General features: G+C 42.2%; 1 protein-coding gene across 1 annotated transcript; it reads right to left on the reverse strand.

Moving 5' to 3' along the window:
• Positions 1-40,308: 40,308 nt before the first annotated feature.
• NMUR2 (neuromedin U receptor 2) lies at positions 40,309-48,666 on the reverse strand. The gene is made up of 4 exons (XM_009508260.2): positions 47,947-48,666; positions 42,922-43,006; positions 41,464-41,589; positions 40,309-40,568 (listed from the first exon to the last, which is right to left on the reverse strand). Exons 1-4 carry the CDS (start codon positions 48,664-48,666, stop codon positions 40,309-40,311), a joined length of 1,191 nt encoding a protein of 396 aa, XP_009506555.1.
• Between the last annotated feature and the right edge of the window lie 23,423 nt (positions 48,667-72,089).

A 72,089-nucleotide genomic window follows, 5' to 3' on the forward strand; every position in this document is an offset into this window, starting at 1 on the left:
GAGAGCAGACCTTGCTGAAAGGGGGTTGGGGGAAGTGAAGGTGGCTGTGCTGCTTCCAACCCAACCTGCTGTGTCCTAACAGGGCTGTGTGGCACTGGGTGGTCTCCTTGGCCTGGAAATCTCTGCCCAGAGCTCATTATATATTGTTTCTAAAAGTTGTGCTGAGGAAATCAGAACCAAGGTTTCTCCTAGATACCTTAACTCAAGCTTAGGACGTAGCAGAATTGTCCTTTGGTTCCTTTGTATATATACCTGTCCTTTTTCAATGTATCCTTTAAATCTTTGTATGCAAAGACAGTTTTTCCAAAGTCACCAGGCACAGCACGAGTCAGGGCAGCACATGTGTATAAGCTACATGGGGGACACTCAAAAAGATGGATTCCCAACTGGCTGTCTCCATTCTCAGCAGCAATGATTAGCCCAGCTCTGAATGACAGAGTGCAACAAAATGCAGACAGCTCTGCCCTTGATGCATAGTGAGTGAAAGACTAGTGGGAAATCTCTGAAAAACCTTCCTGCATTTAGACTGGATGAGTGATCACAGCCCTTTTCTGCCATTCTCTTCACTCAGTTGCAGCAGCAGCCTAGAGGTGACCTTTTGGTACCTCTGCCCTTCTCTTTTCTACCTCCTTTTGCAACTCCTACAATGAAGAAATAACATGGTTTTTCTAGCATCCTAGCCCCATTCTGTCATTCCTGCTGCACTCCTGTGAAATGCACGTTATACCACAATAAAGCTGACATGGATACTGCATGGAAATGGTATTGGCAAAGCTGTAATGGAGGACTTCTGAGGGATTATTCTACCTGAGCTAAAATTACCTTGCTGCCAAGCCAGTGAATTCAGCTCTATCATGTTGTGCAGGTGAATCTATTGGTGTTATTCAAGTGTGGTTTCACCACAGCTAACTTAAAAGAGTGTCATCCCATTTCTTTGAAAAAGCAAAAAAATTACTTTTAATTGGAATGAATGTTATTTTTTCCATGTTTAAAAAGAGATAAAGAGAGACAGATATAAAAAGAGGAAAATAGATGTTTGAAAATTTAAACTATTTTGCTCATGATTAATTCTTAAGTGTTTTTGGGTTTAGGTCATTAATACCTGGAATTAGGCCAAGGGAAGCTGACTAGTCAAGGAGAAAGTTTGTGGCTGGGTGACCTTGGAGCTTGTAACCACTTATGCCAAAGAGGCAGGGGGACATGTACCCTGCCAGGCACAATTGATTACCTCTTCCTTCCTCCATCTTCATATCCCAGTACTTGGTCTCAAGCAGCTGCTCTGCTTGCTCACTCACCCCTGTGCCACAGCTGGTGCAGCCTGAATCCTAAGTAGTTGAGATATGGCTGCAGAGTGGCTGAGGGTGGTGCTTTGCGAAGTCACTGATTGCTTTCAGACTCCAATTTTCCCTTCTGATCTCATCTGCTGTCCCTTAAGAAGTGGGTACATCCCTCAATGCAGGACTGGCCTAGGCACAACTGGAGAGAGTACACGTGCTGACATGGGCTTGGGATCAGGCTTGGGGGAGTTCTTAATCTTGGCTTGAACCTCATGATCCTGATGTCCCTTTCTCCCTTTTCTCTAGCCTCATCATCTTTGCTGAGGTTGGATGAAACACAAAGATAAAGAAGTCCACAGATTCAGGGGCTGGAAACACAGGGAGTTTTGAGCTCCCCCTCTTTTAGCCACTCCAGTGCAGTTGGGTTTATGTTCCCAGAATGGGTTAAGCCTCAGCTGTCTTCAGTTTCCCCTTTCCTCCTCTGTCAGCACCATGGATCACAACCCGAATTTGCCTTGGGAGGGGAATTAACTCAGCAGTTCTTGCTGCAGAATTACACAAGAAAGGAAATTCAGAGAAGAACATGCAGCAAAAGAAGAAAAGTCTTCTCTTAGTTATAGCTGTGGGTTGGGTAAGAATCAGTGATGAAAATATGCCCTTTCCCATCTATTGCCGCCTTCCCCCACGCCATTCAGAGCAGTGCTGCTAAAAAGCTGGTGCACCCCTTGTGCCTTTAATATCTTCATGTAAATAGTTTTATCATCCCTTTTAGCCAAGGTATCTGTCAGCTGCTAAAGGCATCATTTTCTGTTTATCTTCTTATAAGCTGCTGCTCCAGCGGAGCTGCAAAATTAACATTGTGCTCAGCAAAACAGTCTATGTAAAACAAGGACAATTTATACAGAAATATCCATAATCCTTCACATTAGAATTTGTCTGTTAAAATTCTGGTATCTCTTGGAGGTCATTCTAACCTAGTTAAGTTCTGTTAAGAAAAGCTGTTGTAATGGCTTACAGCTTTTTCCCCTACAATATTGTCTTCTTAGGCTTGTGCACTTCAAGACTCACCTCTACCTCCCCTACGCTGCTGTCTGCCTCTCCTGGTTTAAATTGCATTATTTTCTGTTATACATTATTGAAGACTAAGTTTAACTACCTGGACACCATGAAAAGTACTCAATAGTGGGGTAGGGTTCCTGCACTCTTTCCTTTTCTTGTTTCTTATTTTCCCTTTTTGGGCTTTTGACCACAAATGAAGCACGTTGAGGGAGACTGCTTGTAGAGAAGGTGCTGAGCTGGAACAGAACGGATGTGAATTCAGTTCCCTGATGTGACATGCATTTCCTGAGTGTCCTTGGATATAAAATTTAATTTCTCTCTTCTTTCCTCATTCTCATTCTGCCTTGTTGTCCCCCTCACTGCTTTGCACACAATATTTACTTTCACCATCTAGCATATCTCAATGTGTTTTTTCTCCCAGAGCAAAATCTGTATTAACCAATGTGTACACAGTACTGTGAAGAGTAGGATTTTGGTCTTTGGACCTCAAATTTGATAATACCACACAAATAAATACATTAAATCAACACCTTTTCAGCTCATTCAGCATTACTATACATTGTTTGAAACAGAATAATATTAAGGCTAAACTTTCCCTCTCTTGCCTGAGGCTTTTGATGAAGTAAAAAGGAGAAGATTTCATTCCAATACTAGTGTGGCAAGTCTATGGCCTTAAATGGAGTCCTGTTGAATTTATCTGGGGGGGGTAAGCACACAACTATGTAAATATTTAGAGCCACTGCTTCCTGGTACTTCCTTGTGCAATATTCCCTTTCATGTACTGAATGGAGAAACCTGGATCACCAGCTGTCCTGCTTCCATGGCAGAGGTATCACGAGCACTTCAGGGTATGTGACAGGTCCTGGCTTCTTATAGGAGAAGTTCCAAGGAAACACTTGTAGAAAAATAACGGCACTTTGCACTTCAAGACAGAGAACAATTCCACTAGCAGGTATAGAAAAAACATCTCCCTTGCGAAATAATATAATCAGATGTTTCTGGAACCCTGACATGACCACAGATTGGCTTTCAGGTCCTAAGCGCTGTTGCAAAGTAGAAAAATGCTTATGCCAGTGTATGTGGGCAAACCAAGGATAGCACAGAGTGACTGGTCAAGGAAGCCTTGGAGAGCGCGCCATAGGGACCTCCTGCGTTTCGGCAAGCAGATAAAGCAAACCTTGTTTCTCCTTGGTAGATAGCAGCATGAAGTCACAAGAAATTCACTCGCAAGATGTGCTTGGCACAACTCACAATAGAGTCCACATTCCTAAAAATATAGATAAAAGTGACTAAATTAAGGCTCCAGACAAGAACACCCTTGAATGAAAGAAAAATCTCTTCCCCCATGCAGAAAGGAAAGTAATTACATTCAGAGAACCCCAGAGAGCTCCTATCTTTACTGCTGATATGAAGAAACAGACTGAGAAAGATCAGTCTGACAAACAATAATATTTTTGTACTGCAGTAATCAAAGGGGCATAGGCACTGGACTTTGGGAATGCTGTCTTTCTCATTTAGGGCCCTTATCTGATAATGGCAGGACTGTTCTTTTGTGTGTTAAGATTATGAAGCTACTCCAGGATACAGAAACTTTTATACCACAAAGGTTTTTGTTGGCAGAGGAGCCAATTTCAGCAGCCCAGGACAGGGTGCTGCAGTTAGATTCTGATTTAGCAAGGATGCATCGAACCTTCACCATGCAGGTAGTTTTGGAGGTATCAGTGAGACTAATTGTATTAATGGAAGCTAGTCCATTGTTTAAACATGTACAAAAAAGTGGCAGAGGTTCACTTGCTGCCTTGGTATAACACACTGCAGGTTATTCCAAGCAGTGCTCTGGTTTGTTGAGAAGTTTATAAGGACTCTGCAATTTCACTGCAGGAAGCTTTGTTATAGCTGTCTTTGGCCACATCCTTGGGATTTTGAGTGGGCTTTGTCTCTTTAGTAGCTTTATAGGATCACAGAAAAAACAGGGGAGAAAAGGGCTTTAAGAGGTTTCTTTATCCATTTTCCTCCCCCTTTAGCAAGCATTCTATATCTAATTTCTGATGGATGTTTGTTCTTTAAAAGCCTCCAACAGTGAGATTCTACCACGCCCCAGGCAGTCCACTCCAGTCCCCTACTCCGTTCCTCGTTAGGAAGCTTTTCCTGATGTCTAACCCTCATATCTCTTGCTGCCACTTAAGCCTATTATTTCTTGTGTTAGCCATCCTGGTCATGGCAAACGGTTTATTTCCTTTCTCTTTCCAACAGTTTATAAAATTGATGGCTCTTCTGCTCTCTCCATTGTCTTTCTCTTTTCTGACTGGACCATCAGCTCCCTCATTCTTCCCTCATAGACCATGGTCTTTGATCTTTGACAGTTTATGTTTCTCTCCTCGGGAATTTCTGCAATTGTTCCACCTTTCTTTTTTTTTTTTTTGTGGTCCAGTGCCCAAAACTGGATGAAACTGATACAGGCTGAGGGACAGAAATCCGTTACCTTCAATTACAACTCATGGCATAATCCCATCCTCACCATATACTTTTATGAAGATGACTTTAACTGACAGAAATTGGTGGAAAATTATTTTATTCTGATGCCTTTCAATAACGTTATTGAGTTCTATTACAACTCATGTTCGTTCTTTAAATCATAAAATCTCTAGGACAGCTAGTACTGATAAGGTGACTGTGCTTATATTAGGCTTTGCTTTGAGTGTTGACCTCTGAGTGGGCGCTGATAGCTGTTCCCACAAAATCAACGTTGCACTATCATTACCTGGTCTCACAGACCCTGACTTTGAAATTAGAGGGCTTGGAGGTGGGTTTGTGGTAATTTTTGTCCCCTAAGAGACAATGAGGTGATTGATATTGGACATGTGTGTCCAGTCAAGCAAATAGGAGCTAGCTGATCCCTTTTCTCACCTTTTCCTATTGTAACTTCCTCTTGGAGATCCTTTCATGTGCTTTGAAGGAAAGCCAAGCTAGCAGCCTTATTTCTGTACTGATACAGCATAGGGACAATTTTTTCCCATTACAGATAAGAGACTATCACCAAACACAGAGAAATGAAAGAGGAAAGGGCAGTGTGTCTTCACCTGTCTGAAGGACACCTGTGTTGGATTCCACTCTGAGGCTGACATAAATGTGGTAATGAGACACCCGCAGAAATTATAAGAAATGCCAAGCCAAGTCTGGGTCCTGATAGTAGCCCTGGTGGCAGAGGACCATGTTTCATACTGTCTTCTTGACTCTGATGAGCACATGAAATAGAAACTTTTGTTATTAAGAGAGAATGGTGGGTTTGGCAAAACAAGGACAGAGATGAAACTTCTCCAAGGAAGTCCCTGACTGTGGCCTTTGACTTAAGAGGAAGGTTTGCAAGGAATCTTCCTTATCATTCCTTCAAGAGGAAGCTGATATTGAGAGAAGATGGGAAGCTTTGAAAAGATTTGATGTGTTTTGGGTTAAACCTTCCTTCCTTCCTTCTTCCTCTTCCCATTGTGGCCATGTGCAAGCCCTCCATGTTTGTATCTCTGTTCAGTTCCCTGGGTGGGACCCTCAAAGACTCAGAGATTATCAGAGAACCTGTAATGAAAACAGGTTCGATTTTCCACAGCTTTTGAGTCTGGATTGAGCTTTTCTCTAAAACATAAAAATTCACAGCAGATTTTTGTATTACTACCAAAGCAGAGAGGAGACAGGCTTTTTTTACTTCCTGTTTTGGGGGCTTTGCAGCTGACTCCACCAGGTGACACTTTCCTAGCTCTAAAGGTCTTCAACAAAATCCAAATTTAACCTGTTGAGATCCGGGTCTCTCCTCCCATATTGTCATTTTTTAGATACAAGAGTTGCCTCTCATTGCACTGTGGGAATCCTATTTAAAAAAATGACCTCCTGACAGTGACGCTCCTTAAGCTAGGCTGTTAGTCTTGTGACAGTGTACCAGGGGATCAGTAGTGAGTTACTGAAGCTAACATCATGTTGCCTTACTCAAGTTCTTCCCCTAGGAAATGCAAATTGGTCTAAGGAAATCAGAAAGGAGACACTATAAAATTCATAAATGGAGACACTGTGGATGGGACAGAAAAGTGTCTGAAGGGCTTTCAGCCCTGCATCTAGTCAGATTCTCTTGGTTTGGCACAAATCTGCTGGTGTGACCCTCTAAAAAAAGCTCCGTCGCCTAAGATTCACTCAATGGAACCATAGCCATAACGAAATCAGGTCTGAATCTAGGGAGAGATTCAGGTGCCTACACTTCTAATGCAACTATGGATTCCCAAGGGTATCTGAGACATCCACACTGGGCTTTCTGGAGACCCGGCACCTTCAGAAGTCAGATGGGACACCCTAGATTATCTGAAGGGGTACAAACACCTGTGCTTAGGAACCTGAATTGATCCCATAAATGACCCTTGGAGAGATCTAGAATCCCCAGGGACAAATCAGTCCATCCAAAGATATCTGTAGAAAGTAGAAGTGTGAGGGGTTTGAAAGGAAACTCCAAACCTTGTTCTTGGATTTGCCTGTTATTGGCAAGTTTACAACTCAGTCCTCACATTCGGTAGACCCAGTGCCTTGTAACCTTAGAGCCCTGAACTTGCTGGTGCAAATGAGAAGGATTGTACAAAATAGGGACCATAACAGTGTTGTGCTAAGGAGAAAAACTGGGGTACTTTCAAAAACATTGCAAAGGAAAATAGGAAGAAACATGGAAATATCAAATTAACTTTTAATTGCATAGATGTAGTCACATGGTAAAATAAATGAACAGGGATTATTTTTAACTCCCCCAGTATTCAGGACATGTTTTCACTCTAATATGCTGTGATTCAGATTTGCTACAAAACCTCAGGCTGCAATAGAAAAGAATCTGTTTTGTTATGTCTTTGTCTCAAATTTTCTTGCTCATAGCTGTAAACACCTGGAAATCCCAGCAGCATCAGCAAAGCATTATGCTGTCCTCATGCTCAAGAGAATGTAAGAGAAGCTGACTGAAGATTGTGTTGACTGGACCATAACAGCCCCAGTACATTTAACTTCAAGACATGATCAAATGCTTTGTCAGCTCCCCTGCATACTGTGAGCTGTAATATGTACTAGTTGGCAGTTGTGCTTCTTGAAAGCATGCTACATGGAAGCAGCATCACTGCCACATGTGGTCTGGATGTTAACAGTCATACTAATTAGCCCATGACCAATGCCCCCACCCTTCCCAGTCCCATAGATCTGCTGTTGTTTCATACCCTGCCATTCATAGGTGTGATAAAAGGCATTAAAGGCAGAGGGGTTTTTGTCTTATCTCATTGAATTACCTTGCTTTGTGGGTTGCATTTCAACTCCAGATTTTATCTGGATTCAGCCTTGTGGGGTTTCATTAGGTCTACAGATAGAATGGAGCACTGAAAAATACAGAGAGAGGCAGGAGGAAGATCAGCTTTACAGTTGCATTTGACCTAAAGGTCTGAGCTAACGTATCCTTGGTGGTTCAGGTTTTGGATACTATAGAGTTCTCACATTGGACAGGCTTGTTGGCTCTTTTTCTCAGTGTACACAATGAAGATATATATTTATTTTAGAAAAACACTTAGCCAGAAGGAAAACAACATGCAGTGAAAGATAAATTATGCAGATAATGTTCTATTATGTGCACATAGTAAAAAGTACAAGGGACATGGATTTCCCCAGGGAGACACCTCTGAGAGGGGAGGCTGGGACAACACACAAAATAAAATGAAATAAAGAAGATGAAGAAGGAAAAAAGAGAATTGGAAGTAGTCAGTTCTGGCAGATTTTGCTTGAAGGGGAAGGAAGACTGAATGAGCAAAAAATTGTACTGGGGCAATTCCTTCCAAAGAAAGGACTGTGTATTGGCTGTCACTTATGAAGGTCACCGCTCCAACTCAGGAGGACAGTGTTCTGACCCTGCAGGCATTTATGGAGCTTGTAGTGAATGACTGGAAAGTGTGAAAAGATTCAATGTAGAAAACAACTGGCAGCACCTCTTCCCTCCAGGCTTCTGCTTTGCTCTAAGGTAGGGAATGCACTGGCTTTTTTTAGCTCTGGTCTGTGTTCTGTGGCCCGTTGAGGTCTGGCAGGATCAATTCCTGTGGGTCTTGTGGCAATGCAAGATCAGGTACAGCAGGCAAAGCAGCCCCTGGTCTTATCAGAGAGAGGCACAAAAGCTGTGCTGAGGGTGGAGTAATAATTATACTTGAACAGTAGAACAGAGAGAGTCTCAGTGGGCAGTAACACTTCATTTCATCAGGAACAGCAAGAAGATGCTTCTCTAAAGTTTCTCTTGTTTCACCCCTAGAGCTGTGCCTTGTAACAGCAGGTCTCAAAGCTGGTGTTTTGATTCAGTCCCTGTTACTGCTTTCACTGATGCTAAGCTCCACTGCAGCAGTCCTTCTAATACCTTTGTGCTTCTCCTGCACAGTGCAGTGGGCTGAACTGTGTTCAAGTGAACAAACTGAGAGAATAAAATAGGCTGGGGTTTTTCCAACCTTGAGATAAGTCTATAAGGTGGTAGTCTGGTAGTCTCCTGTGACTCAGTGCACACAGGTTTTACTCAGTGTGTTAAGTCTCAGACTCTCTGGGCTGGCTTCTAGAGTCCTTGAGGTACTGAAGGGATACAGTATTTCACAGGGTACGCTGCAACCATTGTCAGAAACGTAATTGACTCTTCCCATGTGGCTGCCATCACAAGCTTCACTGCAGATAAAAAATGAGAAAACAAATCCATTTTGTGGATTTTGGAAAACAAGGTGCTGGAACCCATATGGTTCTACTTTCACATATATGTCTGAGGTGACCGCTGTGCTATGTATTGACCTCCTGCAAGCCACCACTATAAGAATCATAGAATCATAGAATCATAGAATCGTTAAGGTTGGAAAAGACCCTTAAGATCATTGAGTCCAACCGCTAACCTATCACTGCCAAGTCCACCACTAAACCATATCCTCAAGTACCACATCTACCCTTCTTTTAAATACCTCCAGGGATGGAGACTCAACCACCTCCATGGGCAGCCTGTGCCAATGCCTGAACATGCTTTCAGTGAAGAACTTTTTCCTAATATTGAGTCTAAACCTCCCCTGATGCAGCTTGAGGCCATTTCCTCTCCTCCTATCGCTTGTTACTAGGGAGAAGAGACCGACCCCCGCCTCGCTACAACCTCCTTTCAGGCAGTTGTAGAGAGCGATAAGGTCTCCCCTCAGCCTCCTCTTCTCCAGGCTAAACATCCCCAATTCCCTCAGCCACTCCTCTTAAGACAATCACTCCAATTCTCTGTGCTCACCATACTTCAGCCCCACATTAAGGGAACAAATTTATCAGTCTTTGGGTTTGTGTTGACACCTGCAGGTTCAGAGACTTCTTGTGTGTTTGCTTTCCCTATTCTCTTCAGTGCATAATTGGCCTGATTCCATTCATGTTTTCTCTCCCTTACAGCTTTCTACCAGGCATTAGTCACAACTGGAGATGACTAATTTCCTGATGTTGTACAAGGACTTGTGTCTCCTGGAGACCTGGCTGATGTGATCAGGACTCATGAATGGTTTCGGACCAAAGGTCCATTCAGGCAAGTGGTTCTCTTTTTATTTTGGCTCAAGTCATTGCTGCTCCCTTTTCCTTGCCACGTCTTCCGCGTCCCTTGTTACGTACATCTTTTTTTCCCCTGTAATTTGAGGGATAAAGGAGAAGAAGGTCCAACATGTTCCTTTTATCTAATATGCTGTCATGCCTTGCTCTCCTTTTCTGTTACCTCCTTTCCACGACAGCTACACCTTGGACACCAAGCAAAGAAATAATTCCAAGAGGCTTGCTTTTTGCTCACCCTCCCTTTCTGGTTAAAGATATTGTGAGTGGTTGCACATGGACATGGTTTTCATAGCCACTGGTTGTTGTGGATTTGTCTAATCCCAATAGAAGTTATTAGCCTTGACTTAAAATTATTCCCTATTCCCTTTGTAACAGCTGCTGGCAAAGCTGCTGATCTCCTGATGGATTTTGTTAGGTCTAAGTTTGATAGCTTACTTATGACAAAGGCCAACAGTCTGTTAAAACAGCATCATCTCTACATTTAATACTTCTCTGCCTCCAGCTCTCATTTAATCTAAGTACTAAACATCATTCACAATGTTGCAAAAAGCGGTTGCTCTTTGCAATATTAGGAGGAAAAAGTCATAGGAAATAATGGATAAAAAGGTAAGTACTGAACATCAACATCTTTGGTTGTTGTGCATTGATAAAGGATAAAATAACTGCTGTCTCATACCCTTCTCCTGAAGCTTTCCCATCTTGACAAAGTGGCATACATGATGGTGAATATCTCTATCATCAGTTTGCTATCTGCGAACTCACAGATTACTTATATTTGTGCTGTTATTTACAAGTAAAATGTTTCAAGGTTTTGTTCTTGGCCTTGCCTTGTATTGTGTGTAAGTATATCTTCTTCTGCCATTTAGCAGTACTTTAGAAAACAGCTGGTGCCCCCAAGGTAAGCCTTTAAACAAAGTCCTACTCTGACAAAATTCTGCTTTATCAGCAAACTATATTTTGCATATTTTTCTCATTGTTTTGCAAATTGCAATTGCAAAGTGCTTTTGCATTTAAACAGAGTGTCTCTGACCTAAGAGATAGTAAAAATTATGTTAGAGAGGTCACAGTAACTCGATGCTCCAACCTACCCTAAATAGCTGGACTTGCTTCGCTTGGGCAAATTACATATTTATAATGAACCATTATGTCACCAGAATACTTCAGCAGAGATGCTGCAGCTCCAGCTTACATGAATATTCTTTTGACGGGCTAATCAGAAGAGTTATCCCATCAAGATTATGTGCTATAAAAAATATAGTTCTAGACAGCACCATCCAAACTGGGCAACAATAATTAATCTGTTCTGATTAACCAGATCATTTAGGTCCTTGCTGCTCACCAGTTCTTCATGATCTTAGTTCAGATCAAAACTTAAGCTGGAGAGATTAATTTTGTGCCAGTGTTTGAAAACCAAAAGCCCTTCTCTAGATCATATAAATTGATGTTCATGAGGTGCCTTACTTACTGAAAGCACTATGATATACTTGAAGATTTCAGCTTAAGCTCCTTCTTTAAGTTCCTGCCCCAGGCCCTTCCTGCCTTTGCTTACCCATGTGTAGCTAACAGGCTACGTAGGAACAATATCTCATTCTCATTTAAGTAGTCTTTACACTACAGGGACCAGTTTGTGGTCTCCTAAGTGTCCAGCAGAGGAACCAGATAGAAGATTTTGAAAATAAAACCAGCTCCATGTGCTACAGCAAGAGGAGAAGGCAAGGGGAGTGCATGGTGATTGCTGTACTGAGTTATCCCTGGCTCTTCCATTGAGCAAGAGGCTAGCTGAAATTCTTTGGTGGGCTGGAAGCAGAGGTTCAGGGATGATGTACTGTGTTACAAAACAAGCAGATCCAGTGCAACCCATCTTGTTGGGTGAAAGTATGGGAGGTTGTAGGAACTGCATATTGCACATAAGTAAACAGAGAATGTTAATTTCTATGAGGGTTTATTCAGATACTTTCATGGCTATTGTGATAAAACGTAAATCAAGAGAACAGCTGTTTTAGAAGAAAATAAAATATTTTATAAATCAGAGATGCCCCTCAATGTTTTTCAAGGGAAATGCCTGGTGATGAATTCCACAGTAGTGCAGCAACTGTAGGCTTTATTCTGTTTATAGCTTCTGCTCTAGGAGACATAAATGATATGTGCTGCAGCAATTGGGCAGGAGTGTGTATGCCAGTGTGTCTGTGTGCTAAATATCTTGTCGTCTGATCTTGCAGTTAGTATGTGAGGAAACTCCCCTTCAGTGGGACTTCTGTCTGGAGAAGGCATGTATGCAGTGAAGTATGTTTATTCTGTCCGCTCAGTCAAACGGTCGTGCTGGGGCTCTAGTGCTGGGGCTAGAGCCATTGCTGGTTTGAATCTTCTTGCTTGGCTCCTTTGTACTTTTGGAAAGCAAGGGGAGAAATACCTTTAATTCTTGTTTCTTTTCACTAGAGCCCTATTTCCATGACCAAATTTGCAGTCAGAGCCCAGTGGTTCCAGATTTCCTTTGATAGCTTAGCAGAACAGCATGGTGCAAAATTTTACCTTTCCCTCTTTTCTCCTTTTAGCAGGCTTTAATGCCTCATTGTACGTTAGGAGCATCTCTCATTAGGATTAAAGTAACTTGGTCCCTCTGTCTGCTTTGGATATGCACATGGTGCTTCTGGAACCTCAGCTATTCTCTTTGTGCTACTGAAAAGCTGGTCATAGAAGATAGTTTGTACTTGTAAATCCATGGCACAGGGAGGATATTACTGTTTTGCTTCCCATCTGCTGCCTCTGAGGTCACTGTTCTGGCAGAGAGTGAGACATGAACAGCTGCAGAAATCCAGTGATGGCCCTGCTATTGCTTCCTGGAGGGATGAATGTGGAAACAAGTGTCAGAAAAAGGAAATTGCCAGCCATGCTTTCTGTCCTGGCCACTTGCTTGTGGGAGAGGGGTGGCAGGTGGCCCCTATTTCTTCCATGGAAGATGGAGTAAATTTTTTTTTCCTCTCTGCTAAGCCTCTGCTTGGACAAAACAGCCATAAAATACTTTTACACATGATTATTGTCCTCACCTCCAATTCAAGTCTGGCCTTTATCCCACTCCATGGTCCTGTGAAGGCTGCTAATTTTGAGGACTCTCTCCAGAAGCAGCCTATCACCAGCTGTTCTGAGTGGAAATCTACCATGGCAGAAGGCTGGGACCAGGAGGGACAGCACTTGCACAGTGCCTGTTGGCCACTGGAAAGACTAATTTTTCAAAGCTGTGTCTTCACACCTTTACAATCCAAGTAAACTGGAGAAATAAATCACTGTGCACAGTTGTCATCTTTCCCCTCCTAGCATCAGCCAAAGAGTTTAGATATAGCTAAACCACTGTATTTCCTCAGAATAAACACTCAAATACTCAAATTGCTAGATCCTGGTATCACACGAATGATTTATAAACCAATTATACTGGAAATTTTATTCTCTGTTTTTCTGAAAGATTATGGGTCAGTTAAGTGTTTTGCTCTTGTAGGAACACATCCCCATTCTGCCGTACAATGTCTGAACTTGGCATGCTGTGGTTCATTCTGACCATCTTGCAAAATATCTCCAGTTTGTGGAAAAACATTGAGAATCATTCTGCCACGGGCCAGGTCTGTAATTTTTAAAATGTCTTGTCTCTGTTTACTGCAGAAGGCCTTGGTAGTAATGCAGAGTTCCTTTCTGGTAAATAATCTTCACCATCTTCTGTCTTCTCATCAGACTTGTGATGTGTAGATGATGTTCATGGTGCAGCTGAGTCTGTAAATTATTAGCCATTGGGGAAGGGATATCTTTGAGCCTTCAGGGTAGCTTGGCAGCATCAGTAATGGGTCTCCAGCAGGGGCCATAAGCAGACACCTTGTGAAGAATAAGAATAGAGCAAGCATGTTTAGTCTTCCTCCATAACATTTTCTACTCTCTGAGTATGTTCAGCTCAGGGTTTTCCAATATTGACATGAGCCTCTGTAAGCCACACTGGGTTTCTTCTGCAGCTGCTTGTCCAATCTGTCCTTGAACATCAACAATTCTAGCATAATTCTGAACCGGGCACATTAAGTTTTAAAGCGAAACTTGTTATCCTCCTCAGTGCTGCAAAAGCAGAGTTACTCTAAAGCCTTTAGCTGAGTCATTTTCTATTGGTGAAACACGAACAAGAAAGAGAATTTGACCAAGGCAGTTAATGAGAATAAAAGAGGAAATTCAGGGGAAACCAGTTTTATGATTACGTCCCTAAAGTGTTGCACCACTTCAGCAATGCAAATTGATTGGTGCATTTTAATTCTTTTGTTAATATGGACTTTTCTACTCCTGCACTTTATTTATGTCAATATAAACCAGAAAGGGAATCCAGCCCAAGGGTTTTGTTTCCTCCTTGCATCTGTTCCTCCTCCTTTTTTGCAAATTAGAATAACAGTGTCACAGCCTTGAATAAGAATGTATTTTTCTAGTCCTATAAGCTACAGTCACCTTCTCTAACCATAGGGAGACAGAAGCTAAAAGAAAAAAAAAATATCCAGTCCCTGTCACATTTCTACAATGGGGATGTGAGACCCCAGGCAGATGGTTTTGGTATTCTGATACCCAGCTTTTTTAATTTCCTGGATGTGGCTCTTGGCATCCTGGAGCTGTCTGCATTAAGTGGTGTACGTTGAGCAAGCCTTTTCCTCAGAATGCCTGACTCTCCTTGTTGCTTCTGTCCCCATGCTTCAATTATCTAACATATGAATACAACAAGCACTGCAATAATTAGGACATCATATGGCATTCACAAATTTTTATAGAGCAGTTCCAGCATTGGTGGAATGGGTAAGTAGTCAGAAAGACTATTAAGCAACGCTACTGGTGTGAGCTGAAGATGACTAAAGCCAGTGTATTCACGTAACAGAAAAACACCAAGTGTGTGTACAAGCTGGACATAGGGAACATTTTTAGCTTTGTTCTCATTCCAGATAAAATAGCACCACAGGTTAGGAGGGTGCACTGAACTCATTTACAGAGATGGATGCCCTTCATGGCATATTTCTCTGAATATGATCTTTACTATATTTGGCTTCCCGCAGTTGGGTGAGAAGTTATCTGATATTTGCCTGCCTATTATTTTATTGCCATTTACTAATTATAAGAGTATTTAGTGTTTTCAATTATTTGCTGATTCACTAAAAACACAACAGTCATTGGAGCCATTAAGGGATTCTTAGTCAATCCACTAAATAATATAAAGAATCAGAAAGCATGTATAAAATACGAGATTTTGCTGGCCTGGCTGTCAGCTGGGAATGTGAGCAAATCATACCCACGAGCCATCATAGTCATGCTAATGAAAGCTTTGAGGCACATGCGAAAATGCAGATAGTCGAATGTTCTTGGATTGTGTCTCTGTAGAAATAGTATAGCCGGTCTTGGAGAAGAGTCTTCTGGTGATGTAAACTGCACACCCTTTATGGATGATTGCTCATGTATGCAGAGTGTCAAGCATTTTAGTGTAGAAAACCCCATTTGGTATTTTGTCCCTGATAATGTTTCCTTCCAAGCGAAATACTTCAGCTACTTGGATGAATCTTTCAAGCTAAACAGCTGGCTTCATATTTTCTGTAAACATTTTTTAATGACGTGGAATAGGCACAATGGGGGTCACAGAAGGAAGTAACAGGGAAGGTTAGTGGGTGACCTCCCAGGATGTCAGCTTCTCCACAAGAAGCCCCAGGACACACTTTACTTTGTTTCGACAGAGCAGATGCAAAGCAACCAACCCCTTTTTCCTGAAAACAAATCACTTCCAAGCACATCTGGTTGAGCATGAAGAATGAGAATATGAATACAGACAATTATGATGGAGGAGAGGCCTTGTAAATTTATACCCAAACTTACCCCCTGGTAACTCATTCATCTGCGTGTCTTGACAGGATGCATGTGAAATAGTGGGACAATAAAAGCTGTTGTTATGCTGAAAGATGTTAATAGCTGGCCTCAGGGTGAGCTGGGTTTCCAAGACAATCACAGATAACACAGATAACACAGCAGAAACTTTAGGCTCAGGAGAATGAACACGCAAGCCTTTATTTTGTAAAATAAAGAGACATGGCCTATCTCAAAGGGGATTGTCTAAAGGTATAGATTTTACAGGATCTTATTTTTTATGGAAAAGTACTTCATGGGACAGTGGGGTATCTGAAATGCTGGTTACATGTATAGAAATATCCAGCAAACATAGTCATAGATGACAATGCCTCAGCAGGTGAAGGTCTAAAGACAGGTCAGAGGGCACTGGGTATGGGCCCCTTCTGCACCTTTTGCAGTGCACTGTTCAGCCTGTCTGCCAGGCTGCAGCACCACACTGGGAGCAAAAGGAGACACTTCACAAAGAAATATCGAGGGAAACTACTGGCAGCCTTTGGATGGTTAGACGTGTTTCAAAAAAAGCTTTCTTAGAATTCAGTCTTTCAGAAAGGGAGGTTATAATACAGATCTGTCCTCACCAAGGAAATAGTACACAGTGACACTCCTTTTCCATCTCCTTTCTGTCTCTTTTCCCTGTTGCTCTACACAACCTTCTGTCTCACAGGGAAGAGACTGTCATAGTCATAGAATTAGCTGGAAGTGTATGTTTATAGGGCCGCCGATGTTTTCTGATAGTTCCTTAGTCTAAATCTGGATTAGCTTGGTTCTGTCTGAAAACAGTGTCCTTTCCAAGGTGATACTTTCATGAAAAGGCTCAGGAATAAACAACTAGGATGGAACCACTCTTATGTACATAGGCATATGTACATTCCATGAGTATGTTCCACCTAGCCTAAATGTAACTGTTTGAAAGTTGGTTTCTAGTCTAAACAAGTGTGTAGACTCACTCTGTAGTTAGTAGGAAGAGAATGACACCTTCAGAAAGTGATCCCATTTCTCTTGGACAACAGTTTTAGGCTGAGACAAATGGGCCTTGGGAGGTATTTCTCTCTCCAGTGACTACAACAGAAACCAAGATATTTTGGGGGTCAGCTGCCTAAGCTCAGTTGAGAAGAAACCCATCCAGAGTTCAGCAGTATTGACAGAAGGTTTGCTCCATGTACCCCTGATATCCCTAAGAAAATTGAATTTTTGGAACTGTTCACTAAAGACACAACAATGAACGCTGCGAGCCTGGCAGAACAGAATTTGAGGGCCAGAGACAGAAACTGAGAGATAGAGAAGCGCTTGTTTTACGACTATAACCTTGAGGAGAGCTGAGAGACTGATCAAAGCAAACATCATGTCTCAGAAGCCGCTGAGAACGGGGTGATAAAGTGTACAGTCAGGGAGAACAACTAATTGGGATGTGGATAAGAACTAAAACAAAGTGCCCAGTAGGGGAAATATCCTCGTTATAGTACTAAAAATCAGGCCCATAGGCCAGGAACTGCCCCCCCTCTAGTGAGTCCCTTAACTTAAGAGCATGTGTGGTAAATTAAAGTGAGCTGTGCTGTTACATCCAAGCGAGAAATAAATTAACCAATTATTAGCTGATACGTGTGAATCTTAGCTGTGATTGACATACTTAACTGTACAAATGCCTTATAGTTTCTCGGTGTGTTGTCCTAGCTTTGTGGGTTACCACCTAGCACTAATCTTTGCACAAAAATGACTTGAATAGAATACTTCCACTCTGTGTGTAGTTTGGCATTTTGCACACCAGGTGAATGCACCCGCTTTTCAGGATAACACCCCTGTTATGCTACAAGATTAAAAAACAAACTTTCCAGAGCCTCCACCACTGCTGTAAAACACAAACCCTGCAACTGTTGTCTGCCAGAGGAAGAAAGCAAGTATATCCTGAGGGAAAATGCACAGACAGTCCTAGAAAGTGCTTACTTGCCCGTCAGTTTGGACATGTGACTAGCAGGTGAGCAAGCAAGAAACTGGAACTTTCTAAGGCAGTGCTTGTTGTTATAGCTGAGACCCGCTGATGTGATGAGGCAAACTGGTAACAACATATCAGAAACTTTAAAGGGATAAACACGCTTCAGAAATGCCAGTCCCAAAAGTTGTACAAGTGACTAACAAATGTGGAACAGTGCACATTTTGGTCTTGGCGTCCATAGTATAAAAAGAGCCATTTATTTATTTTAGCCTTTGTGTTCTTGCCCTTCTGTCCTCTAAAGGGATAGCTTAGAACAAGTTAGTTAAGTTCATGCTGAAACAAAATGGACTTTTGTGATTAATACCTATGAAAATGCGGGGTGACGTGGTAATAAAACCATAAAGGTTTGGGATCCTTCAGGGAAATCCAGTTGTACTCACTTTGTTGTCAGAATAATGAGTTCTCTATTTTGCGGTCATAGAGTTAATGCATTTGATGCAGGTAGAATGATTTTCAAGTCATAGGGGCCTCTTTGGAAGGAGACAAGATGTAAAGCTTTTTAAAAATGGCTGGTTCTTATATACCCACATGACACATCATTATGGATTAATTGTCTATAAAATGTTGATGCTCTGTAATCCCATACTATGCTTGAGAGATAGCAAACCATTACCTGGAACAGCCCTAAGCCTGTTGTTTCTTTAAAATTACCATGGATGGTGCATGCAATTTTCTGTACCATAAGTGCAAACAACTGTTTAGTGTCTGTGTTCTTTGAACTGTTGATCCCACTGGGGTTAATAGGTACATAATTAGTGACATCCAACTGCAAGTGTTTGGGGTTTATGTATTTGGTGATTTTGGCTTCAGTTTTCATTACATCTCTAAATATGGAGAGATACAAATGTAATGAAATATCAGAAATATTTTCGTCAATGTAGGGGTGAGATAAAGCTTCCACTCTCCTTATCATTTCATGTTTTGTCTGTACCGAGAATACTACGTGACCATGCCAGACGCATCGCATCGACTGATTCCTGATGGTGAGTTGCTGGGCCTGACTGTTGCTGTTTTGGAAGAGAATGTCTTCACATTTTTGGACAAAGCAGTGATGAAGCTGGATAAACACAAATGTACTGTGGGTTGATGTTTCAGATCAGGTGAAGGATTTGGAGTTTAGGAAATTCACTGAATATTCCTTGTGCTTCAGTTCACTCAGAGGGAAAATTTAAGCAAAAAGTAGCAGTGACACTGAGAAAGAGATGCCAACTTTTGGAGTGGAGCAAACAAAGGACGACAAATGCAAAATGATATGAGACCGAGAACATCTAACGACTGATGGACAGTTGCTTTCAAGATGGTTGAGTGTGCAGTGTTTCTAAAGTAGTGCTTAGTCACAAGTGGTCTCTTCCCATTACTGAGCAAAGTGAGCATTAATGTTGCCATGTTCTGCCATCCAAGGAAGGAGACATTATAATATTCACCCATCTCAAACTACAAATACGAGAAGCATTACAAAATCGATGAGTTCAAGTCAGATTGATGAATATCCAGCAACTGACACTGTACAGTGAAGTGCTGTTGTATCCCCCTCTATGAGCTGAGGGAAAGTAGGTCTCTATGGCAAAACTGGGGGCCCTTTAGTTCATTCCCACCCTGACCCCCCACTTCCTCCTTCCCTGAGTGCTTACTGTCAGATCTGAAGCAATGATGACTTTCCACTGGCGTTAGGAGAGGGATACATCTCATTACAGGCAATAAGAGAATCATGGTAGGAACTGTAGAAGAAGGGAGAGGGGGTAAGATGTATGGAGCCCACTGAGGAGAGATTGATGCATACAGAGAGACTGCAGAATTTAAGATTATACTAAAAACAACAGTGGTGGGATTGATCTTGCCTCACTTTAGGTATCTAATCATCTGGCCTGATTTAGATTTTTACTTTAGGATAAGATGAATCATAGTCTAAAAACATCCCTTTCTTTCCACTGACTATAGTCAGTGTCTAGTGCAGATGAAGTTGTCTGAACAGTAGTGATCTGTGTCTGGTGAGCTGGATCTGGCCCCATATGAGTGATGGTAAATTTGCCTGTGCAAATCCCAGTTTGAGCATTCCTCTTTCAGTGCAACCTGCCTGTGTAGCCATTTCTACACTCCCAGTAGACTAATTATTTCAAAAATTCTCTGTCATTGCTTTGCAACGGTCCATAGCTTAACTAATTTAAAAATGCAAATGAATGCTAAATTGCAGTTGAATCTGAACCATCTCCTTCTCCCTCTCTCTTTCTTTCTTTTTTTTTTTTTTGGTGATTTTTTTTTTCTCTGTTGGGAAAAGAAAGATACAGAAGACATTAAATGCTGATGGTGAAAGTCAATTTTTCAGATTTGAGGTAATTTTGAATTAGGTCCCAGTGCCAGGGATAGTGACATCATCAGAGCTGCTCAATTGATCCATGATTTGAGGAGAAACAGCTTGGACATGATCCTCCCTTTGTCCTTACAGAAAGAAATAAATGCTGCAGTCTTCAGCTATATTCACTGGGAAACTTTCATACTTGGATGATCTCAAATGTTAGGAAGAGGCATTCAGAAAGAATATAAGCAAATGTGTGAGCTAAAACACATCCCCTTGTACTGCTATTGTCCTCATGCATTAAGCTAGAGCTCTGTTTTGCAATCACGTGTGGGTTGTGCCCAAATGGTTATGATGGATCAGCTGAAGGGGTGTTACCTCTTTAGCATCTGGAACTAGCTGTTTAACGCTAGTTAAGCTGTTGGTACATTCAGACTCTATAACACTGGTCAAGATCGTCTGTCATTACATGGTCTCCATCTATCTTTACCTGCTGACATTAACCTTTCTCTGAGACAGTAATTCCTTTAAGGAAGGGGCTATGCTATAGCTATGTATTTGAGGGGGACGTGAACAACATCTAGCACCATCATTTGTGGTCTTTAGCTGCAGGATCACATAGGTAGTAGTAATAACCATTCATAGACAGTCTAGTTGTTTTCCTAATGCTGGCACTGCACTGTACCATCAACACTGAGATGGAATGCTCAGGGATGGGACTCCTGAGCATTTAGAGGGCCACTGATGGCTCAGAGTTAAATACTAGGACCGCTTCCCTCCATGGACAGTATATGGCATGAGAATCTGGTAATCCAAACTGTTTGCCAATGTGATGCGCATCTACACGAAGGGCCAGAAGGAGGATCCGGGGAACTACAGGCCTGACCGCCTGACCTCAGTACTGGGGATGACTATGGAGTTCATCTTGAGTGCGCTCACCAGGCATGCGCAGGACAACCGGGGGATCAGGCCCAGCCAGCATGGCTTCAGGAAAGGCAGGTCCTGCCTAACAAACCCAATCTCCTATGACCACATGACCCACCTAGTGGATGAGGGAAAGGCTGTGGATGTTGTCTACCTGGACTTTAGCAAAGCTTTTGACACTCTCTCCCACAACATCCTCCTAGAGAAGCTGGTGGCCCAGACAGGTGTATTCTTTGCTGGGTAAAGAACTGTCTGGATGGCCAAGCCTAGAGAGCTGTGGTGAATGGAGCTAAATCCAGTTGGTGGCCGGTCACGATCAGTGTTCCCCAGGGCTCATTTTTGGGCCAGTCTCGTTTAATATCTTTATCAGTGATCTGGATGAGGGGATTGAGTGCACCCTCAGTAAGTTTGCAGATGACACCAAATTGGATGGGAGTGTTGATGTGCTTGAGGTTAGGATCTGGACAGGCTGGCTGGATGAGTCAAGGTCAATTGTATAGGTTTGAAAAGGCCAAGGGCAGGGTCCTGCACTTGGGTCACAACAACCCCAGGCAATGCTACAGGCTTTGGGAAGAGTGGTTGGAAAGCTGCCTGGCAGAGAAGGACCTGGGGGTGCTGGGTGACAGCCAGCTGAACATGAGCCAGCAGTGTGCCCAGTGGCCAAGAAGGCCGAACGTATCCTGGCTTGTATCAGGAATCGTGTGGCCAGCAGGAGCAGGGCAGGGATCATGCCCCTATACTCAGCACTGGTGAGGCCACACCTCAAATACTCTGTTCAGTTTTGGGCTCCTCAGTACAAGAAGGATATTGAGGTCCTGGAGCATGTCCAGAGAAGGGCAATGAAGCAGGAGAAGGGTCTGGAGAACAAGTGTGATGAGGAGCAGCTGAGGGAGCTGGGGGTGTTTAGCCTGGAGAAGAGAAGGCTGAGGGGAGACCTTATTGCTTTCTACAGCTACCTGAAAGGAGGTTGTAGTGAGGTGGGTGTTGGTCTCTTCCCCCAGGTTACTAGTGATAGGATGAGAGGAAATGGCCTCAAGCTGCATCAGGGGAGGTTTAGACTCGATATTAGGAAAAAGTTCTTTACTGAAAGTGTGGTCAGGCATTGGCACAGGCTTCCCAGAGAGGTGGTGGAGTCACCGTCCCTGGAGATATTTAAAAAAATGTGTAGTTGTGGGACTTGGGACATGGTTTAGGAGGCCTGGGGCTGTTGCATTGACAGTTGGACTTGATGATCCTAGAGGTGTGTTCTGACCTTAATGATTCTATGATTCCCTTGACCATAGATCCTCTGTGGTGTAGCTGAGTTAGGTACCCAGAGGTCAATACCTGACACAAGACTCCTCTGTGCTTCATGGTTAAGGATAATAGACCTTCTTAGGGGTTCATCCTCAGCTCATATATTGGTGATAGTCATTGTGATAAATGACAACTTGCTGAGAGAATCATAGCAAATTACAAGAATCACCCCAGAGGACAACTGCTGGCAACTGCATACACAGGACTATATTGGTTTTCAAAGTATTTTTCCTTTCCTATTTTGCAATTTGATGCAGAGATGAAATTTCCTGAGTGTTTATTGACACTTGCATACAGCAGACAGATTTCTAAATGGGCTTTGCATAGATAATTGAAATTCAAAATCCAATCCCCACTGTGTCCATCGGTCTTGTACAGTCCCATGATGTTTGCTGGGCTGATGTGTGATGGGAGGTAAACATGGTTCTTTGGAGATGTGATCCCCCTTGTTGCCCCAAAGCAGATGCTCAGACACACACATCTCCCCTCCCAGATCCCACACCAGTGCAGTGTGTGTGGGAGGGACTGGGGCCAGATTCCTGGTTTTCAATTAGGATTCAAACATCACAATGATAGAGTCCTCCTAAACCTTCTACAAAGGTGTGTGTGGTTAAACAAACTGTAATACCTCAGGCTCTGGGTCATTTTGTTTACCATCAGCTTAGTGCCAAATCTCCCGGGATGTGTTCACCGGTTCAGGATGTGCAGCGTGCTTCCAGCCCTCGCAGGGAGGGGATGGCTGCTTTTGGCTGTAAGGCAGCTGTAGATGTTGCCTTGATTAATGTGGTCTTTTACCATCTGCTGGGAGGTAGATGACCCCTTGGCCTTCTCTTCCATGCAGAAAAGCATTAAGTGTATTGGTCTGGGTTCAGATATGCTTGTGAGAAAGCACAGGTAATTTTCTATAAGGACCAAATGCATTCAAAGAGGAAAGGAGGGGGAAAGGGGAAAAAGAACAGTTTTTCTTTCCTGCATTTGGCCTGAGGGATTTTCTTCTACCATGGGGTAACCCAGGGGCTGTAGCTAAACATCAGCTGTGCCAGCCCAAGGTTTGCTGGGAGTGTGGCAGCCCACATTTACAAAGATGGTGGTCTAGTGGGGTTATGTTTTAGTGGTGCTCCATTATCCTGTCTTGCTGAGGGAGACAAGAAGTCATTGTTGAAAAATCTGGCTCTCTCTAGCAACAAGCTGGCAGTTTCTGTAAACCAAACAAGTGCCTTTTTGATGTCCTGTATATGCCCATTAAACCCTCAAGAGTATTGTGACAACCAGGGATCATCAGCACATACTGAAGGCATGGCCTTAAGAATTTTCCCAGATGCTCCTCTGGCCTCATGTCCAGACAGAAGGTGACAGAGAAGCTATTATCCAGGCCGCAGAAGTCATGCTTGTTGTACTAGAGATTTGCATTATCAGAGATGCTTCCCTATGAGCCTTTATAGCCACATTTGACAGTGTTAATTTTGGGTGCATATACAAGGCCAAATCCTGATCTTGGTGACACCAATGTAAAATGGAAATATAGTATTATATTGATTTCAAAGTAAGCTCTAGGCTGTAACAAGAACAGAATCTGACCAAAGATCTCCTTTTGGATGAAGGAAGAAAATACACCCTTTGCAGTGGAAGGGTATGAGCAAGAAAACCTTGTATCCTTCCACAGTCCCTTGGTGGATGGTGCAGAGTGCTGCAGGTCTGTGTGCGTCTTCTCCACATATGCTTATGTTTTCACTTGTGAGAGGCAGTCTGCCTCCGTGAGTCACCACAACTCCTCACTACGCGCACAGCTCTGTCTCTGCAGTCTAGGCAGATAGCTGTGCCTATAGCTGTGTGCACGTGTGCCTCTGTGTGCGGATCGTAACAACCCACCAGCACGCGCCGAGTCCATCCCTTGAGTGTAAAAGCTTATGTGTGTTATGTCTCAGAGTCTATCTGGGGGAGAAAGACTGAAATTGAATCTCCTCTATGGGCATGTCTAGGAATCCCATATATATGTGTGTGCATAAACACACACACACACATATATAAAAGTAAGTGTTTTGTGTTTCCATATTATGTGAGGGTGTTTTTCGTGTGATTCTGTGCTAGTAGGCACAAAAGCGGTATTGAAAATTAATTCAATTTAATTTTAGTGGTAAACAACATTGCAGTCACAAGAGGTTTGCCATCAATGTTGGAGGACGTTAAGTATTTGGGGTTTTTTTAGTTGCAAGATAATAATGCTCTGGTGTAAATGTTTTATAATTAAATCATGAATTATTCACAGTTACCTTGATAACCCAACATTTTATCGGATATGGTCTCCAGAGTGCAAGGAGGGAGGGAAAATTTAAAAATAAATAAATGTGAAGACAGGACCCAGCTGCAATAATGAGAAAGCACTGAGGCCTCTGATTTATTTTCTGTCTGTACTGAAGAGTGGTTTCATTCTTTTATTTATATTTTTGTGGTGATGAGCCACAGAATGTGAGTAAGTGGATGAGGTTATTTTCTATATATATAGAAGGAAAAGTAAAACTGGGAAATAAATCAAATTCCTTTCACTGTTTTTTAATCTGAAAGTGGTGCTTGAATTATTTCACCTATTGTTCTGGAGCTCAGAGGTTCTATTGTTGTTGATACCATTTCCATCTGGTGCAGCATTAGTGAAAACCAGCATGGATTTTTCTTGACGCATATTTCTGGGCCTTTTTTCTCCCTTCTTCTTTCCTTCCCCTTCCCCTTCTCCCCTCTTCTTTCATCCTTATTCTTATTCCAATTATTTATTAATTTTCCTATTTTTTCCCTTTCCTTTTCAGTTCCCATCTCTGCTCTGCCGGGCTTTTCTTCTTTTTCCCCTGCTTCTCTCTGATTCTTTCACCACTTCTCATCTTTTAATGTTTTCCTCTGTCTACAGTTCCTTCTTTGTATTCTCTATTGCTAACAGGATCTTAATGCTATCTGCAGGAGTCTGTGAGCCTTAACCCAAATCAGCTGAAGAAAGAATCAGACCCAAAGATGAGCTCCTGCAGCTTAATGGAATATGGTGAGAGCTTCAGGAAGAAGAGTGTTGAAACTCACACCTGGACTTGTAGTCTGAATGTTATCGGGCCTTGATAACCAAAATGCACTGGGAAGAAATGCAGTAACTTCATTGCTATACTCCAGAGATCAATGGCACAAAATACCCAGCAAGGAACTGGAGATAACTCCCAGCTTGCCAGATGTCCTTGAATCCAAATGGAAAAGAGAACGCGGCAAAAGGCATTTACCTAATCCCAGCATGAGTGAAGGCTGCCCTCGTACCAGAGAAACAACTGGCAGCAAATATAGGACTGAGACCTCCAGGGAGCTGCCCAGGAGCAATGTCTCCTCTATGAAAGGCAAAAGCTTGGGGCAAACTCTAAGGTCTTCTCTGTATGGGCAGTGGGAAGGGAACAGTATAATATTTCAGATGCCTGGCCAGCATGTCACCTGAGCTATCTGGCATCCAGGTGCTTAGCTGTGTTGAAGTTTATTTCACTGGAGTTTCTATAAAGAGTTTTCATCAATCAGGAATGGATGTACTTTTTCAAAGAAACTCTAGGGGTCTGCAGAGCCTGATGGATATGCTCATATATTTCAAAGGGGCACTTTGGAGGGTAGCTGGCAAGACATCAGCCATTGCAGAAAGATTAATTCAAAGGCAGGATGTTTTAGAGAATGAATTTGAGAATGAAAGAGTGATTCCACTAACCTGTGTAATTCATTTATTTAAATTTATGCTATAAAATGAACAGCAGAGGGAAACCAAAACTTGCACTGATGTTTTTTCTTCTTTTTCCCAACCTTCTTTTATTTATTAAACTGCTCTGGATACACCTTTCAAAGGACTTTTTTTTTTTCTCACTGTTTATTATAGTTTCATCAGCCTTGAAATGGGAGCTGCAGGCAGCTTGATGAATGGATCAAAAAGCTGCTTCTGCCAGAATCAAACTAACAAAACCCCCTCAATATCCATAAACCTTTTTGTTTTAGCATTTCTAAAACAAGTGCTATTTTCCTCAGAGCATCATTGAAGAGTGACGCACCAGTATCCCTCAGTGTTTCCGCAAAGGAATTTTTTTATCCAGTTATGCCCAGGGCAGATGTTTGTCACTGGGTCATGAACAGGACTCAGCCTGCAGCATTGGAGAGCAAGGGCAGCTGGGGTATTGTAGAGGGGGAGAGAGAGACAGTCCTAGGAAGGCTGAGCAAATCTTGACTCTGAAATGTGCTGGGCAGATCAATGGAGTAAATGAGCCAAGACATATGAAATTGGGTCCTGCTCACAGAGACTAGCAGCTTTCCTGCTTCCATACAGCTATTTTTACCTAGGTATTTTCTAAACTCTCCCTTTCCTTCCAATCCTTCTTTAAGTATGGACAGCTAAATATATCCCTGATTCAAAACTTTTGTCTTTAGCACACTTACTAAGTTCCACAGTTGGACTAGCCTGGCAGTAAACTAGGGCTTTAGCTACTGTGATATATTGATAGAGGTAAGTGGTTCAGTCCTAACTGTGAAGGTATGAAGTGTTCATAAGAAAATAAATACCCTATAAAAAAGTGGTAATGGCTCATCAGTTGCAGAGCTCCCAAACAGCTAGGTGAAGCCACATTACGTTTCCTGAGGTAGTAGGTATCACAGATGTTGCAGCAAAGGATGGGGGTGGGGGGTGGGGGGTGGGGGGGAGCGGGGAATATGACACCAACAAAAAAAACCCTAAAATAAACAAAAAGGAATTAAAATATCTGACTTCTGAGAGGAAGGACCAGTGGTGGATCCTGAGGACAAAATCAGAGGTTTGTGTTCCTTTCCTCACTAACCTTATTTCACCTCTACATGCAAAGCTGATAGATATGCAAAGCAAAGGATGTGAATGTCCCCTTGGCCTAAGCTTGTTGGTATGTAATTGGCTAATATGGTTCATACCGAGAACAGTGCATCCTATGCTCCTAACGCAGTTTCCAATATGCAGCAAGATGGCAGCACACAAGGGCTGCTGCAAGGATGTCTGATGTAAAAATGGGCTTTGCCAAAGGCAACAGTCATCTTGTCTCAGTCCCTACCCATTGCTTGCTTGGTTTCTGACTGTCTGTGTCATCACTGGGCTGCCAATGTCCTGGGCTGGTTAGGGTCACATCTTCCAACTAACGACCCCAGTGCCATGGCCACACTGGGCTTGTTTCCAAATTACAGAGAGACAATATTACTGAGTTATTCCAGTGCCCCCACCCTGTCTCTTCTTTTCCATCTGTTCCAGTCCCTCTTAAGAACTGCCTGGCTTCAGAAAGAACTTTGTTGTTCTCTGAGGCAGGAGGTGAATATGAGCAGAGAAGGACAGAGAGATGGAGACTGCCTTTCTCTTGCTGGAAAGATGTGGCGTGCACAAGGCCATGCAGACAGGAATACTAATGGGAATAAGAGGTAAGAAATCAGAAGGTACCTTGACCCTAGGATCTTCTGGTTATTCAGAATGCATAATTGCAGTTTGTTTAACACCAAGAGATAACTGATCATTCACAAGAAAGAAGCCAATGGTGGGGATCGATATTTCTATTGTTCTGCTAGAAAAATAACAGAAAAGGAATGGCTCTTTATCTATTACAGCAACACAGAAGAAACATATGCTTACTGCTTCTACAAGAAGGGGCCAACAGAGGGTTTGTTCAATGCCAGCTGTCATTTTAGTTTTGCGTTTTGGTGAGTGTGGACGATGTGTATCCTGCACTTCAAATGTGGCCTGACTGGAGGCAGGGCAGAGGACAGCTATGCCATCCTTAATCTCAAGAGAAAAATTATGTCACCATGAAGGTGAAATAAGGAATACCTGGGCCACAGACCTATGTGTGGATTAGTAACCTGAGGAGATCACAGCTGAGCACTTCAGTCTCCGTTTTCTCTTTAGACATTCCTGATGCATATTTTTTGTATAGATGTATGAGTTACCAAGAGCTGACTTGACTTGGTAGAGCCAGTGCTGAGTTTGCACTGGCACCTGTGGGATCTTGTAGAAGGATTTTGTTTCCCATCAAATATTTGTTGAGCCTTTCATGGAGGGTCTTATAGAAGGAATAGGGGGAGGTGACTCTTTGAATGGTGTTCAGTGTAGAAAATCTTAATTATTGGCCCTGGCAAGGAATATGGCTCTGAATTAAGTATGTCTGGGTTTGTACTTGTGTTGGTCATGCATCAATCTCTTGATCTCTCATCCAGAGGGTGCAATCTGTATATAATTATGATGACACTCCCCTGTGAAACAAAACCAAAAGATTAAGAACTGCCCTGAAGTGAGAGTATTTTTCAGGTCAGCTTGGATGAGCAGGCCAATTCTGACTCACTAGCTATGTGGTGCCACTGCACACATCTGCTTGGACCAGAGAAGCATCCTGGTTTTCTGTGATCCTGTACTGTACTGATTGAACAGCACATGCATCCACCTTGCTGAGCTTATCCAGCAACAGAGCACTGGATACTTTTGAGCGAGGTAAAAGGAAATGAAAACATGAAAAATCTCTAGAGTCATAAATCAACACTGAAGGAGCTGGAACAGGTTCTCTCTTGGGGTGCCCTGTGCACCACACACACAGACTTAGCGTCCAAGGCTGCTGGAAATCGTAGGGCACCCTGCTGCCTCACTCCCTTCACAGGTTTTTTATGGCGCAAGGCTGACCTCCAGTGGACACTGACTGTTGTCTTTGGCCTGTAAATTTGGGGAAGATTGTGTACAAATGATCTTTAGAGGCCACACGTTCAGACTTCAGGGCACGTATTTGCTCCCTGGCTTCTTCAGGCCTTTCTGGCCTGAAAACAGACCTTAGGAACAGTCTTTTGCTGAGCCGATAAATGCAGTGTGGTTACACTAAGATAGATAATTCTGAAAATGTCTTAGTAAAGCAGGAAGGAATTATTCTACCTATGACCTCTCTCCCTACAGAGCAGAGAGGGACACAGCAAAGTGATGAGCAAGCAAGAGGCAACAGAGAAATGGAAGATCCTGAAGCTTTTGGAGCAGAAAGATTTTCATTCTAAATGAGGCTCTATCCCTCAGAAAGTCCAGGACTAAGGACAAGGACCTGACTGCAGCTCATGTCGTATAGTCTCCTCACAGTAGTTTGTGTCTTCCCATTAACTGTAAGGGTCAGTCACCAGAGCCTCAAGAAGGTTTGTCCTCTAGCTGCACTGCTAGCAGTGTTCAGATTGGTTAACTCAAATATATATGCATGTTTTGCAACTCTGCCTTTGTAGGATGAGAGAACACATATCCCAATTTAACCTATGGTTCCACTTCCAGGGTAGCAAAGAGCTGGGCAGAGGTGCTCATCTAAATGAGGAGCAACCATCTGCATAAAGAATCACTGGGGGTTTCCTTGCTTCCCAGAGACCACAGGTTTTGTATTCTAATCGTAGAAATACAGCTCTCATTCCTCTTATAACTGCCACAAAACCCTCCCTGCCTTGTATGTTGCTGGTGGGAGTTTCGTTCCTCCTGCCCTGTGTCTTTAGATGGCTTCATAGTATTTCACATGTCCCCAGTGCAAGTCTGTTTGTTGCTGCCATCTCACAACTCTTTCCTCATTGTGTGAATACAGATCTCTCGTTCTTTTCAGAGCAGCATCCTGCTTCTACCAGTGAGTAATCACTGACACTGTGACAAAACTTGGTGGCCTTAGGAAGATGTGTCCTGGCTGGGTAATAATTACTTGATCTCCAGCAGCAGGAAGAATATATTTCCTCTGCCAGTGGAGAACCTTACCTACTAGAAGTGAAAAACCCATCAACTGGTAGAGATAGAGCCTGCTCCTTAATATCCAAGGAAACTCGTTATTACCAGCTGAGGAGAGGATGAGGTATGAGGGACTGCCCTGGTGCTAGTCCAGTCAATGCATTTTTATCTCAGAGGGGATTTTCAAGGAGAGAGCTATCATCAGTAGATGACTCTTGGGTAACCAGATCTGCATTAGTCAAGTGAGATCTTTGGCCTACAAAATGTGCCTGTAATAGGAGGTCATCCTGGATTGAGTACATCCAATGTTCACAGAATCACAGAGTCACAGGTTGGAAGGGATCTCAGGGATCATCTAGTCCAACCTTTCTAGGAAGAGCACAGTCTAGACAAGATGGCCCAGCACCCTGTCCAGCCAAAGCTTGAAGGTTTCTCATGTGGCCGAGTCAACCACTTCCCTGGGGAGATTATTCCAATGGTGACTGTCCTCACTGTGAAAAATTTCCCTCTGGTGTCCAATCGGAATCTCCCCAAGAGCAACTTGTATCCATTCCCCCTTGTCTTCTCCATGGGACTCCGTGTAAAAAGGGAGTCTCCATCTTCTTTGTAGCTACCCCTTAAGTACTGGTACATGGTGATGAGCTCCCCTCTGAGCCTCCTTTTCTCAAGGCTGAACAAACCCAGCTCTCCCAGCCTACCCTTGTATGGCAGCTTCCCAGTCCTTCGATCATCTTGGTGGCCCTTCTCTGGACCCCTTCCAGCCTGTCCACATCCTTTTTGTGTAGAGGGGACCAGAACTGCACACAGTACTCCAGGTGTGGCCTGACAAGCGCTGAGTAGAGCGGGATAATGACTTCTTTATCTCTGTTGGTGATGCTCTTTTTGATGCAACCCAGCATCCTGTTGGCCTTCTTGGCCACAGCAGCCACTGTTCGTTCATGTTGAGCTTCCTGCCCACCAGGACCCCCAGGTCCCTTTCCACAGAGCTGCTCCCCAGCCAGGTGGATCCCAATCTGTGTTGCACTCCTGGATTATGTTTTCCCAGGTGCAAGGCCTTACACTTGTCATTGTTGAGCTTCATAAGGTTCTTTTTGGCCCATTCTTCCAGCCTATCCAGATCTCCCTGCAGAGCAGCTCTCCCTTCTGGAGTGCCTACTTCCCCGCTCAATTTGGTGTCATCAGCAAACTTCATCAGGCTACACTTGATCCCATTATCCAGAATACTTATAAAGATGTTGAATAACATTGGGCCCAATATCGATCCCTGGGGGACCCCACTTGTGAGAGGTTGGCGCTTTGAAAAAGAGCTATTTACCACCACCCTTTGGGTGCGGCCTGTCAGCCAGTTCCCCACCCACTGCACCCACTTGTCTAGGCCATAACACATTAATTTCTCCAGGAGGAGGCTGTGGGGAGCCGTATCAAAGGCCTTGGAGAAGTCCAGGTAGACAATGTCCACCACCCACCCCATGTCAACCAGGCAAGTCACTTTGTCATAGAAGGCCACCAGATTTGTCAAGCATGATCTGCCCTTAGTGAAGCCATGTTGGCTTTTCCCAATCACATGCTTCATTTGACTTGTGATGGCCCCCAGGAGGATTCGTTCCATAACTTTCCCAGGGATAGAGATAAAGCTGATGGGCCTATAATTACCCAGATCCTCCCTCAAGCCTGTCTTGTACATGGGGTAACGTTTGCCTTCCTCCAGTCCTTTGGGACATCCCCCATCCTCCACGACTTCTTGAAGATTATGGAGAGTGGCCTTGCAATGATGTCAGCCAACTCTCTCAACTCAGCATGGCTAATGTTTAGCTCAGATTTGCACCCAGGACAGATTCCAATAGACTTCGAATGTAGGCACTTTCCACTTGTCTGAATATGGTAGAAAGATCTCAGTGCCCTTGGCATCTGTATAAAAGAAGCATTTGCATGGCAGTTTATACAGATGTCTGTTGTGGAGCTCAATGATTGTGATGAGCTTGGGTAGGCTGCCAAATGGATAGATGAAATGCCTCACTTAAAAGCAGCTCAAAGGAATGGAAGAAGATATGAGGTCTCTGGAGGGAGCAGGACAGACACAGCTGAGCTGTCTTTCCCAGAGCCTGCTTAGCATAGGCTAAGGCCCTCATTTACTATTGACTGGAGGGCTGTTTTACCAGTGCCCCTTCTGGTATAGAGAGATATGAAATCTGTCTGTAATTAAGTTAATTTGGAGTTGAACGTGGGCAAAGATAATGAGCTGGAAATAACAAAAGAAAAGCAAGGAAGAAGGAAGGAGTTGCTAAGAAACAGATCTATTGCACTAAATCCCCCCCCAATAAACCATTTTTATGATGGCTGAGTGACAGGGCAGACAGAGCACAGGCATGGAAATGATTGTTATATCAAGAGCTCAGAAGAATGAAGGAGACAGAATGATTATGACTTGGAGAACTGAGAAAGGCAAAAAAGGAGAGGAAAATTATTTGTTTTTCAGGTGACAGCTGTGGCCAGCACAGTTTAGTGGCAGACCAGTGGATTTGGGATCAGCAGGGATCCTGACCTGTGTCTAACTTGCCTTCCAGTCTGAGGGAACACTTCCAATGCCCTGAGCCTCCACTAGGAAGTTGTCTGGGACTGTCTACCACCAGGTCTTATCAAAAATCAGCAAATAGCCCCTCTTGAAGTAAAAGGCTTTTACCTCCTCCATTACTTGACCCTGGTGAGAGTTCTCACTGGGGTCAAGCACCAGGGTAGAGACTTAAGACTGTTTCTCCATGGCTTTTAGAAATTATATATAAAAAAATAACAGGTTCACGTTGAAAGAAGGATGGAAAAAGAGGTCTGCAGAAAGGACCAGAATGTTTAACAGTCAGCAAAGCATAAGTAAATAGACAAGTTATGATCAATGAGTGAGTTTGAATTTGACAGAGCTTTCCTGCAAACATAGGGGAGGGAGGGAGGGGTGAAATATTCCCCACCAGTGTGAGCTGTAATAAAGGACCTGCTGTTTTCTGATTCTCACTCTCTGTGAAAATTGAAAAGGTTAGCCAGGTAATTGAAATCGGGACTGGAATACAAATACAGTGTGAAAATCCTCCAGCTGGCAAATAAAGTTGCAGGGAAAAGACTCAATCCTCAGTGGAATTTCTTAGCGGCAAAAAGACGGGGAGGGACCGGGTGGAGAGATGATTCTTCAATATACCTGTTTCTTGTGGGAGGGGAGATAGGGGAAGAAATGAGACCTGAAGCGACAAGATTGAGGCTAACCCTTATATGAGTGCTCCTTGCTGTCAATGCAAGAGCCACAATAAAAAGTGGAGTGTGCTAAGGCTGAATCAAGTATGGCAGCCATTGCTGCCTCTTGGAGTAATGGAGCAGGTTTACTGGGAATTGGTAGGTTGCCATGTCAGCCCCAACTAAGGGACTGTTTATGCAGAGAGCAAGCTCCACGCAACACGGCCCCTGAGATACGTAACCAAACTAGGTGTGACTGGACCGATGTCAACTGCCTTTTCATCTTTGTTGTATGCAGGAACACAGACTGATTTGCATCACTTTAGGCTAGGAGCACCTGGATAGAGTGTTATTGTGAAGCAGCTGAGGAATGGTTCCTTGTTACCCGGCTGTGTCTAAGTGCCATTGGAGGGTCCTGTCATTGTTACTGTTTATACACAAATTTATACGTGTTGCTATCTCTGTGGTCTCTTTTTCTGCAGGGGCAGATAACATCAGCTGGTGGAAACAGTGGTGCAGGGCCTGGGGGAAGCTGAGGTTTGTGGTATTAACCAAGTTAGTTCACATTAAAAAAAAACCCTTTGCGTGTAGTATTTCCCTAGCCCCAAGCCACCTAACAGAAACCCCAGTCTGTAGGTGGTTAAATAATCACTATACCTCTGAGTTCCTGTGTTGGTGTTTTATTTCCTTCCTCATGGAAAGGCTGGGGAGTTCTATTTCCCAAGACGGTTATGCTTGTAGATTTTTGCTGCAGTTGCTCAGTGCTGCCCAGCCCTCCTGCACTGCAGTCAACAGCAGCATGAAACTACTTCCTTCTGGAGCCTTTCCATTGAGTTTAGGCAGCTATTTAGCACATTCTCTGGCAGGACAGATATCTTTCCTGCCCTCACCAGCTCCTATAGAAGTAAGGGAAGCAAAACTGCAAGCCTGCAAACCCTACAAGTGGTAGAGCTTTGCTGGAATTTCCCCAGCTTGTGAGAGCGTGGTCCAGGTGCTCCAGAGGCACCAGCACCAGATCAATCAACAAAATGGTAGGTGGGTTCCTGAGGATGCTGCTGTCCCGGTGTTTTGCAGTGAGTTAGTTGTTTGCCATTTGTTTTTCTCACTTGGAGCATGATTTTCCTTGTGAGTCGTTTCTAAGGAGGTCTTTTGGGTTCTGAAGAAATTAAACAAATTGAAAGCAACCGACAAATGTACCTGCTCTGCCACAACATACAACATTTCAAGGTGACCTGTACCTAGCTGCCCGCCCAGCTTCGTTTTTCAAGTAGGGAAGATATGCACAAAAACTACCTGTAAAACAACTAAGGTAGATGACTGAAATAGGTCAGATAAATTGATTTTAGTACGGCTTTTTTTTTTCCTCCTTTGACTGTAAAAGGAATCCAGATTTCCTCTGATGGAGTGCTTCATGTTGTAGACACCTGAGTCTAAATGTCTTTTGGAAAACCCACTTCTAGCCAAAAAAACAACCAAAAGCCTGTTCCTCTGGGAAGGAGATTTACTGCACTTCACAATGTAGTATAGGCTGAGGATGCATGAAAAAAAGTTTTCTGGGCTTTTACAATAAAGACTTCAGTATACCATTTATGATTAGCTATCCTAGTGGGAAACAAATTATTCCAACAGCTCCCATACTCCTAAAATTAATACTTCCTTAAAAGTTAAGTGGATTTAAGATAATTTGCCTTAAAAACAACAGCTGCAACTTTTCAGGGTTTCACAAAGTCTAGACAGTAACAGAAAGTCTTCCACTTTTGGTGACAGATTTGCCATCTTTGCATCAGTTTGGACCAAATTCTAAAACCATCTTTGAGTCCTTGCAAGGGTTCTTAATAGTTTGATTTCTCATCCTTTCTGTTATTCCTCCTCATTTTATTATAGAAAGAAAAACTCCAGATTATTATTCTGTTTACATTACCATTTTTTCCTTCTTTATTGTGCATTTGATATGGAAATGCTACAGCTCAGCAATTTGCTATAGATTTACTAGTCTGTGGAACAAGAAACCCCAGTGGGAAAAAACCTAGCAAATGTCATAACGAACAGGAGAGAAAATGAGGCAAACGACTGCAGAAAAACAGAGAGGGAGAGCAGACCTGGCTGTTACACAGCCTGGGAAGAAGCGCTTTTTGCTTTGGGACTTTCTCCTGGCTATGACAACTGTGCTGCCCAGTTTTTAACCTGAGCCCCTGAAGAAGCAGTCATGCAGAGTACTTGGATGCAACAAACCATGCTGGGATTAGTGCAGTATTTTCATGCACCTGTACCAGCTGAAATAATCTGATTTTGGTTTTTTGTGTTTTTTTTTTGTTGTTGTTGTTGTTTTTGGTGTTTTTTTTTTTTTTTTTTTAAGTACTGTGATTTGTGTGAAGTCCTTAGTGTCCTGCACTTGGTGTTGGCTGAACATCCAGGGAATCTCCGTCTTCTCCTACTCATGTGAAATCAGAGGAAGAAACAAGAAATACAAGGATTGCTGGAGGATGGAGCAGACATAGGAAGAGAGACTCTAGTATATTTATTTTCATGTTACACACAGGTACACATAACCAGCTCTGCAGCTGAAGTGTAGGTTTAGTTTTACTGATAAGCCATGGTTTAAACACTTCAAAACACAGCAGTGCTGTAAAACTCTTCATATAAACTTAACAGAATTGTCCACTTGCTGTCATGATGTTTTTTTCCTGGCATGAGATCTGAGTATCACTCATTGGCAATGCAGGCAATTCTTCTCTCCTTTAAGTGCTTCCTTGCAACACATTGCAAACTGTCCATGTTTTGTTCACAGTGCGGGAGCATTGCCCCTGCACTCCACACTTTCTGCTCACACACTTGCGTGTTTCCCAGGGGGGAAACAGAAGCAGAGAAATAAATCAATAGACAGTTCTGTCTGGGAAGTCACACTTGATTTCAAATAAGTATATTGTTATCACACTAGACCACTTTTGGGGAAAGTGAGTTGTTCTGTTTCCTTGCAACAGGAGTTTTTCTCAGCCAGTTGCCAACATTTTTCAGCACCGGGCTATGAACACTATAAATGTATAAAAGAATATAATTTGCTTTCATGACACATCTATCCATCTTCCCAGTATTTTCATGTTTGGATCCAGCTTCCAAAATTCAGCCAGGTAAATATCAGATCATAGTGATAAATAACCCATGCACTGACCTTTTGGGAAGAAAAGCCTTCAGTGGACAGGGACTACCTTCTAGAGATCTGCCCTCAAGATCAAGGGAGTATTGAGCTGTGCTGTCACAGGGAACTTAGAGCACTCAACCCCCAGCAGCCCACTTTTTTTTCCACTGCATTTCTTTTATTTTTAGCTGAATGTACAAGAATTTTGACATGTCTACCCCGATAACACTTGCACAGAAGGTTTGGCTTGGTGCAAGACTACATGTTTTCATTTTTAATTTTGGTGTTTGGCCATAAACACAGTAATTTTTGGTTACAAGTGTCACTTTTTTTTGGCTGATGCCAAAACCTGCTTTTGTGACAAAAAAAAAAAGTTAGTTCACATCAGGAGGTAAGTTCCTGGTCATTTGTCTCTCACTATTTCTTGTCTAAAATTTCCCCATCCATGCACACTTTTTATCCTCACCACTTCCCTGCAGAGAAGGACTTGGGGTTACTGGTGAGTGAAAAGGCTGGACATGAGCTAACAATGTGCGCTCACAGCCCAGAAGACCAACTGTCCCCTGGGCTGCATCCCCAGCAGCATGGCCAGCAGGGTGAGGGAGGGGATTCTGCCCCTCTGCTCTGCTCTGGTGAGACCCCCCTGCAGCGCTGCATCCAGCTCTGGAGCCCTCAGCCCAGGGGGGACATGGAACTGTTGGAGTGGGGCCAGAGGGGACCACAAAAATGATCCGAGGGCTGGAGCCCCTCTCCTGTGGGGCCAGGCTGGGAGAGTTGGGGTTGTTCAGCCCAGAGAAGAGAAGGCTGCAGGCAGACCTTTATTGCGGCCTTTCAGTACTTAAAGGGGGACTACAGGAAAGATGGAGGCAATCCGTTTAGCAGGGCCTGTTGTAACAGGACAAGGGGCAATGGTTTTAAACTAAAGGAGGGTAGATTTAGACTGGATATAAGGAAACAAATTTTTACGGTGAGGGTGGTGAAACCCTGGCCCAGGTTGCCCAGAGAGGTGGTAGGTGCCCCACCCCTAAAGACATTCAAGGCCAGGTTGGACGGGGCTCTGAGCAACCTGATCTAGTTGAAGATGCCCCTGCTCACTGCAGGGCGGTTGGGCTAGATGATGTCTATAGGTGCCTTCCTACCCAAACCATTCTATGATTCTATGATTTCCCTTCCTCACAGAGCCCTTTGTCTTCCCTGGGAACCAAAATTTGGCCATTTTATTTTAAGATCATACAAAATCTTCACCCTACAGCTTCACATCCCAGCCTTGTCTGTAGGTCTGTACTCTTCTGCAAGTCAGAGATGCATTTAACAACCTTGAGATTTGCAGAGCAAGGTTGCAGTTCTCCCATGAAGGGAGAAGAATGGCATCACTCATGGATGGCACTTTGTGCACCAACACAAGATGATGTCAGGTCCTGAATGCATAAAATGCATTCAAAGAGGCACAAAATTTGGCAGAGTAATCTCCCTATCATATGGTGGATATGTGAGTATGTCAAACTATACTGTCTCCTCACTCCTTTGGCTATCTAGGACAGCAGAGAAGAAACACTTTCAGTGATATAGAGCTGGGATAAGGAGGATAGTGCCTGGGCTCAGTTAGGGAGCTGTACATGTGAGGCACAGGGTGAGGGGGAAAGCCTGTGCAGCCTCTGCCCAGGTGGTCCTTAGCCCATTAGTGGGAGCACAGAGCTCTGTGCCCTGCATGGGGTGGGAGAAGAGGGACATGGGCAGCTCGCAGGCAGCAAGGCATGACTGACACAGCAAATCCAGAGGGAAAATACACTTTAATATCTTGTGGAGGGCAAAATGAGAATAAAAAACTCATTAGAAATGTAAATGCCACTGATAAAACTCAACTGTCCACTTGGGGGTGGCAAAGTATTTCATCTGTGTCTTCAGGGAGCAGGAATTTTCTCTCCTTTTTCTCTCCAGGGTCTGTGTGTATCTGTTACCCTCTCCATGGCTTGTTTCTTAAGATTGCAGCTGGTAAAATGGGTGTGACAGAAAACATGGGCTAAAATTACCCTTGTGCTGCAGGAAAAGGTGACTTATCAGCTGTCACGGCCCCCCCAGGTCTTGTCTCGCCTAGAAGTCCCAGAGTGAGGGGCAAAAAAGACTTCGGGGCAAGCAAGGTAAGACCCCATTGTAGCAGTAGTACAACCAATTCCTCCTATGGTGGGAAATGTCATCTGGATCCCCAGTGACCAGACTGGAATAAGCCTTTATGCATATGGTATATCATCTTTCAGTAACTAGTGTTCTAATTCGTTACGATAACTGTGTACTCCGACTATGTAAGTAAGTCCCAGCCCCTTGATGACACACATCAGATGATTTTCTGTGGCAGTACGTGCCAAGCTTGAGCCCCGTGAGGTGGATAAATCTAGCGCTGTATCATGACGCACGAAGGAGGCATTTCTCTGAAACACAAGCAGGTTTTGAAACTTGGGACACAGAAGTTTATAAAATTCTCTGTCACATAACAGATTCACTCTGTCCTCCCACTACAAAACTCTGTAGGGCCCTGACCTGGCAGTTAGCGGCGATCAGGAACTTATCAACTTGGATGTAAGTGTGCTGCCTTCAGGATCTGTTTGCATGACTCGGATATGGGAGTTTCCCAGACCTTTTATTGTGCTTTGTGGCAAAAACTGAGTAGATGCAAAATCACTGGAAAACTCTCTTTTTATTGCCTTTGTATCAGCTTCTCTGGTCCTGCAGGTTTGTCCCAATTCATTGTGAATGGTTTCCAGCTTGTTTCCTGGCAGTTGCCAACCACCCGGTATAGGTGTGTGTGAAGTCTGCTGAAGTATGACCACAGTGCTTCACTGGCAGAGAAAACACATAAGCATCTAAAGTTCAAGCAACGATAAGAAGCTGTTGCAAACTGCAGGGACATGGGGCATAGCAGGGACCTACCACAGTCCATTTGTACATGGTCACGATCAGTTCAGGCAGATGGGCAAAAATGAAGCTGTCTGATACACAGAATATGCCTGCAAAGACTGTAGACATTTCACATCCCCTAGGCACATACCCGCCACTAACTGCATTTTGGGCAAAGGAATCACACCAGGAACATCCTCAGCTCCCAGCAATAGCTGTTTCCCAGGTAATGTAGATGAATTTGTGGCATGCACATGCCATTTCAGCACTGTGTAGTTGCTGTCAGACATAGTATGAGGAGATATGGTAGTAACGTTGAGACTTGTTAAAAATAACCCACTAAAGGGTAGGTTTTTTGACAAAGTGATTCAAGGCATTAATCACCACCCCACACCCAAACCTTCACCTAGCTCAGAAAGCAAAAGCTTGCTTTTCATAATTATTGGCTCCCATCTTCTGGTCCAGAAATAGCTGTTGCTGTTGGCTGATGTTTATTAGGTGGGCTCAGAGCTGCTCTTGTTCATGCATACTTGCTCATGTTGCCAAGAGAGGCTTGAAACATCTACACCTCAAGAAGGTTGGGGAGAGAGAATTGAGACCAGCTTGCCTAAAACTAGAAGTGGGTAGATGAGGCTTGTGCAACAAGTTTCTCCATTTCAAAGTAAATAAACTGATGTTTAGGTTGGTGCACAAAAAGCCATTCAGTAAGACTTGGATAAGCTGTGTCTTCCTCCTGTGCTACCAACATTGGGAGTGTGTATCATTTTTGTAAATCAGCTCTTTGCTGGCATAGCTTGCAGCCGGTAAGCTGAGATTTCCAGCCCTCTTATTAGCTTGAGGGTAATACAGTGTTTCTCTACCACCTGCTAATTACAGTCTCCTCATTCGTGTATTCAACAAGACACATCTGTGAGCTCTTCTTGCTGAAATCAGTTTTTTTATGAGGGTATCTTTTTTTGTTTCTTAAAGTAATTTTATTTAACTTTCTCCTCACCTGCATCACAACATGGAAAGTCACAGACCAGTGGAGAGCTGCGAACTGCTGACAGATGTTCTGTGGGTGCCAGGTAGACTTGTGGCTTCAGCAGAGTCCACAAGATTGTGGTCCTCAACCATAAAGATGCTCTTCTGGGCAGGGATCCTGCTGCTGGGATGGTTAGGGGCCCAGTGCTTGCAACAAGGCGGGATCACACTGAGGAAAGCCATCCTGAAGCGCTGGGACAACAGATTGTAAATGATGGGGTTCACAGCAGAGCTCAGATAGAAGAAAACACCTAGGAGAACAAGAGTGAGGGAAAGGAGAGAGAGATATCTAATTTTTGTGAAAATCTCTTCAATATCTATACTGTTCCTCCAAGCTTGGATGCAAAGGTGAAGTCAGTGACAGCACATCTCTGCCTGCTACCTGCCAAGGCTAGCTCAGGCACTGCAGCACACAGGGAAAGGAAAGTGGAAGAGAGTATTAACTGCAACTCACTATCTCCAGCTGTTCAGGAACCAGCTCTCTCTTGAGCTGTATGGACCTGCCTCCAGCACAGCCCTCATCCCCACAGCAGGATTTGCACAGCTGGTGCCCCCATCAAAGCTGTTAGAGGATAACTTCCAGCCGAGGGGAGCTAATTTCTTACAGCACGCCAGGACAATTGCATGAGATTGGATTTGTCTGAGCTGCCTAATGGCCACATTCAGTGTTTTCCCATGGCAGGCTGAAAATAAGATTCCTCTTTGAAAAAGCCTTCATTTTATGGTTGGCAGGGCCATAAACATTTGGTTAGATCACCCAGTTCTGAGCAGAATGTAAGTCTCTTGTCTTGCCATTTGGTAAGGTTTCCTGTTTGCCTGAGATACCCTCTGGAGGATGATGTCTGCTGCTGTGTATTCATTAAAAGCAGCTGAATGACAGCAGACTTCATTTCTGAAAATTTCCAAGATGGAAAAGCAGCTGGTAATGATTTATTATATCCTCCTTTTTTTTTTTTTTTTTCATTCTTTGTGAGTATTCAGACAACTCTATTGGACAACATGCCCAGACCTTGAAAGCTGCAGAAACTTGCATGCCATTTTTCTTTAAGGCATGATTCTTGTCGCTGTCTACCAGGCCCCAAGAAGATTTCCATGCAATCACTTTTTTCGCCCAGTCCCTGTGCAAATGGAAGAAGAAAACTTTACCTGACACCACATGAATTAAGTTGAATATGTTAGCCAGAGGTTCAGTCCATTCCACAACAAAGCTGAAGAATAGTCGATCTACATGGAATGGAGCCCAGCAGATAGCAAAAACCATCACGAGGACAACTAGCATGGAGAAAGGGGAGAAGAAAAACAAATCACTTGTGGAAGGATATGGTTCACTAGCCTGCACAGAGCAGAGATAGTTCAGAAAGCTGGATGAAAGACTAAATATACAAATTTTATTCATTGTTTCAAAACTTTTGCCATCCTTTCTGCCTCTCTGCACTGCTCACTGGAAAATGTAACCAGCTAAAAGAACAAACTTTCCATTGATTTCTGTGTTGGATAACTCAATGCATGCGCACACAATGGCTTTAAAACAGAGCAGGCAACAGCCAGGTAATGTTGTGTCATGTACAGAGCCTAATGAAGAAACTGCCAGTGAGACACTTGGATTCATCTGTGGTACCTGGGACACAGTGCCTCCATTGTGCCTTGGAGTTAGCTTCCTCTGCACGTTATTCGTACATCACATAGCAGGATAAGGTTATAGGAGCAATCTGCTGATGATAAGTCTGTCTGGGTGTATAGTTTAGCATGAAAGAAAAAGAGTTTGCCTCCATGCACAACTTGGCCCATGCTGGCTCTAGTAAGGACTCTTGCAAACACATCCCAGACTTGGGTCCTATGAACATCTGTGGTGACAGTCATGGGACACAGAAAATCAGGCTGACTTCAAAGTAGAGTTTCCTAGTTCAGAAGGTGACTTAAGCTGCCTAAAAGAATAATGTTGTTGCAGGAAATGTTGAAGGTGATTTATGTTTCCTGCATAAACACCATCTCAGTAGCAATGTGATCTTTGCCTTAAAGACAGACCTAAATTAGGAAGTGACATGAGTGCTTTGAGGGTGGTTGGAGCACAAATTCTCCTGAATGCTACAAAATGTGCAAGGCTGCGTAGGTCCTACTTTTTCTTGGGAAGGTCTAAGTGGTTAAGTCAGCAGTAGGTGATGTATGTGGCTTGGCAGGACCTTCCTGTTCATGAGCAGAGCTTGTGGTGTGATGCGAAACAGATGTACATCCTTCTTTAAATATGTACAAAATACACTATTTGCACTCTGAAAAAGAGGGTTGCTCCCTAGAGGGCTGCAAGAGCCGGGTTTGGAGTGAGGGATATTAGAGAGTTGTCATGCAGGCCTCGGCCATGTAGGTTTGCTCAACTTCCTCTCGTGCTGGGGAGTAAAATTTGCCTTTTGAGTCTTTTGATAATTAGCCATGGTGTTTCACTCCCATGCCATGTAAGTCCAGATAAAACAACAATAAGCCTTTTTTTGTTTTTTAATCACAGCTACTCATATCATAACTCTTATATCCGGTGAATTTACTTGACACCCTTCAGGACCTGGCCACCCTCTTGTCCATGGGGAAGAAAACACAGGAGGTCTCACTACTTACACAACATCTTGGTGACTGATTTCCTAGATGGTCTTTGAACATTCATAGCCATTTCCTCCACTTCCAAAGATTTGTCTCCTTTCAACTGGCAAAGGAAGGAAACCGAAGGAGAGCTTAGACAGGAGATGACATCCACACCAGACATAGTCTGGTTGATATTTTTATAGCTGTAGTTTGAGAAGGCAAAATTTGGGGCAACTCAGGACTCACTGGAAAAATCTACATTTAAATTTAAGTTTTAGTCTAGGGAAACATTGAAACTTATGTTCAAAACAATCTGCAGGTTTATGCACCTGAGACTGCATATTTACAGCAAATTTGTATTTCAGTTCCCCACTTGTCTTTTCTCAATGAGTCAATATTTGGTTCACAGTTTGTGTTCAATTTCAACAGCATTTTGTTAGGCATTATTTTCTCTTCTAGCAAAATACTGTTTGTTTGTTTATTTTCCTAAAAGGGTTCCCCACAATTAAGCACAAACCAATGATCCAAAAAATACCCGAAGAGGCCTCAGTGAAACACAGCTGTAATCACTGGAAAAATTCCTGTAGAATTCAAGGGAGTTAATTTCATGCCCTGAGTGTTTGGATTAATTGATATTCAATCCATCTAATGAACAAAACCCATATATGCTCTTGCAGACAGCCGGTGAGCATCATATGCACAGATTCAGCCACATACCACTCAATTACAACAAGGTGGGTTTTTTTCTCCAGTAGTTTCCCCCAGACTACTGAAAAATGGACATAAAGAATAATAATCTGATCCTCCCTCAAATGCTTCCCCAGTATACTTATGGTTAAAGCACTGGTGCTTTGCTGATGAAAAGACCAGGGCTAGAAAAACAGGACAATTGCTTTGATTATAAAAGAAATTGTCTGTGGAGAGTGCATAATTGGGCCAAGCTTCCTGCTGATTAGCCAACAGATTTGGAGTGATACTTTTTTTCAACTGAGAGAAACTGGAATCAAAACTTTTAGTTACATGGGAAAGAATGTAAGGAGTGAGGGAAAAGATAGAAATCAATCTGGATTTGTAAAAACCTTGTGAAAACATGCTAGTTGTGCCATTTTTCTCTTGCCGTCTACACTGTGACTTTGCTTCCTGATTTTTGATTAACAAAACTTTTCTGTAAGGACGATCAAATGAGACCTTCTTTCAATGTTCTATTTATTCATAAAACCCATAAAAAGGAAATACATGTAAATCGAATTATATTCAATTATAGTGCAATTCAGCCTCTCATGTTTTACATTATTCCCTTTATAACTTTTAGTCATAGCCACAGTTGCTTAAGGAAGAGGCTTGGCTGATTTAAAACACATCTAGCGATAAACGTCTGCTCAGATTGATTAAAATCCCTAGTTTCCCTTCAGTGGTTTTTAGTCTCATCTGTAATCTATTCCAGGCATATTCCAAAACCTCAGAGATTACAGTGCTGTGAAGCTGTAATAAACCAGAGACACATGTATCTTTATTTTTCACTTTCCTGCTGTCATTTTGATGATGCTATAAGGTTCCTCTTAAGCCTCAAGTGATAATAGATGGAAGTGTAACTTGTAAGAATAACTCAGCAGCTGCAATTTAATAAAACCATGAGTTATGACAAAGAGGAATGAAAAAAAAAAAACAAACCCCAAGTTCATAGCAAAGGTTGTAACTTGAGTTCATGCCAGCGGTTCAACAGAGGGAGAGCTCCAGCCAAAGTAGTGGTTACTTTTACATCACTGTGGATGTATGAGGCTAGGTAGGGTTGCCTGGAGATGAATGTTACCTATTCACTGCAAGAGAATTAAAAGTGTCTGGAGCAAGAAGCTGAAAATTGGATTTCCCCCCTACCTCTTTATTAGCTACAAGATTTCATACTAGAAATCATAAGGCAGAGTGAAACTAGGAATTCACCTATCCCCAGGCAAATCTAGTGAGGCCACTCAGCAAAAGCAGGAGAACCGTTTTCTGTAAGCTCTTTGGCCTGTCTGACACAAGTGGCGACCAAACCTTCTCACCAGCTGACACAAAAATGGATATTTAAAAACCTCATGGCTTGTGCTAAAGCTTGCAGTCCTGCCTGGTGAGTTGGCTGAAGTCGTTGCTACCTGTCTGCTGAACTGCAGCCCGGGTGTACTCTGAGCTAACCCTGTTGCAAAAGCAAATGTGTTAATGGGTACAAGGTTTGCTCAACAACCTCTATGGAAAGGGGACAGACTCTTCCAGGAGTGTGCTGGGCTCTGCAGAAATTAGCCAAAGGCAGTCACTGTCCACAGATTATTCTGGTTTTAACAACTGGGCATTTGGGGGCAAAATTGATTTTGATGATAAAATCTGGACCAGCTGTGCATTGGCAAGGATAAATTGTCTGATTCAAAGACAGATGAAATAAAAATTACCAGTGTGCCCAATATGTTACTGAGGGGAAGTGACATTAAGAAAAGTGTTGGACTCAGCAGAAGAATCGCCCTGCCTAGGTGAGGTCAATCTAGTCCCATATGATCATCTAGATCCCCTCACAGGTGTCTGAAGTAGGGGGGATAAATAAGTCTCTGGACCCTCCAATCCCTTAATTCACTGTCAAAAATCCTTGTTAAACAGAGTCTGACTTTTAGACAGCCAGTGACAACCACCTATCCCTGTGTCCTTTTAGAGATCAGTTTGAAAGAAATGGACAGAGACCTTACACTGAATCCCGCTGCAACGCAAACTTCTTCCCAAACAGTGCCATCCCATCTCTATCAGCGTCGCAGGGATAAGCTTCTACAAGCCACCATTTCTCAATGTTCTCATTTTCTCACTCTCCTATTCCTCCTAGCTTTTTGGGTATAGGTTGCAATCAGTAGCCCAACAACTGAACTGGGTTTAAAGAAGAGCTTGTCTGATTTAGGGATTGGTCCTAAAGGCACCTGTGAGGAGAAGTCCATGAAAGAGGCAGCAGGAAGCTTCCACAATCAAATCTAATGAGACTACAGTGTAATCATCAGTGTCTTCATTACCCTAATGCTGGAGCTATCTGTTGACCATAACTTTGAAGTATTAAACCATCAAGCCTTAAATTTATATCCAAGTAGATCATGAGGTAATTGATCATGAAGTAATCAGCCTGACAGCTGTGTTGGCAATAAATTTTCCAGTGAAAAAGACAAATGTATTTTTTCTTTTTGCAAGGGATAAAATTAAAAATTGACTCAGCAACTGTATAACCGACTGCTACCTTCTCACAGCTGCTTAACATGTCACACACGTTTCCTTCTGTATTGCATCCTGAGGCTCTGTGAGCACTGGCAAAGCTTAAGGGAGAAACTTTGGTGAGGAAATGCCCTTTCCACAAAGCCTGGACTTGGAAAGGCTATGTCGCCTTTTGCTGAATTTGAGCTGTTGTACAACATTTGGATCAACTCTGAGTTTTCCCACTACAGTCTATGAGCAATACATGGCACTCAGGAGACTCTGGAGCGTTGCTGAAGCTTCAGAGATTTCATCCTCTGTGAATAGATAAAAAGTGTCTTCTCTTAAAAAATTATACATATACTCCATTCTTCTATCATTTCTGTTGAAAAAATTAAATTATCTTGCCTAGTGCAGTTTGGAGCACTATGCGGATATAACCAGGGTGAATTTTGTTTAAAATTAGGAAGTCTGAGTTGGATATACAGAAAAGCTGAGGCATAAACAATGAACATTGCAGCCCTTAGGAAAGACAGCCTGCACACATCTGTGAATATGCAGAAGTCCTGGGTGAGCAGCCCTCATCTGGTACCTGGGTTCTCTTCTGGGATGGGGATTAGGAATATCTGCTGCCACAAATAGAAGTTATGGCAGTCTTCAAGACTTCTTTTCATTAGTTCAGGGATATTTTCAGCGCTTTTTCCTCCCTTCAGGTCTTGTTTTGCAAAATTTTCAGTGAAACTCTGTAAAGACCCCTCAACAGCCACTGGGCAGTGGGGATAATTTAACCCATTCATTGCTTTGAAGATCTGCTGTGTGATATGGATTTCTGGCAGTTAATCCTTGTGGCTTTTCCTGGGTAAGGAAAAATTACTTCTGTGTAGTTTCAGATAACAGTAAATATGATCTAGCACAAAAGAATGACATATACACCAGCAGAGATTTGGTTGAATTTCTTGCACATTATTTGGTAAGTTCATTTGTCTCTACTAGCATACTGCATCCCTTTCTGGCTATGTGATCAGACAACTTTTTAAACTTTAATTTATGTTCAGTGCAATGAGCCTGGATTTATATTTTCAAAATATATGTACCGGACAAGAAGAAAAAAAATCATTGACTTGCTATGATTAGCACTGCATTTCTGTGTTGTGCTACATAGTTTTATAATACTGTAATACTGATTGGTTTATCCATGTACTTAAACAATGAATACTTGGTAAAAGTCGTCTCACCTTCTGAAGAGAGAATTAATATGAGCTCTAAGGTAACCTTAATAGATAGCGAAACTATGCCATAGTTATATAAACAAGCAATTGCTGAATTTGCTAGCTGCAGCAATAATGTAGCATTTCAGTTTATGACAGCTTTGTGAGTTTTAACAATTGAATATTATCACCATTTCCAGGGAAGGACAAAAATAAAGTAATGCAATGGAAATTCCAGTCACAAGAAGAGGGAAAACAAATAATACACAAGATTCAGTCACTAGCTGGTTCCTTTTTATTCTTTTCACATTTTCCTTTTGGTCTATTTCCTTCTAGTCCCTACTGTAAAGGTACAAAGGCTGGAATCCATATACAGCCTTGGATGTTTAAGTAACATTGAAATGTGAGCAGCAGTGATGGTAAGTTTTTTAAAAAAGACTGGGGTAAATTATTCCCCAGCATAGCTATATTAATTTCAGAATGGGATTACACCAAAAAAGGAGTTGGATCTGCTGTTTTCAGAGGTTTGAAATACTTTTGGTTTTTTGGGGAAAACAGATGGGCAAGAAGAAGGTGGATTCACTTGAAAGACACATACAGACACAAACACACAAGAATGAGCTAAGGAAACACTGAGCACAATCAGAGTAAGACTTACTCTTAGCCCCATCAGGTAGTATAGCACACTTATTACCCCCATAGGCAGCACATAGAAGAGAAAAGAAGTAATCTGGACAATACAGTTGTAGATCCACATGGGCATGACTACAGTGCAGGTATCAGAGCCAGGGACCAGGGTGCCATTGGGGAAATACTGCAGCATGATGCCATGGGTGCCTGTGTTGGGGAGGGCGAAGAGGACAGAGAGGACCCAGAGCACCACGATGGTCCTCAGGGCACGCTTGCGAGTGCTCTCCAGCTTGGCACGGAAAGGATGGAGGATGGCAATATATCTCTCCACGCTGACTGTCGTCACGCTGAGGATGGAGGCAAAACACACGGTCTCAAAGAGCGCTGTCTTCAGATAGCAGCCGACAGGCCCAAACAAGAAGGGGTAGTTGCTCCACATCTCATAGACTTCCAGCGGCATTCCAAAAAGCAGCACTAGCAGGTCTGAGATGGCGAGACTGAAGAGATAATAATTGGTTGGGGTCTTCATGTTCCGGTGCTTGAGGATTACCAGGCAAACTAAGAAGTTACCTACCACCCCAACAACGAAGATCAGGGTGTACACCAAAGCCATGGGCAAGAACAGATGGCTCCGCCTGGGCCCACACAGGAAAGCTAAGTAATCCTCAGTGCTGTTTAAGTACTTCCTGAAATGTTCTTCATGTAGAGCAAGGTGATTAAACCAGGAGATATTACTGATCCAGGCCATTACTGGATCTGCTGAAATGTTTCACAACTGAGGTCTGGTCTTCTTTAAGTTTCTCTGCTAGCTTGCTCACTTTTTGCAGAGAGAGGAAGAGAGCGGGGGAGTTGTCTTGCCAGACCTAGATGCACAAAGCCACTGAGAGATGTGAGTGCGTGCGTTTGTCTGGCTTCGGTTAAGGTTTTGCCGTTACAACAGCTGTTCCCCTGCAAGGAGTCCCTTAGCCAGAAAGCCCCTCCTTTCACACATATTCATTGGCTCGCTAAGTGCATTAGATTATAGAGTAAGAAAAGAGGTTCCAGCGACTTGTATCAGCTCCCGTAGCAGATGCATTTCAGAATCAGAAACGTGGGCTTTAGAGAGCTGGGAATCTGAAATATAGGATGTGAGACAAGCTGCAAGATGTTTGTATTTGTCAGAGGGTGGGAAGCCAGAGAAGCCACCCACCACCCCCATGAAAACTCCGTCTAAAAAGCTTTTACAGAATTATTTTGATGCTACATCCAGTTATGAGCCACAAGCAAAAAAAACCAAAGCAAAACAAAAAAAAAAAGCCTGGCACGATTTTATTTTTCAAATCTCTGCTGATTTTTATTTTCTTTTGTCTATGGCAGCAAGTACTTGGAAACAGTGTTTGATCAGTGCAAAGCCAACTTGTTTTTGTAGTAATTCATGGCAATTAGGCTACTGTAATATTTCAGTCTTTTTTTAAACACTGTAATTTTTTTTCTCCTGAAATTAAACACAGGATTTTAATTGCTTGTCTTATTGATATAAAAATATTTTCCCACTTTCCTGGTATGCTGGAATCTGATCCCATATTCTTAGATAGCCTTGTCTGGGGAATCTTTCTGGGGACCATATTATTCCAAAGACATATTTATTGCCTCCATGACGAAATTTACATGATTTTTAATAAACTCTAATTTATTCCTGAATGACAACCATTCTGCAAACACATTTTCTAAGCCAAAAAATTGTATCCTGCAAAGATCATGTCTGTGTGAAAATAGATCATTTAGCTACTATGAATGTTTGATTCTTTACTGAATTTCTCTAAAACAAAACTTCAAAGTATATGGATGTCATCTGAGATTCAGAAGAAGTTTGGCTATTTGGAATTGAAGTGGCGCAAAAGCTGAGGGCTACTTTAGAGGATTTTGTTAGCCTGATGTGCAATTTGTCTGCCCAGTACCTCTCACTGGTTCTCACTTTTGAGTACCTGACCAGTCCCCCACCTTGAAACCATGTATACCTTTTACACTCCTAACATCCTTTGGCAAGGACCTCCTTGGGTCTACTATCTATGTGTGAAGAACCACCTTCTTTTCTCTGCTTGACCCTTTAGCTGAGTCTCCCTGGCTACTAACCTAAGACTGTATATTTTTAACCACCCAGGAGCAAAAGAACAGTGCTTTTGGCTGGTGTGTCTTCCAAAATCCTGACAAAAGCAAGTTTTCCAAGGAACATGCAAACTACTCCCCTATAAGTGGCTAGACAGTAAACTCATCCTACACAAAACCTGTTTTCTGACCCTTAAGAATTGACGCTGTCTTAGATCCTGTCTTCTTTACTCCTTCGCTCTTTAACTTCTGGTTTAGTAGCGGTCCAACAACCCTGCAAGAAAAAACACTGTAATAAGCACAGACTGCCTCCAAAAATAACAGCAGGAGGTAAGGAACCGAGGTTTGGTCCCACAGAGGCATATTCGATGTGTGGAGACTGAGGATTACTATGCATTTATTTAAAATGTTAGAGGCATGGAAGGTACCACAACAACTATAATAAAAGACAGACGCATGTCTTCTGTGATGTCTTTCACATCTGCAGAAATTATCTTGCACGTAAACTCTCTCTGTCAGAAAGACCCTATTCATTTATTTTAGCATCGCACAGAGGAGTTTCATTCACCAGATTGAAAGGTTTCATTGGATTGGTGACCTGCAAGAGTGCTCTTTTGATCTATTTCTCCCTTTGTTAAAGGATTCATTTTAAAGAGATTCCTTTTTTAGTATTATTGAAAGAATGTGAATTTGATTTTGACCTACTGTTGGTGTAAGAGGTAGGAACAGAGGAACCAGGACTGACTTTTTCAGAGCACAGTAGGAGACAAGTGTTTGAGAATTTGTGCAGGACTAAACACTTGCTGTACTGCTGCTTAACTTTCAGGGTGGTTTTTCCCCTTAATCTCTCAACAATATTTAATTTCTTTTGATATCTTCTTCCCTTGCCAGTAGGTTCCACCGCTCTCTATACTGCATCATAACAGAAGTGAGTAAATACTTCTAAAATAGCTACCAAACTGGTCTTCACTTGTCTTCCTACACATTAACCTCTGTCAAGAAACTGAAAAAGAAACTTGAGGTCTGTTCAACTTGACCTCAATCTTACAGGAAAGGAAACAAAAATGGATTGAGTTATTTACTAAAAAGCAGCCTTTCCCATCATGGTCTCTATGAGAGGAAAGCAACAGGCTGTACAAACACATCAGGTCACTTGAAAGTGTGAATGTGCCAGGCCCACCTGTGTCTGTTCTCCCTCCTCTGTCCTTTCTGATCCTGCTGGGCTCGGGTGCTGACAAGCTGTAAGCCAGAAGCACAGAAGAAAACCAAGTCTATTTGTCTAGCAGGTCACCCTTGGAACCATGTCGCTATGACCACGATTAAGTGGCAGATGTAGAGGACAAGGAGAGTGGAAAATGGATTTCAGTTTATTTCTCAAAGCTTTATTCAGTGTTCTTCATCATATCTGTCTCAACAAGGATAGGAAAGTGTATCTAACCAAAGCCTAGCTCTAGCTCTGTATGACTGGAAATATTTTATTTTTACGACTGAGACAGAAAATAAAAACATATTTTCCTTTTGAAAGTAATATTAAAGCATTTGGCATCTTTCATTACAAAGCATACTTCATAGGCGCTTGCTGTAATACATTCAAAGGAAGATGGTATCCTGAGCTGCATCCCCAGCAGCGTGGCCAGCAGGGTGAGGGAGGGGATTCTGCCCCTCTGCTCTGCTCTGATGAGACCCCCCTGAAGCGCTACATCCAGCTCTGGAGCCCTCAGCCCAGGGGGGACATGGAACTGTTGGAGTGGGGCCAGAGGGGACCACAAAAATGATCCGAGGGCTGGAGCCCCTCTCCTATGAGGCCAGGCTGGGAGTGTTGGGGTTGTTCAGCCCAGAGAAGAGAAGGCTGCAGGCAGACCTTTATTGCGGCCTTTCAGTACTTAAAGGGGGACTACAGGAAAGATGGAGGCAATCCGTTTAGCAAGGCCTGTTGTAACAGGACAAGGGGCAATGGTTTTAAACTAAAGGAGGGTAGATTTAGACTGGATATAAGGAAACAAATTTTTACGGTGAGGGTGGTGAAACCCTGGCCCAGGTTGCCCAGAGAGGTGGTAAATGCCCCACCCCTAGAGACATTCAAGGCCAGGTTGGACGGGGCTCTGAGCAACCTGATCTAGTTGAAGATGCCCCTGCTCACTGCAGGGCGGTTGGACTAGATGATGTCTATAGGTGCCTTCCTACCCAAACCATTCCATGATTCAATGGTGTGCTTCATGCTGGCCTTAGAATTGTGCAGCCATCAGGTTCTGGTTTTTGAGTGGTTTTACCTTCCTCCAATTTGTTGATACTGAATGTAGGTGCAAAATACTTTAGAAATTCTGTGTGAGGGGACTGCTATCCAGCCTGTCTGATCTTGCTTTCCTACTCCTTTCATGGAGCCTTTCAGAGCTGCCCGTGGAGCTACATTGCTTCCTGAATTGCAGGTTAAAACTCATTGTTTTAATCCTTTGATAACTTGGCAGTACAAAGTATCTCTCTCCTATAGATATGCAAAGAAGAGGATACAATTAAGAGGGGGCAGAGCTGGTAAGCAGAAATGTTAAGCCGTACTATACTAATATGTTAACATGGTTGCTTGAAAAATATAGCCCCAGTTCCCTTATATATTACTGAGCTGTAGTTATAGATCATGGATTTGACTTATTTTTCTCCTTTGAAAGGCTTGTTTGGTTCACTACAGTAGCTGGAATGTGAGTCCTTGGTTTTCCAAGTATACTCAGTATAACTTTCAACACACCATCAAACACATGGATATATTTTGTATATTTTCTTTCTCTCCAGGCTGGGGGGGTAAGCTGCACTATAATAATAGCTGGATCTGCAGTAGCCTTGCCATGCCTTCTTGTAAGTCATTTTGCAATTATCTGGGCTCTTCACAGACAGCTTTTCCATGACTGTGCATGATATCTGAAGTCCCCAGGATATCAGTCAACACACATAAGAAGCGGATTTCATGACTACAGTACAAAATACCAAGGAGGACACCTCTCTGCCTGGAGCAGCTGACAGTCTACACAGACAGTGCAAACACAGGCCACTTCAAGAGTGGAACCCATTTTGCCTAACTTTAGCCATTAAAACCAGCAAATGAGTCCATGCAGATTTTTCATTCTCCTACTTTAGTCAATGATGGAAAGAGGAACCTCCAGAAAGTGACGCATCCTAAACCATAGATGAGATATGAAATGGAGGGGCTTATTTCTTCCTATTTTCTGCAGAGGGAAAGTGGGTAATAATGTTTAATAACAAGCTTGTTAAACAGCTGAGATGAATGTAGACACCAATTTTGTGCAGTCTTATCCATCCTCCCATTAGGACCAGTCTTTAGAGGGAGCCATGTCCGGGCTTTGTCTTCAAGAAGCTGTTGGGACAGATGAAATCAGGGCCAGGAAGCCAGCCAGCAGGTCAACACTGAGGACAGCCCGGTGCTATAAAATTACTACCTAGTCCTCTCTTATCTAGCAGGGCAGATGTACCTACTGATGTTGCTTTCAGCAAAGGATTGCTTTGTTAGTGTTGATTCCAGAAATCAGTATGAATTACGTCATTTCATTTTAGTAAGCATTTCATGTGTTGTTTGTGGTCATGCTTTGAAAAGCAGCGGGCGACAGGTAGGGATGTGGTTTAGGCTTGACATGCAGGGGAGCAGCAACAAGAGGTGAAAGAGAACTCTGGTGCAGGAAATCTTATCATACTGAATGAGTCCACTGTGACAAAGTGACTCAGATTTACAAGGGGGAAGATGAAAGGATTGTCATGGCAGAAAATATATTGAAGTTGCAAGCACAGTACAGAGTAAGTCAGACTGAGTCAGGAGGGATCTGGTACTACAGGACTCAGATTTATGCAGGAAGAATTAGATTATTTAGCATCTCCCTATGGTTCTCTGCATCTTATTACAGTACTGATACTCAACTGCAGCTTCTTCCTCTCCTTGTGGTACATATGTTTCTCGGGAGAGCTCAACTCACTTGATTGTCTGACCTAAAAGGGACTTAACTACTTTCACTGTCATGACTCATCATTATTATTTTTCAACTCATACCCATTTGGCTTCTGTTCCGCACCTTGGATTTGGACAAGGATTTTTCTTCACTGGAAAAAAACCCATCCGTATTATAGATTCTGCATAGTGCCTGGATATATATTAGACATATGCACTGATGAGACAGAAGGAATCACCATGACAAGTCTTTATATATTCAACGAAAGGCAGTGATGCACTGTATTATTAGAGGTGGTAGAAGGTTAGCAATCTGTTATAGAAGGACTGAATCTGTCAATGAAAATGATGAATGGGACACATGGAATTTATATAGCACATACATACAGAGCTAACAGCAAGATAAATGTTGAAAGAAACCCTTTTCTGAACAGTTCTTGCTTTAAGGGTTGGTGTGGAGGTACCCTTGCTGCAAGAATAATAAATTTTATTTGAAAAGTATTGCTTCTATTGGAAAACTATATATACTCTCTATTTCACCCAGAAATGCAGTGAGGTACTAGCTTTTACTCTACAAAACAGTTTGTTCAGAGCTACTTACAAAATAATAATAATAATAATAATAATAATAATAATAATAATAATAATGCAATCTAAGAAACTGGAAATTAGACAGCATTTTTTCCTCTTCTAATTTTTGAAAGAACATACTTTATTTATATATGTTTAAATTTTCTTGGATCCAGTAGAAGTATTATTCTACTGCTCATAGAAGTGACTGGCTAAAACACTTGTCAAGAGTTTCCATTCCCTCCTGCATCAGCTGCTGTTCAGACTGCTTTCTAGGTTGGATTACAGAGATCACCTGTCTTTGTGTCACATTGAGAATCAATACTATTTGACTTGGTGTTGTGGTTTAGCCCCAGCAACTAAGCACCACACAGCCACTTGCTGCTCTGCCCTGGTGGGATGGGAGAGGGAATCAGAAAAGTAAAAGTGAGGAAACTCCTGGGTTGAGATAAAGACAGTTTAACAGGTAAAGCAAAAGCTGTGCACAAGCAGAGCAAAACAAGGCATTCATTCACTCCTTCCCATCGGAGGCAGGCGTTTGGTGTTCAGCCATCTCCAGGAAAGCAAGGCTCCATCACATGCAATGGTTTCTTGGGAAGACAAACGCCATCACTCTGAGCTCCCCTCCTTCCTTCTTCTCCTTCTATCTTTATATGCTGAGCATGATGTCATATGGTGTGGGACATCCCTTGGGTGAGTTGGGGTCAGCTCTCCTGGCTGAGCCCCCTCCCAGCTTCTTGCGCACCCAGCCGAGCATGGGGAGCTGAAAAAGTCCTTGACTAGTGTAAGTGTTACTTAGCAACAACTAAAACATCTCCACATTAACAACACTGTTTTTAGCACAAATCCAAACATAGCCTCATACTAGCTACTAGGAAGAAAATTAACTCTGTCCCAGCTGAAACCAGGACATTTGGAATTAATGAAACTATGTTTATGAAGAAGGATGTGCATAATTTGGAACATTAATATGCTGGCAGACGATGTTCTCTTCCTGATCTTTTCCCCATTAGACTATCCCCAGGAGTCATATCTTGGTTTAGTTAAATGCAGTGAGGGATGGTACTGTTCTTTTGAATGCCTCCTGCTACAAGGTTAGGGAAAAAAAGAAAACTCTAGACACAACAGTGATGAAAAAATACATGCCAGGGGGATGATTTACCATAGCTTTCAAATAACCTAATAGGCCTTAGACATGGAAAGCAAACCAGATCAACTTATTAAAAGGCTTGTTTCAAATTGTATTGTACACCTCAAAATCATTTTTGTGCTTTGCAGCCCACTCAGTAGCAAGATGATCCCAGGCAGAACTGCAAAATAGGGTAAAATAACCAATCCATGCCCTCTAGAGTGGAGGAGCAGAACAAGGAAGAGTCCCCACGCAATGAGATCAGCTCTCCTGTGCAGGACTGGAGTGTGGGGCTAGGCAGCCTGAGCACCCCTATGACCTGGTGATTTTGGATTCAGTGGCTTTATTAGGTCACTTCTTCTCCACCAGAATTTAGATCAGTCTGCCAGTTTGGGAGCCTCGGTCCCTTTGCTGAAACTGAAAAACTGAAGATGAGTGTGAAGCTCAGGTGCTTCCCACACAGACCCCTGCAAACAGACAAGGGAATGAAGGCTGTGCCCTCTTCATTTCAGATGAAAAAAAATGCAGTTTGGACATTTCCTTATACCATAGGCACTGAGGCCACAGCTGCTGCAGCGCATCTCTCTTTATTCTTCCCCAATGCTAGTTTTGCAGTGGCTGTACAAATTTGACTTAGTCCATCTCTCTTTACTGGGAGACCAGTTTAGCATCCAGACTGATAGATATTTTGCTTAATCAAGACACCTTCTTTATCTACTCATTTGCAAACTCTGATCCACAATTAGATCTCAGCTGACCCAGAACTCTATTGATTTATTCTGATTGTACTAAATGCTAAATGTCTTGTATGGATGAACATCTGAACGTATTCTACAATACCTTTAATAATACAAATTTCTGCATCAGAGAGAAATGACTGAAATCTGAGTCAAGTTGTTGTTCTCTCAATACAACAAGCTGTATTTACATCAGTAGGAATATTAACTCTGAAATGGCATCAGAAATAGTGTAGGCAAGGAAAACAGAACTAGAAGGTCTGATGTTTTATTTTTCAATTCTATTTAAAGATCAATGGCTAAAGATTAAGGTTGCTTGAAACAAGAAAAAATTAATGGTGGCTGGCAGGACAAAGGAGGGAAATAAAATGGAGGAAGAGAAGACCTAAGAACCTTGAAAACGTAACCTGTTAGGAAGCTAAACAAAGAAACACTGGAGATTGCAAGTGAAAAAGTTAAAAATGAACTTTAGGCAGGGAAATGAACAGAATACATGAAATGAAAAACATACATAAAGGTAAAGACAGAGAGGAGAAAGGAAAACAGAAAGAAAGGAAGCAACAAGAAACCCATAAAGAAATAGGATCATAGCATCACAGGCTAATGCAGCCTACAAGGCTTCTCTGGATGTCCTCAGCCAATCTCCTGCTTAGAGCAGGGTCTGCTGCAGAGTCAGACCCCAGGGTGGACCATGGGACGACATCCTCCTAGGTGCTGCAGAGGCTGCTATGAGGTCCCCTAAAGCCCTCTCCTTCCCAGGTGAACCCAGACCACCTCTCTCAGCATCTCTTCATAGACCAAGTACTCCAGCCCCAAACATCTTGGTGACCTTTCCTAAACTTGCTACAGTTTATCAACGTCATTCCCACATTGGGGAACCAGTAGTGGATGCAGTATTCTAGATATGGGCTAATGAATGCTGATCCAGGGTGGGGTGTGGGGGATAAACACCTCTCTTGGTCTACTGTCTATACTCCTACTAATACAGCTGCTGCCAGGCACACGGCTGGCTCATGTTCAGACTGCTGTCTACCAACACCCCCAGGTCCTTTTCAAATGAGCTGCTCCCCATCCAGCTTTGCTTTGGTATACACTTGCCTGCCTTTCCCAACATTCCTCTTCGTGGAAGCTGTTACCACTGAAATTTGAGGAATGGCTCTTTAGCATTGCTATTTCCAAGATAACACTATGTATAAACCCGATTAGTCCCACATTGTTATTCATTATTCTCTCTTTTACTGTTTGAAATGATTTGATCATCCCAGAAGGGAAAGGAAACAGTATTCATGGTCCAGATTTATGAGGTGTCTGGGAGCCCAAGTCTCTCTGGTACTCATGAGACTTGCAATCTTAAAGCTTGTTCAGAGCCTTGATTCCTAGCCTTATGTTATCGGTAACAGAAGAGAAAGAGTATAACACAAATTTTCCCAGCACTGAGAATGCCCTATTTAGATATCTACCTTGCTATTTCCCTAGAGGATATAATGCATGATGAGTGGGTACTGGATAGTCTGCTAGCACCAATAAATGGCCTATTGAAAACATTCAGGACTTTTTCTCAAGGCATAAAAGAGTTCCAGGGCTAGAACTGAAGGTTTACAGGCTCTTCGCTCCAAGCCTCTTTGATTACCCTTGCATTATCACAGTGTTGATCCGTAAGTCTCCTAAAACTTCAGGGTGCCCGGCAGCTGCCAAACCCTCCAGCATTACTTTAGTGGCCCTTTGCTTCGTGGGAAGATGCTAGGCGTGTTTTCTTTTGGTTGACAATCACCACCTTTTGAAATCCATGGTCTTACACAACACCCATTATAATTGAAGTCTCGGAGCTGACATGCAAGTGATTTAACACAGAACCAAAGTGAAAGGGAAGACATGCAGGTAGCATTTTGTGCACATCTCATATTTGCTAATAGTTTTATTGGGTCCCTAGAACACTGAAGATCATCGGTCAGGCTGGAAGCACCGTATGTGCCTCCCAGCTAGTGGAAAACCAGAGAATTTGCTCATATTTGTGAAGGTGCAAGGTTTAAATGATACATAATAGTCAGGTAGAAAAGAAGAAGATTCACTGTTACTGGAAAAAGGTTCAAACCAGAACACAGGGCAGTAATCTGCACATCTCCGGTCCTTTTTGAGAAACATTTATTCACAGACCTAAATGACACTTCCTAAGGCAAGTGAGTGGCTCACACTCTGACTATGTGCTAAATAGGTGCTTTTCAGATGAAGTGTACAGGCCATGATTTTGTCTTCAAGGCATGAGAATCAAGGTCTATACATTTTGCCAGTGATCTTTTTTTTTAAGAAAGCATTCTTCTATGCCATGTAGATGGTGCTTCACAGTGTGAAAGACTCTGCTCGGTGGGTAAAAAGCTCATCTTCCTGAGCACATCTACCCTTGCTTCACTATAAAATTTCCCATGAGATTTTGAAGTGCTTCATAGATATGAATAGCCCAGCTCTTCAAAGCAAGATCGTCCCTCTCTCCCAGAGAGATACAGAGGAAGTATAAAGTTCTACAAGAATTGTAGTGATTTAAACTTTCAGGCATTTGGCCCTGTGCTGTACCAGCAGCCCACTGGAGGAAGATCATGAGGCATTTTTCTCTCTTTACAGAAGAAATGTCTTCCCTTCCACCCTTTTGGAAGCATTATGTAGATTCTGCTTTGAGACACATCGTGTCTTTCTCTGACAACAATTGCAATAATGTCAAGAGCCTTGGAGTACTTTAAAGCTTGTTTGAGTCTGCTGTATGATATTTTGAAAATTTTTAGATATCTACCAGATTTTGTACACATTAACTTGAAGGCTTTTTCTTCAGACCTTATACATATTTATACTGAAGTGGGTGCTTTTTGTAACTGCTCCTGGCATTTTTAAATACAGGCCATGGAAGGTGTTAGCTTACTGTATCTTCACATTAAAGAATAGAGTGAAAATAGGAAAATAGGTAGTTTCCATGCAACAGCCGTGCTATTGTAGAAAACAAGCTGGTGTATTGTTCTGTGGCAGCTAGACATCTGAGATGTGAAATCAACTGCAAGATGAAAAGTGGGGCCAAAAGACTAGGCTGAAAATTAAATATACTCTTTAGTCAAAAAAGCTCATTTCAATAGTGCTGTATTTCACTGCAAAGAGGTGTTACCTTGGCCGTGTTAAAGTACATGCATGACTTCATTCAAATAGAAAGTGCCTGAATTTGAAGCACAAAAAGCTAAATATCATGGAGGCATGTGAAAGCACCTCCTGAAGAGCAGAATGGAAAAAACCCCACACCCAGATCTGGAGAACTGAACATCTGAATGAGCTTTTGAAACCATGCTATTTTCTGACAGTGCATATATTAATTCTGGTGAATAGCTGTTTACGCATTTAGCTGGGCAAAAATATTGTTTTTACTTTTCCACTTTAATTTCCAAGATTTGTTACTGGGTTCAGAAGCGCTTTAATCTATGCTGGAACACTCAAGATAAAGAAAGCAACAAAGTCACCTCCAGCAGCTCAGACAAATGAACCTGCTGTATCACAATAAGGCAGTAGAGACCCATTTCCCTTTCCCACTCCTGCTGGAGAGAGGTCCCCAGGTACAGGGCATATGCTGCAGCCCATCAGAGCTGTTTCCCCTTCTAGCTTCCGCAGGACTAGGAGAGTCAACTGGGCACTGCCCCTTTCTGGTGGATAATACCAACCTCACTGAATACAAGTCCCAGTTGCTGGTGGACATGTTGCCAGGGGTTGCTGCATGTCTGTGTGAACCCTGAGCAGAATGACATCAAACACTGGTAATATTTCATCCTTTTTCAATGTGATGAAGGTGTCTGCTCCTGCCTGCTTTGTATTCTTTGCTGCCCTCTTGCCAAACCTTCCTGGCAGCATGGAAAGTCTCTGCTCCAGATCCTCTCCTTGGACAATTCGTGTTGAGCTAGTTGGTCCTGATCCTTGTGACTCCATCTTAAGCCCACAAATGGATGTATAGAAGTTAAAATAATTAAATTCTTGGTAGGAATCAACTCTAGTTATAAGCTTGTGGTTAAAACAGTTTTCTTCTGGGAAATAATGTTTTTATGAAAACTGGGGGGTTTGTGCCCCATGAGATACTACCAATTTTGATGAAATTACTTCCTTCTGGAAAACTTCTGAAAATAAAATTTGATCTGCTTTGTAAATGTCAAAACAAAGGTTTTAATATCAAAATATTGTTATGTCTTTTCATTTATATTACTTTAAATATTTCTAAATTATTTTGAGGTCTGTCATAAATATTACTTTATAAGTTTTGTTAAGAACACATCACGTTACAGTGTGAAATACAGCCAGGCATAACCCAATATTTATATATTTTCTAACATTTTAAAATAAGATTTGAGTACAGTTACTACTGAGTAGAGGTTGAATTGGAAAAGTAACACTAAGTCTTTCAGGGTATTTCTCATTTAATCAAGAAGACAAGAGCAGCACTGAAAGAAATATGCAGGGAATAACTGTTTTCAATAACCCACCGTTAAGTTGGAATAATTCTTTTAACACATATAAAATCGTATTATTTCATAAAAAGTTTTGGAATTTTACACGTTTTTCACTTAGCAAGAGATTTCAGAACTTCAGCTATTCCTCCTAGTTCAAAAAGAAAATAAGCCTTCAAACATTCGTGTTTCTAAAGAACACGAAGTCCGACAAACTCTAATAACCATCAATTTTCTTTTTCTCAGATCAATTATGTGTGTATCTGGCATCGGAAAAGTTCTACAGTCACCTTCACAAATAGGAGCTGGAGACTTTAGGTAGGCAAGATGGCATTTACATACAGAGCAGACAAGCTTTTAAGGGGTGCATCATCAGACACTTCATTTTCATGCAAAACAGAAGCTGTAAGGCAGGGCCTCAATTATACAAGAAAGAGAGGGCAGGCCAGGCAGGGCTGGATTCAGCAATAACCTGTTAAACTGTTAACAAGGTAAATTAGGACATTCTGGACTTTTATATTTCTGCACTTATATGTGTGTATATAGGCGCTCTAAAGGGTAGTTATGAAACTATCTATATGGAGCATTTTCCCTTTCATGTGGTGAATCCAAGTTCTAAACACAAAATAAGTCTTGAAATAAAAGAAAAAAAAAAATATATAGATAACTTGACCCCTACTGCAAGCAATATTAATCTATTTAGAAAGACAAAATATAACTCATGGTTCTGACATTTGTTTTTAAAGCTTCTATGTTACTCTAAAAAGGTCAAGGTATAGGTGTTGTTTGAAAGCAAATCAATGCTGCTTATTTACTGTCTGTATTTCCATTGCATTTTTAAGTATGTGAGAAGACTTGTGAAGTTTTCTGGCAATTTATCTGCCCAGCTTTCGTTTAATACAACTAATCAATTCTAAGGATTTTGGGAATAGCATTTTAACCACGGTTTTTGTGGAGCTGGTGATATTTACTGCTTAAGATTGCAATCTTGAACCTATCAGTGCAGGAGAAAAAAAAAGTGAAACTCCCTTACGCTGTTTGAAAGCAGGTCAATACAAATACTTTCCCCCTTAATGGAATTTTCCAGCTCAGTGGGAACCTAGCTGAAGATTTTGGAATAATTTTACAATTTTGTATAGATAATAACCAGGGACATTCTACCATAGTATCCCAAAGTAGTGAGAGGAAGGGAAGGGACAGAGATTGCGTTAGACTTGATTACATAATTTATTCAACCAGTAATTTTTTTCAGTAGAAAGAGAACTGTTATCAGAAAACGTCAAGTTGTTGAACTCAAAAACCAATGAATGCACTGGTTTTAGACACTTATTAGGCAAAGATTTCTCTGTTCAGGGTGGGTTTCTAAAATGCACACTGAAGGACTTTTCTCTTTTCCAGAAGAAGTCAATAGCCCAGTCCTCTGGGTATTACCCCAGCATGTGTGACATCAGGTTCGACTCTGTTCCTACACAGTTTTTTATATTAATTCCAAAGTGGCTGAAAGTCTGGCACTTAAACTCTTTCTGCTGTGAACAGATTCAGATGTCTGACCTGGAGCTGTCAGAGCAGAGGTTTGAGCCTGATCTGGATTCATCGTCATGGTGACTGAGCCCCTACCCATAGGCTAGCAGTCATGTTCACTCTGGATTTTCCCAAGGTAACTTTCATATAGTCTTTGTTTTAACTAAAAACTGACCCTAAAGTATTGATGCGGTAGAGGAGGCATTTATTCTCAAGATCTGAAATTTATTTCAGAAGGTTGCTAAAATTCAGTGAAATTCCAGTGGGGATACATACCCACCCAGCACGAGCAAATACAGAAAACAGAGATAGTGTTGAAATTTTTCCAAAGAACAAGTAAAAATATTTTCCCTTCCTTTCTTCTCCCTTATATGACAAACAAAGTCTATTAATAATGACAAATAAAATGTAAAAAACTCTGTGACTTGCCTAGGGCTGGAAATCAGGTCAATAATTCAACTTCTATAAGAATGTAATGTTTATGGTTCCCAGTTGCATCTTTGCCTCCCTAGATTGTGTTATTTATTTCCCTTGTGTGCTGAAAATGCCCTAAAGTATAAAGAGGAACTTTTAAGAACCACATGTGATTACATAATGACAAAAATGGGATTGTTCGGAATAATTTTGAGATGACTAACTGAGCTATAGATAAAAATTATGTCCTATTTTTTTCTATTTTTTTTGAAATGTTCAATATACATTTGGAAATAGACCTTCAGCAATGAAACCACTGCAGCTTGAAAAGGGAAATATGAACATTTTAGCAAAGCTATATTTAGGCAGTTTAAAGAAAATAAAAAAGCAGTGGCACCTAATTTATACCTGATTTACACACAAACAGACAAAAATTTGCATTTTATTTAATACATAAACATGCATTAAATTTTCTTTGCATATTTAGAAATATGTTCAGTAATTTTACTCTGGAAATTTACTTGGAAATTTAGTTCAAGCGATAAAATATTGTACTAATACCTGGTATCTATACACTTTTCAGCACAGCTGCTCCCATTTTTAAAAAACAAACAGCATCACAGCTTGAATGCAACAGGAAAATAAAAGCCCAATTCATGAAAATATACTTGCATGTGTTTCAAAATGTTTGCATCAAAGTCAGGCTCATATTTAAGACCCTCTTTGGACCAGATTTCTTCTCTGTATAGTTCAGGATGTGGTTTTCTAGGAGGAAAAAGGGAAGTCTAGCAAGAGAAGGCCAGCAAAATGAGAGTGGTAAATAACAAACTTCTGTAAACATGACTGTGACTTGTTTTTGCCTCTAACTGTATTCAGGAGCTGATTACTCCTGCTTTTCCTCTGAAGTCAATTACAAGCACTTGGTTTAATGAATCTATTTACCCCCTTATTATAGCAAAAATAACAAAACCCCAAACCAAACAGGACTACATTTATGAAAAATCACAAATTACTTAACTGCATTATTAAAATGCTAGCCACAGGGCTGTCCATACAAAAGCGAGGAAGATGCATCAGAATGAAGAGTACTGCACAGAATATTAATAAATGTTTTGCTACAGAGATGCACTTAGGACAATAAACATGTAAGGATGGGAAAATCAATGGTGGAAGAAGAAAACAGAAATAATAATTGGAAAAAGAGTCCTGGCTAAACTACCTAAACTAAAGCATCAGAATTCAGAAACTTCTGATAGAAGAGGAGGAGGCAATCAGGAACAAAGGGTAAAATCTCAGCTTTACAGTATTTGAAGCAAGCAGTATTAATGTGCTGTGAAAGCTAGTTGTGATCTAGAGAAAGATACAGGCAAAAGGCACTCCTGCTTTTGTGTGTATGTTGAAGAGGACAGTAAGTGTGTTTTTCACGAACTACAGGTAACCAGAAATATTAGAGGAAACAGCTCTCCTAATGGAGCCACAGATGTGCGAAGAGGACATCATTACATCTTCCTTCCACCCTTCTGTGCACATGCCATGCACCTCTAGTACCATTCGGCTCCCTAGGAGAACCTACTGACTCTTTCCCTTGTTCATGTTTTGATTTCCCTTTGCTGCCAATCCTTCATTCTCTGGACCAAAATAGAAACCTTACTAAGATCCTGCCAACATAACATCCATAATTCCATGTCTCAGGGCAGGATACTGAGCATCACTGCAGGATAGGGAGGACATGTATGGAAAGCTCTTCCTGCGCTGCAGGGAGACAAGGACGGCTGGGTTTCACTGCACTGCTGCAGTATTTCACCAACGTTCTAGTTGCTGAAACGAAGTGTCTCATCATTCTGAAGTTATCCATTCCTATGTAACTTTTTACTGGATGTATGCTTGGCATTTGCACAGCCTTTCTGTCTCAGGAGTTGCTTGGAATCAAATAACACCTTCCATACAAAGTGTGTTAAGTCCATTTGCTATACTAACATTGATATCCATCTCCCGTTACCTTGCCTGACATACATATATGCGTGTGTGTATGTGTGTAAACATGTGATAAACCCAAGGGGATTAAACAATTTATGCATTATGATATATTATGAGACCAAGAAAGTGGAGCTTAAGGACTGAAGATGCAGATCCATCATTGCTAAAAAATAATATCCCAACCCTTCTTCCATCAGAGCTGACCTTCTCCTCACCTTCTGAGTATTCATCTCTCACTTGCTTATTTTTGTGCAGATGTCTTCCATGATTTAATACCTTTGACAGAATAATACATGTAGCATTTATTATTGATGCGTCTTGGAAATGCAGATCAGCATGCCCAGAGTAGTAGTTTGTTTACTACTTAATGGCAAAGTGGTTGAATTCTGAAAAGGGCACCGACACTATTATTTAAAGACAAGCAAAAAGCAGGCAGCGAAGAGAAACAACCTATTGGAAATTTGGCACTGTCTACAAGATAGTAATAACCTTCTGCCATGGTAGAGAAATAGAGGTAATTAATGCCTTTAAACTTCAGTTATAAACTGCATCTATTTGTTTCCATTTCTGCCACTGTTTAATACCACAGGACAATATCGGAGCAGGGAGAATGGCAAGTCCTGGGACAATTGCCCAGGAAACGTGGTGGAATTGCTGTGATAAGGTTCTGAAGACGTGTTCTGGTTTCAGCTGGGACAGAGTTAATTTCCTTCCTAGTAGCTGGTACAGAGCTGTGTTTTGGATTTAAGATGAGAATAATGTTGATAACACACTGATGTTTTAGTTGTTGCTAAGCAGTGATTACATTGGTCAAGGACTTCTCAGCTTCCCATGCTCTGCTGGGTGCACAAGAAGCTGGGAGGGGGAACAGCCAGGACAGCTGACCCCAACTGGCCAAAGGGATATTTCATATCATGTGATGTCATGCTGAGTGTATAAACTGTGGAGAGTTGGCTGGGGGACAGCTATTGCTGCTTGGGGACAAGCTGGGCATCGGTCAGTGAGTGGTGAGCGGTTGCATCACTTGTTTTTCCTGGGTTTTCTCCCTCTCTCTCTCATTGTTTTATCTGGCATTACAGTTTATTATTGTTATTATTATTATTGCTATTGTAATATTTTAATTATTAAACTGTTCTTATCTCAACCTGAGAGTTTTCTTACTTTTGCCCTTCTAACTCTCTGCCCCATCCCACTGTGGGGGGTGTGTGTGAGCAAGTGGCTGGTGTTTAACTGCTGGCTGGGTTAAACCACAAGAGACAAACCAAACGTCTGTGGTAACAAAATGCCAATCCATCCTGAGTCCACACTGGCTAATTTAGAGGTTTCTCAGCTTTGTGTAAAGAAATGATTTTACTTTTCCGGGAAAAAAAAAGAAAAAAAGTTAGTCATGCAGCACATATAGAGATGAGGAAATGTAAGAGCTTTATGGAAATTAAATATTTGCTAACATTTTGCCTGCAAATTCTATTAGTCTCTTATTGCAGAAAATACTCATAGGAACAGTGCCTCAATTTCATATAATCCTATAAATAAGGACCATTACTGTTCAGCGAATTTCTCCCTCTGGTGGAGACTATGGGATAAACAAAAGATAATATTTCTATCAAAAGGTAATCTTTCTATAGCCATAAAACTAAGGCCTGGAAAATCCCATTGCTCAGACATCAGTTTCTCTGAATGAGCTACCCCATGTGAGGCTGTACGCTTCATAACTCGGGGGCAGAGAGCTCTACAGCCTCTGTGCAAGCAAGCATTGCAAATATTTGCTTTCCTAACCATCTCCAAGAACTTAGGTCTCACTTTCCCACCCTAATTGACTCCAAAAAAGAGACTGTCTCCTCAGAAAGAAATAAGAGACAATGGCACAGTTTCTCTGTCTTCAAGTTTTCTTTAATTTTGTCTGAACAAAGTGATATTTTACTTAGGTTTCAGGACACAACTCCTACCACCTTGTGACCATTTAAACTTCAAGATGAGCAATGCATGAACTGATGATAATCTGAAAAGAGTAGCACAAAGGCAACCATGGCTAGGAGTCCAGTCAGCACTAGGAACCGCCTGCTTCTTCAGGACCGTGTTCTTTTACATGGAACAAGGGTGTCTGCTCTGCTGCCCTTCATGGGATGTGTTTCAAAGTTGTCAGTTTCTTGGCAGGATACATAGCTGCTATTTGGGTCATTTAGCAGACAGCTCATCATCCAGTATTTCAAAATGGGGCCATTTTGCAGGAGGCATTTGTGAAATAGCACATTTGTGCAATCAGAAGGAAATGGGGCTCATTTCAAACATCCCCATGATTCTCAGTATAGCACTCATCAGCATAGTATCAGAGCAACAGGCAGTCTCCAAGGCCACTAGGCAGGCAAGTAGATTGTCCTGGTGAGGTATGCCAGAGGACATGCTACAACATCTCCAATGCCTTTGGCCAGCTACATTTCTCTGCACATGTCCTCGTGTTGATGTCTTGCAGGAAGGAAAGTTTTACTGCACTTGCGCAGGTTGGGCAACCTCACAGCACATGCTGTTGGCAGAAGGTTTGCTTTGCTGCTGATAGTTAACTGTCTCCCACCAAGTAAGGAGCAGGGGTTTTTAGGACTGGCATTCTGGATATTGGTGCATTTTTTCAATATGTCCCTAAGTGACATGTCCAATGCACATCCTTATAAATAGCAAGCATTTGAAGTAATTTCTTGACCAATATAAAATGACTTTTCATATAAAACTTAAAAAAAAAAGCATAAATCCCGGTTGTCATTACAAATATTATTTAAATCTGGTGCCCCAAATTACACCTAATTATAGAGACAAGAAGGGAAAAGAAGGAAAAAGCAAATATTACAGTCTGGCAAGAAAAGTATTCCAGCAATTTTTAGAAGTAGCATCAGAAAAGACAGGAAATAAGGGTGTTAATTACACACTTTGGCTCTCTGAATTTTCTGTCTAGGTGAGTCTAAGTAATCAACTCTCACAATGTTCATAAAATCTTTGGGAATGAATTTCAGCCTTGTGAATTCATACTGTGATAAAAGTACCATAAACAAGTTCCCAGAATAATGATTTATTTCCACAGAGGTCCAGACCATGGGGAAATGTCATAAAATGAGATGAAGACAGAGCTCGAACTCTAACAGGCAGATAATTCTCCCAAATTGGCTCTCTGCACCATCAAACAATAACTTCAGATGCTGTTTAAATATGACAGTATTGATCTGGTCAGTGCTAATCCCCCCAAATCCCTTCTTCAACTGCATATTTCTTGACAGCTTAGTGGCTCCAAGTCATTTCTCAGCAAGGGAGACTCAGCAAATGACTGTTTCATTGCAGCAAAGTAAAAGATATTGAATTATTTAGGGGTTAGTTTATCTGAAGCCAGCATGGCTGTGGCAGTCGCAGAGTGCCTGTGAGGCTGTCCTGTCACCCTTTTCTTCCCTTTCACCCCCGTGCCTCTTCCCCAGTGCCAGGCTAATAGCCCAGTCCCTGCCGTGGCAGCTTTGGGGGATGTCTTCATAGTTTACCAGTAAATCTTTTGAGTGGAGTGTACCTTAATGTGTGAGGGAAGGTACAGAAAGTTGACTGAGGTTCACCCCTTCCTCCCCAGATGGGAGGGCACAGGCGAGCCTCCCAATAAAAAGGGCCGAGGGTCTTCGCATGTTGATGCATGCAGAGCGAAGACAGCATTGGGAGAGGGAGTGTGAAAAGAAGCCCAGATGAAGGCTTTATAACCTTTCACATGCTGGAGAAGGAGTAGTGCAGGCTCAAACTGAGACAAAACCCTATCCTCTCTCCATGACTGACTGGCTTCCTGATACACAGATTTTGTCTTTGTTTACTTCTGGAGGTTGATACCTTCTTTGCATGCAAAGCTTTCCATTGCCTGATCAATAAGTGTATAAAGAACCTAGCTGCATTCTGACTTCCTAGAAAACAAAGATTATTTGAGACTGCATTTGGAGTACTGTGTCCAGTTTTGGGCCCCCCAGTTTATGAAGGACAAGGAACCGCTTGAGCAAGTCCAGCAGAGAGCTACGAAGGTGATCAGGGCACTGGAGCATCTCCCTTATGAGGAAAGGCTGAGAGACCTGGTTTCGTTCAGCCTGGACAAGAGAAGACTGAGGGTGGATCTTATCAATACCTATAAAGATCTAAAGGGTGGACGTCAGGATGATGGGACTAGGCTCTTATTGATAGTGCCGAACAACAGGTCAATGGGCACAAGTTGGAACACAGGAATTTCCAGCTAAACATGAGAAAAAACTTCTTCCCTGTGCGGGTGCCAGAGCAGTGGCACAGGCTGCCCAGAGAGGCTGTGGAGTCCCTTCCCTGGAGACATTCAAACCCCCCCTGGATGCTGTCCTGTGCCCCCAGCTCTGGGTGTGCCTGCTCAAGCAGGGGGGTGGGACAAGCTGACCTCCAGAGGTCCCTTCCAACCCCCACCATTCTGTGATTCTGTGATTCTGTGATTCTGTGATTCTGTGATTTCTGATACTTATTTAGCAACACATTGTCTCAGGTCATACAGAAATTTACTGGGACAGTTGCACACACCATCTCCTTTTTCTTCTTCAGTGCTTGCCAAGTTTTGTAAGATGAATGAGCGCATTGGTGCTGTTGAGGAAGGCACTGACTGCCTGCTCCCTGCATCCCAGGCAGTGAAGATGAGTGTGCCCAGACTGAGGTGACAGATTGAGTCCACTGGCATCGTTCCAGCCGTCCATCCCGAGCACATCCTCATTTTTTCCTAACATTAGAGGACCAGGGATGGAAATAGAGACAAGCATTGGTATTTCAGTGTTTGAATGCATTTAACACATTGAATAATTATACAGTTGCCTACTTTAGTCTGGATTCATTAAGGAAATTAATTTGTCACTGATTTTTCATTCCTACCCTAGTAGATTTGAATTCATTGATTTCAACCACACTTCAATGTCTGAAGAACTAAAAACTAATTGAGATCTCACATGTTTGAGAGAACTAGCAGCTCAACAGAAGAGACTCAAGTTATTGCTCCCACTGAAGGAAAAAGAACATGGCTTTAGTTGCCCATTTTTCTGTCCAAGAGCACATTGCCTCCTGATGGATCAGCTCAGATAAAGCTCCAGTACACAGCTGGCCCACAGAGGTTACTCCTGGCAGGATTCATGGTAAGAGCTGGGATTATCATTACATGAATGGGGAATTGGGGCAGGAAAAGGACACTTTCCTGCTTTTCTTGGAGCTACCCTTCTTGGATAGAATGCCACAGTTTTTTGGGTTTGTAGATTATTACTTTTATGCGGGGAAATAATTTTTTGCATACTCCTGAAAAGCTGTTAGCGAGATATTCAAACTACATTAAACAATTTTGTATCGTTGCAATTCTGTAGTTAAAATGAATCATCTTAGTTTATCATCCAGGTAGTTGTAAGCAAAAAAACCTGTTTTGGTGACTTTACTTCAAGGTGGTCATTTGCACTTCTGCTGTAGTTCATAAGAACTTTTTATAAAGGATCTTGTTAACATGCATAACAAATTGGAATGATCTGCAGTGGTGGTTTTTTTATTCAAGAAGCTTTTCACCTTCATGTGATATCCAATAATTACTGGAGGGAGAAGAAATTTTAAAATAAGGTTTTAGAAGTTGTTCTTTTATTTCTATTCAACAGGCACATGATTCCGTATTCACTTCATGGGGTATATGTAGATTTATTTATTGAGGCTGGTTGCTCTGAAGTGATTGTGCAATCAGATTATCTCACCATGACAGCCAGGGGCTCTTCCAATGAAATTGTGCTCCACAAGCAGAAAGGCAAGGCTTTCCTAGGAAAGCACATTTCAGTGTCCTTTCATTCCACTTAGCCTCACTCTATTATCACTGTGTAAAGCTCTCCAAATATAGCACTTAACCTCTTTGGGGTAGGTTTTAATTGGTCCATTTCAAGAAAATCAACACTGACTTCATTCTGTAGTGACCACTTTAGTGGGAGTTGATATGATTCACTTCATTGTTTTTATTGTAAAAGCTAGACTGGATAAGTTAAAGTCCAGGTTATAGAGGCAATATATTGTATAATAATTCACGCACAGAAAGACACTTAAACAGTATCTTCTGCAAAATGCCAATTAGTTCTGATGCTTTTATTCCATACACAAATTTATAATCTTTAAATATAGCAAGAGCCAACTGTTACCTCTGAGCTAGAGGTAGGTGGGAAAGAGGTAGTCCGTCTTACAAATAAGAATGGTTTGTCTAATATTTATCTCCCAAATATTTCTCATCTTTCAGACCTGTTCCCATTCTACAGGGAGGGAAATGCAAAGTCTCAAAAAGAAGGTCAAAGTGAATTTTAGAGCAAAATTGCACCCCATATTTTTTGGAAATGAAGGCTTGGTTCCTTCTTTCTTATTTCTCCAAGTGCCACAAAGGTGACACACGCACCATCTTCTGATGTGAGATGTGACACAACTGACAAACTGTCAAGACCTGGGCATCCTCAGAGGACTGGAGAGCACAAATCTTCACAAGTTTTTGGCTGTGATCATGGTCAGACAACAGGCCACGTGAGTAGGAAGGATCTCTTGCCAAGCACCGGTTAACTAATACGGAAAAAGTAGAAGATGAACAGTAATTTCAGCTGACAGCATAATTCATTTGCTCCTACAGAGTATGTTCTCTATGGCTTTTCATTCTGATAGCAAGAGAAAAATGTTTAAATGAAAAAAAATCCCACCGCAAATGAAGCCGCCTCAGTAGCCACTTCTGCAGGAAGGTAGAAAGGACCCGGTGGTTCATGTGACGGATCCTGCACAACTACAGTGGCTGCCATCTTCACTGTGTGGATAAACAAAGAAGATCAGAAATAAAGGTAATCAGTCATTTTTCAGCAAAGCTAATTTACTAGAAAAATGTCAATCTTGTTGCCTTGGTGAATTGTCCAGTGTATTAAATTTAATAAATCCTTTATCATTTAAAGTCTTTGACATTTGCTACTTGCTCAGCCACCTACCAGAGAAATTTAGTTTCTCTGAATATTTTTTCAAAAGCTCTGCTACAGCTGCCAGGTCTGTTTTGCACTGAAACAAAACCACACATTGTCACAAGCTCTGTGAAGAAGCCTGGGATTCATCTGCACTGCCCACGTCCTTGCCACAGGGCAGAAGTTTCTTTTCCTCTCAGAGCCCTGTGTTACTAGATCTCAAGACAGGAATTTGGGTGAGCACATTAAGCTAAAAGCAATAACAATATTTCTTTTTTTTTTAAATCCAAGAGGGCAATACTGTATAAAAAACTCTATAGAGATTTAGCTGCCCAGAAAAAAATGAGGAAAAGAATTTACCAAGCACTTGGAC

This window comes from Phalacrocorax carbo, chromosome 8 (assembly GCF_963921805.1).
Source record: "Phalacrocorax carbo chromosome 8, bPhaCar2.1, whole genome shotgun sequence".
Taxonomy (NCBI): Eukaryota; Metazoa; Chordata; class Aves; order Suliformes; family Phalacrocoracidae; genus Phalacrocorax; species Phalacrocorax carbo.

Excerpts from the sequence above, each read along its gene's own strand:
- NMUR2 (XM_009508260.2), bottom strand. The coding sequence starts at position 48,666 with ATGGCCTGGATCAGTAATATCTCCTGGTTTAATCACCTTGCTCTACAT. Across the intron at positions 43,007-47,946 it reads ACTACCTGATGGGGCTAAGA|TTGAAAGGAGACAAATCTTT; the intron begins GTAAGTCTTACT and ends TTCCTTTGCCAG. Across the intron at positions 41,590-42,921 it reads ATCAGTCACCAAGATGTTGT|TTGTCCTCGTGATGGTTTTT; the intron begins GTAAGTAGTGAG and ends TCTCCATGCTAG.